The following is a 72,089-nucleotide window of genomic DNA, read 5'->3' as shown; positions in this document are numbered from 1 at the left end:
CTTATAACTCAATATCAAAAAAAAAATTTGGTTCCAAAATTGTGCTGATGTAAAGTAGACATGTGGGAAATGTTACTTATTAAGTATTTTGCGTGACATATGTCTGTGATTTAAGGGCATAAAAAGTCAAAGTTTGAAAATTGCGAAATTTTCAAAATTTTTGCCAAATATCCGTTTTTTTTAACAAATAAACGCAAGTTATATCGAAGAAATTTTACCACTATCATGAAGTACAATATGTCACGAGAAAACAATGTCAGAATCGCCAAGATCCGTTGAAGCGTTCCAGAGTTATAACCTCATAAAGGGACAGTGGTCAGAATTGTAAAAATTGGCCTGGTAATTAACGTGCAAACCACCCTTGGGGGTGAAGGGGTTAATCAAGCATAGGGAAAAAATTATGGAGTCACTCAATTATGAGGGGGAAAAAAAAATAAAAAATGGAATCACCTTGTAAATTTTCATTCCCAAAACTAATACCTGCATCAAAAATTAGATCTGATCGTTAGTCTGCATCTAAAAAGGAGTGATCACACCTTAGAGAGCTGTTGCACCAAGTGGACTGACATGAATCATGGCTCCAACACGAGAGATGTCAATTGAAACAAAGGAGAGGATTATCAAACTCTTAAAAGAGGGTAAATCATCAAGCAATGTTGTAAAAGATGTTGGTTGTTCAGTCAGCTGTGTCTAAAATCTGGACCAAATACAAACAACAAGGAAGACATCAAAGCGTTAAGACCAGAAACAAAGCAATATGTCTCCAAAACATGAAATGCACAACAAAACAAATGAGGAACGAATGGTGGAAACTGGAGTCAACGTCTGTGACCGAACTGTAAGAAACCGCCTAAAGGAAATGGGATTTACATACACAAAAGCTGAACAAAAGCCATCATGAACACCTAAACAGAAAAAAAAGAGGGATTTTTGGTTCTTACCGTAAAATCTCTTTCTTGGAGCCTTCATTGGGGGACACAGGTAACCATGGGTGTATGCTGCTGTCACTAGGATGCTGACACTATGCAAATAAAGAAGTAGTAACTCCTCCCCGGCAGTATACACCCTCCGACAGGCACCAGGCAACTCAGTTGGTGCAAAAGCAGTAGTAGGAACAGGTAATATAACACTCAACCTATGTACCAACCCACAACGGCACGTTAGCCAACACGGTACAACTTCAAGGGAGGGTGCTGTGTCCCCCAATGAAGGCTCCAAGAAAAAGATTTTACGGTAAGAACCAAAAATCCCTCTTTCTCGCTTCATTGGTGGGACACAGGTAACCATGGGACGTCCAAAAGCAGTCCCTAGGGCGGGCATTCTGAAGAAAAAGAGGAGCTAGGTCGGCCGGTGAGAAACCGCCACCTGCAGTATCCTCCTACCCAGGCTCGCGTCCGCGGAAGCCCGAGTATGCACCCCGTAGAATTTGACAAAGGTGTGCATGGTTGACCACGTAGCGGCCTTGCAAACCTGCGAGGCCGAAGCTTGGTGACGAACTGCCCAGGAAGCTCCCACTGCCCGGGTAGAGTGAGCCTTCACCCCCGAAGGAGGCTGTTTGTCTTTGACGCGGTATGCCTCCAGAACCGCCGAACGGACCCAACGAGCAATCGTGGACTTGGAGGCAGGAAGACCCTTTCGACGCCCATCCGAGACGACGAACAGAGTATCGGCCTGACGAAAAGAGGCAGTTCTGGCGATGTAAATCCGGATAGCCCTGACCATATCCAGCTTGTGAAGGGATTTCTCCAATGGATGAACCGGGGAAGGGCAGAAGGACGGGAGGACAATGTCCTCGTTGATATGAAAAGATGAGACAACCTTCGGTAAGAAGGAAGGAACCGGACGAAGAACCACCTTGTCCTGATGCAGGACTAGAAAGGGAGAACGACAGGATATTGCCGCCAGCTCTGAAACCCTTCTAATGGAGGTGATGGCGACCAAGAAGGCTACCTTCCAGGATAGAAGTGAGAATGAAACGTCCTGAAGAGGTTCAAAGGGCGCCCTCTGTAGGGCGTCTAAGACGAGGTTGAGATCTGACCCTTCAAGGTGCTAAGGGAAAGACCCGAATCTAGGCCCTTTTGAAGAAAGCTGAGAAGGGAAGGAAGGTCATAGGAAACATCCAACACCATCGGAAAAAGGCCTTCCAACATCTGTGGTAGACACGCGAGGAGGCTGGTTTTCTCGCTCTTATCTTAGTCTGGATGACGCTATGAGAAAAACCCGCGTTCTTCAGGACCGCGGCCTCAACGGCCATACCGTTAAATTCAGCGACCAAGAATTCGGGTGGGAGAGAGGCCACTGTGAAAGAATGGCCGGAAGTCTCCACGGAACGTCCGATAACATGTTCATCAGCTCCGTGTACCAGGCTCTGCGAGGCCAAACTGGAGCTACAAAGAGTACGGGGACCCCTTCCGACTTGATCTTCTTTACGACCCTTGGGATCAGAGGGAGAGGCGGGAACAGATAGGGCATCCGGAACTGGGCCCAAGAGATCACGAGAGCGTCACATCCGACGGCCATCAGGTCCCGAGACCTGGAGAAGTACTGGGGAACCTTGTGGTTTGCCCGGGAGGCCAGCAAGTCGACGTCTGGAACGCCCCACCTCTGGCAAATCTGGCTGAAGATTGCTGGAAGAGACCCGGCGACTTAGAAAGTCGGCCTCCCAATTGTCCACTCCTGGGATGTGGACGGCTGACAGAGAGGGAACGTGACCCTCCGCCCAGCGGAGAATTTTTGCTACTTCTGCCATGACTTGACTGCTGCGAGTCCCCCCTTGGTGGTTTATGTATGCCACGGCCATGGCGTTGTCCGACTGAATGCAGACCGGCTTTCCCGAGAGAAGGGACTCCCAGCGGATGAGGGCTCAGAGGATGGCTCTGATTTGCAAGAGGTTGATCGAGAGGCACGTCTCTTGAGCAGTCCAGCGGCCCTGGGCTGTGAGGTGGAGAAAGACCGCTCCCCAACCCTGGAGACTGGCGTCGGTGGTAATCACCTGCCAGTGGGGAGGGACAAATGACCTCCCGCGCAGAATGAAGGTGGACAGCGTCCACCAAGTGAGAGACTGCCTCACCCTGGGAGAGAGGCGAAACGGACGGTCCAGGGAAAGCGGATTCCTGTCCCAGGCTGACAGAAGAGCCAGCTGGAGGGGACGAGAGTGGAACTGAGCATAGGGGACCGCTGCCATAGAAGCGACCATTCTCCCCAGAACTCTCATGGCTAGACAAAGGGACAGAGGACTCGGGACCCTTTAGCGCTGACACCCCGACGAAGAGAAAGAAACTTCTCCTTGGGAAGGAAGACCTGAGCCCGAAAGGTATCGAATTCCATGCCTAGGAACTCCAGCCGCTGGGTTGGAATCAAGGAAGACTTCTGGTAGTTGATCAACCAGCCTAGGCGAACTAGGGTGTCCAGAGTAAGCTGGAGGCTCTGGCTGCAATCCCGCTGGGATGAGCCCTTGATCAAGAGGTCGTCAAGGTATGGGCTTACCAGAATCCCTTTTGAACGCAGAATGGCCATGACAGCTGCCATGACCTTCGTAAAGACCCTGGGAGCAGATGCCAGCCGGAAGGGGAGAGCAGTGAACTGGTAATGATGCTCCCTGATCGCGAATCGGAGGAACCTCTAATGCTGTACGCAAATCGGAATGTGAAGGTACGCATCCCGAATGTCCAACTGAGCACAGAAACTCTCCCGGCTCCATGGACACGATCACCGAGAGCAGAGATTCCATCTTGAAGTGTCGAATCCAAAGGTGGCGGTTCAATCGCTTGAGATCCAGAATCGGACGGAGAGAGCCGTCCTTTTTTGGAACCACGAACAGGTTTGAATAAAACCCGGAAAACCGCTGGCGAAATGGCACCGGCACTACGACTCCCGAGGCGAGGAGCGAATAGACGGCCTGGAGAAGCCCTGGGAGATGAGAGGGCTGTTTGGGAGGACGAGAGAGCATGAAACGTCTTCCTGGGGACGAAGAAAACTATTTTGTAGCCTGACGTGACGATCTCCCTGACCCAGGCGTCGTCGACTACTGAAAGCCAAACCTCTGAGAATAGAAGAAGGCGGCCTCCCACCCTGGAAGGAGTTCCAGGTGGGGGCGACCCGTCATTTATTAGAAAATGACGGGTCGCCCCCACCCCGAGATCCCGATGGTTTTGCGGGGTGGCTCTTGGCTCTCCAGCGTGGCGGAGGCCTGAAAGGTTTTCTTCGGTCCCCTTGTGAGGAGGAACGGTCCTGGACGGGGTTTCCTGAAGAGGCAAAAGACCGAAAGGGACAAAAGGACTGGGGCCCCCTCCTGTTGAAGGAACGTTTCGGCTTGGACTGGGGTAAGGAGGTACTCTTACCGCCAGTAGCGTCCGAGATCAATTGATCTAGCTGTGAGCCGAAGAGTCTGGAGCCCTGGAAGGGCAGACCAGTGAGTGATTTCTTAGATGCGGGGTCAGCGTTCCACGCCTTTAGCCAAAGAATCCGGCGAATGGCGACAATGTTGCCGTTAGCCCTGGTAGAGCAGGCCGCTGCATCAAGGGAGGCATTCATGAGGTATTTTCCTGCCAGCGAAATCTGATCCGCTAATTCAGACAGTTCTTCAGCAGGAGCAGAGGCCAAAATACCCCTGCGCAGAGTCTTGGCCCAGGCTGATACAGCCTTGGCTACCCATGAGGAGGCGAAACTAGGGCAAAGGGAGGCTCCGGAGGCCTCAAATGCCGATTTTGCTAGCGCCTCGATTTGTCTGTCCGAGGGGTCCTTAAGGGAAGCTGCATCCGGAATAGACAGAACTGTCTGTGAGGATAGCTTGGACACGGGCGGGTCGACCTTAGGAGACTCGGACCATTTGGAGACAAGGTCGGAGTGAAAAGGGTATAACACATCAAGCCGTTTCCTGCCAGGGAAACGCTTACCAGGGTTTTCCCAGGGAGTGGAGGTAGTGCTGTCAAACTCCTTGTGATTAGGAAAAACCCTAGAGGGACGTTTAATCCGTTTAAAAGCAACGGAGACGTCCTGAGAGCTTGCCTCATCTTCCTTGAGATCAAGCGTCTGAACGATAGCTGAAATAAGGCTATCGACCATGTCCTGTGCTCCAGAAGTCTGATCCGCATCCGAGTCAGATTCCGACTGAGACGTTACGTCAGACCCGAGGTCCGCCTGTGAGGAAGGGGAACGGGCAGATAGGGGAATCCCGATGTGGTCCGGTGAACAGGAGGGAGATCTAGATAAGGTCCTCTTTCTGACTCTTTTGTCCGGTCTGCCTCTATGAGAGTCTAGGACAGGTGCTAGCGAATCGCCATGTGGGGCGTTCGTGGCACTGGTGGCATTAGAGAGAAGTGGGATGCGTTCAAGTGCCTGGACCAGGGACTGAGATACCCTAGTCAGGTCGGACACTGATTGAGACATAGCAACAGCCCACTCCGGGGGAGGGGGGTGCACTCATCCCGGGACCTAGGAGCTTCCTGAGGGGCTGACATGATGGGAGGAACGCAGGACAGGCAGAAGGGAGATGGCTGACCTGAGACCCACTTTTTCTTACAGTGAGCGCAGGCGTAATGGATGACCGTAGGGGCAAATGCCGGGGTGGGGTCGGACATAGGTGGATATTACCTTGTCCCTGGAGAATACTGCCAGGTGGAGTAGGTAGCAGCGCTGAACCTGCTTACAGACAGCGATAGCGGTAGCCGCAGGTGCCTGTGTTCCCCCGAGAAATCCTGTGTCCCACGCGGTGATCAGACGCTGACAGGGAGCAGGAAGCAGGAAAAAAGAGTGCGGAGACAGTGCGACATTGTGGGCGTGCACAGGACCGAAGGGGGGAAAGAAAAGAATGCCCCCCCTGTGAAACTGAAAGCATTCCGGACGCTATACCGCCGGCCGCCACAAGAGGGCGCTAAAGCGCCAAGAAAGGGAAAAGCAGGGAGACGCTGCACATCCCGGCCGCAATAACACCAGCCGCCACAAGAGGGCGCTCAAGCGCTAAGAAATGGAAAAAAGCCGGGAGAGCAGAGAGAAATGGCGCGAGCCTGCCAGTTTGAATAAGGAGGGGGAAAAAATGCCAGCATTCCTGCTCCCATTCCTACGTTGGTAGCACATTTCAAGGCCCAAATATGTCGCCCACTCCCTGTCAGATGCTCCCCTATCGTAAGAGATCGCCGCCGGGCAGGGTCACTGGTGGGGGGAGAGGAAAGGGAAGGGGGGACCCGAGGTCCGCCTGTCGTTTGTTGATTGAAGGATCCCTACCTGCAGATGAGGAACCATCAGGATCCCAGGTAGAGAGAGAGGGTCCTGGAAGTAGTCCTCCTTCCCGCGCCACAACTCTCCGGCGCAGAAGACGGCTTCGACCCCTAACCAGGGGGAGAGGGTCACTGGATGTGACCGCCGTCTTCCTCTCAGCCCTCTCCGAGGAGAGGGATGAGGAGGGGAAACAGGCAGGACTGGCCACCGAAGAAAGGGTCACCCTGAACACCCGAAAGGGTGACAGGGGACGAAGTCCTGCCCAGCGGGTCCGATGTGGGTGATACCACACTGCTCTCTGTGTCGCTCAAAGTGGGGAAAACAGGGTGAGAAAACTGCACCCTGTTACCCCGAAGAAAGTCTGAAAAAGGGGAAATGATTAATAAACAATAAATCCCTGTAAAAGAAATGCGGATCTGGTGTTAGATCCAGGTCCGCCTCCTACATACACTAAGCAAAAACGGAGTTGCCTGGTGCCTGTCGGAGGGTGTATACTGCCGGGGAGGAGTTACTTCTTTATTTGCATAGTGTCAGCCTCCTAGTGACAGCAGCATACACCCATGGTTACCTGTGTCCCCCAATGAAGCGAGAAAGAAACAAGGTTACAATGGGCTAAGGAAAAGCAATCGTGGACTGTGGATGAAAGTCATATTCAGTGATGAATCACGAATCTGCATTGGTCAAGGTGATGATGCTGGAACTCTTATTTGGTGCCGTTACAATGAGATTTATAAAGATGACTGCCTGAAGAGAACATGCAAATTTACCCTGTCATTGATGATATGGGGCTGCATGTCAGGTAAAGGCACTGGGGAGTTGGCTCTCATTACATCTTCAATAAAATGCACAAGTTTATGTTGATATTTTGGACATTCTCTTATCCCATCAATTGAAAGGATGTTTGGGGATTATGAAAGAGGGATTTTTGGTATTTACCGTAAAATCTCTTTCTTGGAGCCGTCATTGGGGGACACAGGACAACCATGGGTGTATGCTGCTGCTGCTGCTAGGAGGCTGACACTATGCAAAAAAGGAAAAAGGCGTAGCTCCTCCGCGGCAGTATACACCCACCGACAGGCACCAAGCACCTCAGTTAGTGCAAAAAGCAGTAGGAGAAGCAACAGAACTCATAACAGTAAAAGTACCAACTGAACTAGGGTCTCCAGGCCCCAAACACGGTACAAGAACAAACCAATAGGGAGGGTGCTGTGTCCCCCAATGAAAGCTCCAAGAAAGAGATTTTACGGTAAGTACCAAAAATCCGTCTTTCTTTATCGCTTCATTGGGGGACACAGGACAACCATGGAACGTCCAAAAGCAGTCCCGGAAAAGGGTGGGTAGAAAGGAAAAGAGAAAAGGTCTCAGGTCGGCCGGTGTGCGACCGCCGCCTGCAGTAACCTTCCTACCAAGACCTGCATCGGACGAGGCTTGGCTATGAACCCGATAGAACCTCGTAAACGTGTGCAAAGATGACCAGGTTGCAGCCTTGCAAACTTGTAAGGCGGAGGCCTGGTGGTGAACAGCCCAAGAAGCTCCGACAGTTCTGGTGGAGTGAGCTCGCACCCCCGGGGGAGGAAAGCCTCATGAACACGGTACGATTCTGAAATTGCCGAGCGAATCCAGCGCGAAATGGTGGATTTAGACGCTTGAAAGCCCTTCCGACGACCTTCAGAAACGACAAGGAGAGAATCGGATTGACGGAAGGGAGCAGTTCTAGAAAGATAGACCCGAATGGCCCTGACCACGTCAAGCTTGTGAAGAGACTTCTCCAAAGGATAAGCCGGAGAAGGGCAAAATGATGGAAGGACAATGTCTTCATTGATGTGGAAAGCCGAGACCACTGTTATGACCCCAATGGCGAGGGTCTCAGAGATATCAGCAAGTCTGCGAAGTACAAAAATCCAGCTCATATGGCAGTGGTAACTGGGTTGACCACATATCTACTCCTAACGCCAACACTAGAAGTAGCCGGGGAACATGCCTACGTTGGTCGCTAGATGTCTCGCGCCAGCCGGAGAACTACCCCTAGAAGAGGAAAACAAAGACCTCTCTTGCCTCCAGAGAATAGACCCCAAAAGTTGGATACAAGCCCCCCACAAATAATAACGGTGAGGTAAGAGGAAATGACAAACACAGAGATAAACTAGGTTTAGCAAAGAGAGGCCCACTCACTAATAGCAGAATGTAGTAAGATAACTTATATGGTCAACAAAACCCCTACAAAAATCCACACTGGAGATTCAAGAACCCCCGAACCGTCTAACGGCCCGGGGGGAGAACTCCAGCCTCCCTAGAGCTTCCAGCAAGGATAGGATACAGATTATGTACAAGCTGGACAAAAATGCAAACAAAAAACAATAGCAAAAAGCAAGAAAGCAGACTTAGCTTAATCAAGCAGGAACCAGGATCAGTAGACAAGAGCACTAAAGATTAGCTCTGATATCAACGTTGCCAGGCATTGAACTGAAGGTCCAGGGAGCTAATATAGCAACACCCCTGACCTAACGACCCAGGTGAGCATACAAGGGATGATAGACATACCCAGAGTAAAAACACTAGTAGCCACTAGAGGGAGCCAAAAGGTAAATTCACAACAGACCACCTTGGGAAGGAATTCAGGAAAAGGTCGAAGAACGACCTTATCCTGATGAAGAATCAGGAAAAGGGAACGACATGACAGGGCTGCCAACTCGGAGACCCTCCTGATGGATGTAATGGCAATGAGGAAGGCGACCTTCCAAGAGAGAAGGGAAAAGGGCACGTCATGAAGAGGCTCAAAGGGAGCAGCCTGAAGAGCGCCAAGGACCAGGTTAAGGTCCCAAGGGAGGACGGAAAGGAGGGGCGATATGCGCAACTCCCTGTAGAAAAGTCCGAACCTGGTGAATGGAGGAAAGGTCACTCTGGAAGAGAAATCGACAGAGGACACTTGTCCCTTGAGCGTGCTGAGTGATAAGCCCGAATCGAGACCAGACTGGAGGAAACCGAGAAGATCCGGAAGAGAAAAGGACATTGGAAAAACTTCATTGGTTTCGCACCAGCGAAAGAACGCTTTCCGGTACCTATGGTAGATACGGGAAGAAGCTGGTTTTCTGGCTCTGATCATGGTTTGTATGACCTGGGAAGAGAGACCAGAGTTTTTCAAGACTGCGGCCTCAACGGCCATGCCATTAAACTCAGCGACTGAGAACTCTGGTGGTAGAGAGGTCCCTGCAAGAGGAGATCTGGCTGATCTGGGAGTCTCCAAGGAGTGTCCGTGAGCATGTTTACGAGCTCGGCGTACCACGGCCGCCTTGGCCAGTCCGGCGCTATCAGTATGACTGGAATCTCTTCCAACTTGATCTTCTTTACCACTCTTGGAATCAAGGGGAGGGGTGGGAACAGGTAGGGAAACTGAAACTGTAATCATGGAATTACCAGGGCGTCGTGGCCGACGGCAAGAGGATCCCGGGACCTGGCGACAAACTGAGGGACCTTGTGGTTCATCCGGGACGCCATAAGATCGACATCTGGCGTACCCCAGCGGAGGCAAATTTGATTGAAGACTGCGGGGTGGAGAGACCACTCGCCCGCTGCTAGGCCCTGGCGACTGAGAAAGTCGGCTGCCCAGTTTTCGACCCCGGGGATATGAACGGCTGATATGGCCAGAACGTGGCGTTCCGCCCACCGAAGAATCTTTGCCACTTCTGCCATTACTTGGCCGCTGCGAGTCCCGCCCTGGTGGTTTAAGTACGCCACGGCCGTGGCGTTGTCCGACTGGATGCGGATGGGAAGATTCGACAGTAGAGACTGCCAGCGGATTAACGCAAGGAAGATTGCCCTGATCTCCAGAAGGTTGATGGTAAGGATAGCTTCCTGGGTGGTCCAACGGCCCTGAGCCGTGTGTTGTCGGACTGCTCCAAACCCGAGAAGGCTGGCATCGGTGGTGATGAAATGCCACTGAAGGGGAAGAAATGATCTCCCTCTCAGGAGAGAGGACAGCGTCCACCAGGTTAGGGACTGACGGACCTGCAGAGGAAGGTGGACGGGACGGTCCAGGGAGTCCAAGGACCTGTTCCAGGTGGAATAGTTGGAGGGGGCGGGTGTGGAACTGGGCGAAAGGAACAGCCTCCATGGAGGCCACCATCTTTCCCAGGACTCCCATGCAGAAACGAAGTGACTGAGGGGCTGGGCGTTTGAGAAGGCGGACCGCCTTGAGGAGTACTGAACTTGTCCTCTGGGAGGAAGACCCGAGCTAAGTTCGTGTCGAACACCATGCCCAGGAAGGACAGTTGTTAGGATGGAATCAGAGAGGACTTGGTCCGGTTGATAATCCAGCCGAGACGGGTCAGGGTGTCCAGGGAGACCTGGAGTCTGTGGGCACAGTCTAGACGAGAGGACCCCTTGATCAACAGATCGTCCAGGTAGGGGATAACGAGGATCTCCCTGGAACGAAGGAGGGCCATGACCGCCGCCATGATTTTGGTGAAGACCCTGGGGGCAGACGCTAAACCGAAGGGGAGAGCCGTGAACTGGTAGTGATTGTCCCCGACAGCAAACCGAAGGAATCTCTGATGCCGTACGCAGATGGGGACATGAAGGTACGCATCTTGGATGTCGACCGAGCAGAGGAACTCCCCAGGTTCCATGGCGGCGATCACTGACCGCAGGGATTCCATTCTGAAGTGGCGAGGTCGGACGTGGCGGTTCAGAAGCTTCAAATCCAGGATAGGGCGAAGAGACCCGTCCTTCTTTGGGACTACAAAAAGGTTCGAGTAGAACCCGCAAAAACGGTCTTCGGAAGGAACAGGAATTACGACTCCGGCGGCGACCAGACGTTACGGCTTGAAGCAAGCCGGGTAAATTGGACGGTTGCTTTGGGGGGCGAGAGAGAAAGAAGCGATTTTCCGGGAGGGTTAGAAAATTCGATCTTGTACCCGGAGGTGATAATCTCTCTGACCCAGGCGTCGCTGATCACTGACAGCCAGGTGTCTTTGAAGAGAAGCCTGCCTCCCACCCTGGAAAGACTCTCATGTGGGGGCGACCCGTCACTTGGAACGGTATCTGTTGGAACGAGGTCCGGAAGACCTGGGAGGTGGAGCCCTGGATCTCCACATGGGAGCTGGCTTGTAAGAGGGATTTCTACGTTCACCCGTGGTAGCGGGTCGCTCTTGTTGCGAAGAGGAATCTGAGGCTGCAAACGGACGAAAGGGGCGAAATGTTTGAGGAGCCTTTGGGTTAAAGAAGCGTTTTGGCTTGGACTGGGGGAGAGAGGTACTCTTGCCCCCAGTCGCGTGAGATAATTTGATCCAGACGAGCGCCAAAAAGCCTGGAACCTTGAAAAGCCAAGTTGGTGAGACTTTTTGGAAGTAGCATCTGCATTCCATGCTTTGAGCCAAAGAATGCGGCGCATAGCGACAATGTTGCTGCTTGACCTGGCTGAACAGGCTGCTGCATCTAAGCAGGCAGTGAGAAGGTATTTCCCTGCGTGGTTAATCTGGTCGGCGAGGTCAGCTAGCTCGGTAGGGGAGGCCGAAGCCAAAATGCCTCGGCGGAGAATCTTGGCCCAGGCAGATATGGCCTTAGCCACCCATGTGGAAGCAAAGCTGGGGCAGAGGGAAGAGCCAGTTGCCTCAAAAGCTGATTTGTCCAGCGCCTCAATTTGTCTGTCCGATGCATCCTTAAGCGACGCGCCGTCCGGTAAGGAGAGAACAGTCTTGGAGGAAAGACGGGAGATCGGTGGGTCGACCTTGGGAGATTCAGCCCACTTGGAGAGATCGGCGCTAAAGGGATAGAGCACGTCCAGATGTTTTCTACCCGAAAAACGTTTTTCAGGATGTTCCCAGTGTTTAGACAGGGTAGGCTCAAACTCCTCATGGGTAGGAAAGGAGCGAGAGGGACACTTCACCCGCTTAAAGGAGACAGAGGAATCCTGGGGGGAAACCTCATCTTGTTTTAGTTTGAGGATTAGCGATATAGCCGAAATAAGACCATCTACGACAGCCTGCATGCTAGAAGCCTGGTCTGAATCGGAGTCAGAACCGGACTGGGAATCCACATCAGACCCAATGTCCTCCTCCGAAGAGGGGAATTGGGAGGAGAGCAGCTTGAGCGCTGCGGAGGGACCTGGAGAACCAGACGAAGAGCCAGACAGAGTCCTCTTTCTAGAGCGGCTGGCTGATTTGTCTCCCTGTGGTTCAGGGTCAGGTGCGGCTGACTCGCCATGGAAGACGGTCGGAGCGCTGGTGGCTGAAGGAGGCTGTGGAAGACGTTCAAGCGCCTGGACCAGGGACTGAGATACCTTAGTCAAATCAGAGACCGACTGCGAGATAGCAACGGCCCACTCAGGGGGAGGGGGAGCGCCCCCATCCCGAGAGTCAGAAGCTTCCTGCGGGGCAGACATGGCAGGAGGACTGCAGGACTGGCAGAGAGGCGACGATTGGCCTACAGACCACTATCTTACAACGAGCACAGGCGTAGCGAGTTATGGTAGGTTTGGTAAGGAAGGCTCCAGAAGAGTTGGACATAAGGATATTCTGCAGCACTATACTACAGAAAAGACTAAAGGGCCTACAGTGGTATGGATAATACCGAGGGAAAGGCCAATATAGCGCCGCAATCCTACCGCACCGCAGAGCAGAGTTGTCCGTGTCCCCCAACACGATGTCTCCTGTGCACGGAGCTGCTGAAGCAAGAAGTGCCAGCGGAGAAGGGGCGGTGCTGTAGGGAGGAATAAGCCAAGGCTCCTGATAGGGCCGCACCGAAAGGGAAGGGTGTGCCCGGGATGTAAAAACCCCTCTGAGTGGAGGAGGAAAAGAGCGCCGAAAAAGGTGGGGGCGTGGCCTATCGGAGGGGGCGTGGCCGGCCGCAGCGGTGAAAGTAAAAACGGCCGTGACTCTGTGTGAAAGCACTGTACATTTAGACAGGGAAAATAGAATTAGAACTTACCGGTAATTCTCTTTCTAGGAACCTTCCACGACAGCAGTATCGGAGGATGTCTCCCCGCCCTAATAGGGGACAGGAACAGAAAGAGGTTAAATACCCCTCCCCTTCCTGCAACCACCAGTGTTTTTTCTGGACACAGTAGCATGTTTAGTTACCACTTAAGTGCAGGAAACATTTAATATATATAAATCAGATAGGGAGGGAAATTAGTGCTGTCGTGGAAGGTTCCTAGAAAGAGAATTACCGGTAAGTTCTAATTCTATTTTCTCTAGTCACCTTCCACGACAGCAGTATCGGAGCAATACCAACCGCTAATTTCTTTAGGGAGGGACAACAGCCTGGAGAACTCGTCTGCCAAACGATAGGTCCCTATTGAAGTTGAGCCTGTAGTGCCTGGTGAATGTATGGACTGACGACCAGGTGGCGGCTCTGCAAATCTGCTCTGAAGATGCGCTACCCCTCTCTGCCCAGGAAGTTGAGACTGCACGGGTGGAGTGTGCTTTTAGAGAAGCTGGAGGAGTCAGATTCTGGGATGAGTAGGCAAGGCTAATGGCCTGTTTAATCCAATTTGTTATTGTACTTTTGGCTGCCTTCTTGCCTTGATTACGTCCTGCCCACTGGACGAATAGATTCTGATCCACCCTCCAACTTTCTGTCTGTTGATAGTAGAATAGGACCACTCTGTGGACGTCCAGGGTATGAAAGACCTCCTCTTTTGGGTTAGATGGATTCGGACAGAAAGAGGGTAAGATGATTTCTTGATTTCTGTGGAATTCAGAGACCACTTTAGGCATAAAGGAAGGATCTAATTTCAGGATTATGCTGTCCATAGTTACGGTCAGGAATGGCTCCTGGATTGATAAAGCCTGTATCTCCCCTATACGCCTGGCGGTAGTGATAGCCACCAGAAAGACTGTTTTTAGGGTCAAGATCTTTAAGTTGGAAGCTGAAAGGGGTTCAAAGGGGTCACCGGTCAGACTGTTCAGGACAAGATTCAAATCCCACGGAGGGGTGTGGATGAGACGTCTTGGACGGATTCTTGTTGCTGAAGCTATAAACCGTTTGATCCATCGGTGACTTGCCAGATCTTGGTCAAAGAAAGATCCGAGGGCCGACACTTGGACCTTCAGGGTACTTGGTGAGAGTCCCATGTCCAAGCCCTTCTGGAGGAATTGAAGGATTTGAGCAATTTCCGGGTTAAATGGATCTGGTTTGTTCGGAAGACACCATGAAGAAAATTTCTTCCATATTTTCCCATAAATGGCATTAGTTATCGGCTTCCTACTTTTTTGTAGGGTTTCAATCACGTCTTGAGAGAGCCCCCTGGCCTTCAGGATCTCGGCTTCAGAAGCCAGGCTGCTAACTTCAGCTTGTGCAGGTCTGGATGAAATAGAGGACCCTGTTGAAGCAGGTCGTGTCTCTGGGGAAGTAGGATTGGACCTTCTAAGCACATGTCTGTCAACGCGTTGAACCAGCCTCTTCCTGGCCACAGTGGGGCTATCAGAATCGTTGGGACTTGCTCTATCCGGACTTTCTGCAATGTTCTGGATAGCAATGGGATTGGCGGGAAGGCATACGCTAGGGTAAATTCCCAAGGATGTGAGAATGCGTCCAGTCCTTGAGTCTCGTTTGAGATGTTCAGGGAGAAAAAGTTGTCTGACTTTTTGTTCTGTCTGCTGGCGAACAGGTCCACCTCGGGGGTTCCCCACCTCTGGACCAAGGATAGGAATATCTCCTGGTTTAGGGACCATTCCCCAGGATGAAAGTCCCTCCTGCTGAGGTAATCCGCCTGGGAATTGTCCAGCCCTTTTATATGTACTGCAGAGATGGACAGGAGGTGTTTCTCTGCCCAGGAAAAAATCCTTCCAGCAGTTAGCTTTAGGCTTGAGTATTTCGTGCCCCCTTGGTGTCGGAGGTAGGCGACAGTGGTCATGTTGTCGGACATCACCCGTACATGGTGACCCTGGATGAGGGCCGATGAGGCTTTTAGCGCCTCCTCCACTGCTTTTAACTCTCTCAGATTTGAGGAGCTGCGTCTCATCTCTAGGGACCACAGACCCTGAAAGTGGGATTTCTCGATCACAGCACCCCAACCTCTCTGACTTGCGTCTGTTGTAAGTATTCGGAGAGGGGTCTGATCCCAGCTGACTCCCCGCTGTAAGTTTCAGGGATTCCGCCACCATGAGAGGGAGGATCTTACATGAGTGGGAAGAGGAATTTTCCTGGATAACGCCATCTGGTGTCCTCTTGAATACGACAGGATGTGAGATTGAAGAATCCTTGTATGGGCCTGGGCCCAGGAGACTGCCTGGATGCATGATGTTAGCGAACCCAGGATTGACAGAGAGTCTCTTTAGAGTTGGGTATTTCTGGTCCCTGAATCTGGAGATCTTGTGGACCAGATCTATCCGACGGTCCCTGGGTAAGAAGGACATTCTCTTTTCTGAGTCCAGCAGAATTCCTAGAAATTTCTTCTGGGGAGATGGCCGGAGATCTGATTTTGCCAGATTTGGAATCCACCCGAGAGACGTTAAGATGCTGAGAACCTTCGCCACGTCCTGATTGAGGCGAGAAGCTGATGGAGCAATGAGGTCGTCCAGGTATGGAATGACGCAGACCCCCTGTTGTCGGATAAAGATTATCACTTCCAACATGATCTTGGTGAAGACCCGTGGAGCTGATGACACTCTGAAAGGAAGGACATTGAACTGGTAATGGCTGATCCGTTTGTTTTGGGAGATGGCGAACCTGAGGAACCTCCTGTGGTCTGGGTGTATTGGCACATGGTAATATGCGTCCCTCAGGTCCAATGTGGCAATTACCCAGTTCTGTCCAATCAGCGGGATCGCTGATCTGATAGATTCCATCTTGAATCTTCGATATCTTATCACCTGATTCAGAGGTTTCAGGTCTACGATGATACGGTGTTTTCCTGAGGGTTTCTTCACCAGAAAGAGATGGGAATAATGGCCTTCTCCTTTTTCCCTTTGTGGTACATGGGAAATCACTTTCTCCCGGAGCAGGCTTAGAATATCCGATCTCAGAGCCTCCTGAAGTTTTGGAGATTGTGGAGAAGTGATTGTTAGATGGTGAGGAGGAGGACTCTCGAATTCCAATTTTAGGCCATCCTGTATGGTACGCAGGACCCACTGATCCCTGGTGATCTCCTGCCACCTGGAGAGAAAATTCGAGAGTCGACCTCCGACGTGGAAGCAGTCATTGTTTTTCAGAGGGCTGCTGGGGCTGGGGGACCATGATGTTTCTGGCTTTCCCACCTTTAGGGTAGCTCCATCGCCCCGTTTTGCCTTTTCCCCTATAGTTCTGTTGGGGTGGTTGTTCACGGGGGGGGGAACGAAAAAAACGCTTCCTCGGGTTCCGTTGTTCTGGAAGGACCTTCTTTTTGTCTGAAGCCTTGTCCAGGATGTCGTCCAAGGCTGGTCCAAAGACATGATGGCCCTGGAAAGGGATACCACAAAGTTTGGACTTTGAGGTAATGTCTCCCCCCCAAGACTTAAGCCACAGGGCCCTCCTTGCTGAGTTTGTAAGGACAGCAGATCTAGCGGCTACCCGAACTGATTCCGCGGAAGCGTCCGCGAGAAATCCGGTTGCTTTTTGGAGCAAGGGAAGAGAATTAAGGATGTCCTCTCTGGATGTACCTTGTACGAGGTGGTTCTCTAAGGTACGAAGCCAAATAAACAATGATCTGGCCACACATGTTGAGGCTACGTTGGATTTTAATAAGTTAGTTGAGGTGTCCCAAGATCTCCTCAGTAAGCTCTCAGTTTTACGATCCATCGGATCTTTAAGTTGGGAGGAGTCTTCGAAGGGTAGGGCCGTTTTCTTAGTGACCCTTGACACCTGAACATCCACCTTGGGCATATCAAACAAAGAACAATCTCCCTCCAGGGGAAAGCGATTTTTGAACTCAGATGGGACGTTCAGCCCCTTTTCTGGCAGGCTCCACTCCTGGAGGATAATGTTCTCGATGTTTTCATGTATGGGGAATCCTTTCACCGATTTAGGTTTCAGACCCCCGAACATATCATCCTGCACGGAATGGCCCTCTATCTCCTCCTCTACCCCCATGGTGCCTCTCACCATGGAAATTAACTCTTCCAAATCTTCAGAGGAGAAGAGGTACTTCCTACTTTCCGATTTGGGAGCAGAAGCAGAACCCTCTTTTTCCCAGCTGTATTCTGAACCCGAGGTATGTATCTCGCCCGAGTCAGAGTCTGAGGCTACCCGGCCCAATCTCCTTTTCTTAGGAGGGGGAGGCTGTGGGGTCGGGGCTCGAGAGAAGGTTGCCATAGAGGACTGAACCTCCTCCCTGATGAGGGTTCTAATGCTATCCATTAAAGAAGGCTGTTCGCTACGCAGCACTTCGTCTGTGCATGGTTGGCAGAGCTTCTTTGTGTATGCTGAGGGGAGCTTGGCTGCACAAGCACCACCCTTGCGGCTGGGCTTCCTAGTGCCAGTGACCTTGTCTCCCTGGAACGAGAAAGGTGGACTGAGCCGCTTAAACTTTTTAAAGAATGGACAGCAAGGGACATCATCCCACTACTTAGAGGGGTGCGCGCTGGGCTCTGCAGTGGCAGAGTGAGAGGTTTTGTCGCCGTCCATAACGCCAGAGGTACAGTCACCAACAGACGTCTCACTAGGAGGGCTCCCCAGTCAGGAATAAGTAGTCTTACCGAGATTCCAGCGAGTTTGGTGCTCCTCCCTCGAAAGTGTCCCTGGGGGGGGGTCCGCGACGCCCGCCCTGGCCGCCGCTGCTGTTCCCAGGTTCAGGACGCCGGCCGGCGCGCGCCAAAGCTCTAGTTCGAAAAACCGGAAGTCCCGGAGCGCGTCACTTCCGGTGCGCGCGCGCCAACCCCGCAGCAGCGTGGGGAGAGGAGGAAGCCGGGGAGCTGCAGGAGGACCCCGGAGCACTACACCGCTCTGCATTGCCACCCGAAGGTGGCGCAGGAAGAGCAGGCGGGGGTCCCAAGTCACGCGGGGACCGCGGAGATAGGAGCAGTCTGGAGGCGGAGGAAGAGAACGGAGCTCCCGACCGCGACTGCCCGGCTGACAGGTAACCAGTGCTCTCGTTCGCCGGCCACGGCAGCACTATCGGAGAACCTCTTCATGCCCCATAGGGGACAGGAAAAACACTGGTGGTTGCAGGAAGGGGAGGGGTATTTAACCTCTTTCTGTTCCTGTCCCCTATTAGGGCGGGGAGACATCCTCCGATACTGCTGTCGTGGAAGGTGACTAGAGAAATACTGCTGCGGAGCGGCTGCTGAAGCGCTGGTACCTGCATGTTCAGGTTCCACAGGTAGAGGGAGAGAGGATCGACCAGGGGCCCGATGAGAGAGGGGTCGCTGGAAACAGAATCCTTCGTCCAGAAGACGGCCTCGACCCCAAAACAAGGGGGAGGGTCACCGCTGGTGACCACAGTCTTCCTCTCAGCCCTCTCCGAGGAATGGGGTGAGGGGGACTGTTTGGCAAGGACCGCCACCAAAAAGACCCTGGAGCACCTGGGAGCGTGACAGGGGATAATGTCCTGCCGGCGGTCTGAGAGCTGCGATGCGGACGACACCACACCGCTCGCTCAGCCGCCCTCCTGGGGAGGCAGGGTGAAAGATTGCACCCTGAATCCTGTATCTGAAAAAGAAAAGCCAAAATGTTAATAAAAACAACAAAACCTGTAAAGGAATCAAGATTAGCAGCGGATCTGAAGATCCAGGTCCGCCTCCTACAGACACTAAGCACAAACTGAGGTGCTTGGTGCCTGTCGGTGGGTGTATACTGCCGCGGAGGAGCTACGCCTTTTTCCTTTTTTGCATAGTGTCAGCCTCCTAGCAGCAGCAGCATACACCCATGGTTGTCCTGTGTCCCCCAATGAAGCGATAAAGAAATAATTTTACCAGATGATAATGCATCCTGCCAGAGCACAAACTGCAAACATACCTTGAAAAAAAAAAAAAAAAAAAGACACAAGGTCAATGTCATGGCCTGCAAATAGTCCGGATCTCAATCCGATTGAAAATATTTGGTGGAAGTTGAAGAAAATGGTCCATGACAAGGCTCCAACCTGCAAAGCTGATCTGGCAACAGCAATCAGAGAAAGTTGGAGCCAGACTGATGAAGAGTCCTGTGTGACACGCAATAAGTCCTTGCCTCAGAGACTGCAAGCGGTTATAAAAGCCAGAGGTGGTGCAACAAAATACTAGTTATGTTTTGGAGTGTTTTTGTTTTTCTTGATTCCATAATTTATTCCCCTCATAATTGAGTGACTCAATTTACCCTCTATGCTTGGTTAAAAAAAAAAGTAACCATTACTGACTACCACATTTTTTGTTCTTGATTTCTTTTAGGCTGTGTGCACACGTCGCTTTTTTTCCGGTTTTTCGCTATAAAACTGCGAAAAAAAACCGCTCACATTAAGAACGAGCAATGAGTCCCAAGGCCATAGGCACTGAGGCACAGACTCAGGCCATGCTTAAATGTGCGAGACACGAGACCAGACTTGGACTTCAAGAGGCTAATCCATAGAAATTCAGGATAAAATTTCAATTGACAGCCTAGCTCCACTCAAAAGGAGCCAATCAACGGGGCACAGCTGGAAGGCAGCCTTCAGGGAACTAATTTTCTGTATTAACACCATGTGCCCAGCTACAGACCTTCAGTAGTTAGGCTGATACTGGTCTGGTAAACAACAGTGAAAACATCCAAGTGTTACTCAACCATAAAATGACACACATGCTCAGCAAAAGTTAAAGTTTGAATGCAAACGTCAGCATGAAGCCCTTGGCCCAGCTTCGGCATAAAGCTTGTATCAGCCCAGAGGTCTTGCCCTTCGAGACATTTACACTGTGCCCTCACGTGTGCTGCCTTCCGGGGAAGCTGGTATATAGAGGGAAGCGGTGTCACAACCAGGAAAATTGTATTATTGTAGAAGGTGCACTGGCTGGCTGTTGGCTGAGGGACCTCTACCCAGAGATGTGTCGGCCTAAGAGTGTATCATGGGTCTCATCCTTCCCTTCCCCCAGTCGAGCAGTGACTGATGAACCTCTACTCAGGGGTGTCAGCCCCAGACTGCTTGGTAGCCCAGGAGTCTGTACAATGAACCTCCACAGGATAAGATATTTTCACTCTAGGAGCAAACTCCCTCTCATGCCACTATCCCGTGGGGACAGGAAAAACACTGGAAGGTGAGGGTGGGAGGGTCCCGTTAACCTCTTGTCAATGAAATGACAGTACCTGTCGCACCACTTTAAATAAAAGCACTAACAGAATAAAATAAAATGGAAACACCTTTGCAAGTCAGCTTTTTAATTTCTTTTTTTTTTTTTTTAATACATTAAACAAATCAAAACTCCATTCAACGCTTGAAATTTTACATACACCACTATTAAAAACCAGTTGTGCATTCACTGTGAAGGCCACCGCATGGTACCAAAGGCATTACAGGACGCAAAAGGACCTCAGCTACATTCGTCTGAGCACAGGGCACACTCTGCTCTAACATTCCTCGGGGGCTGCCATGTTGCTGCAGCTGAAATATGTTAAGGGGAAAAAAGAAAACACAAAACAAACGCGTTTCGCACAACAATCACATTAGCCGCAAAGCTTTTTTTTTTACATTCTGTTACGAGTTGAAATGAGGGTTACAAGGGTAAAAAAAAAAAAAAAAAAAAAAAAAAAAACAAGCATAAAAAGACGACACCTGGAAGGAATACGAGTATTGCTGTCTATAGGCGATGTACTGCGGCTCGGCCGTTTACACGACTGGAGCTGCCATGCCAGACACTAATGTTGCGGCGCCGTACATTTTTTTTTGTTTTTCTAATACCAAGTAACCCTTTTAAAATTCTGTATGTGTGCCTTCAGCTGGTAGACTGCAGTAATGATTTTTATGTACTTTTGAAACCGAGACTAGACATGTCTAAGATATATATATTTTACATATATTAAAGCCCCCCATATTAAAAATACAAAGAAACAAACTTTTAAATACATATGGTTGTTAAAACCTCACTTAAGACATAGTGCGCATGGCATAATTACAGAAAGTCACAAGCTGGAATGATTCCATTACAATCTTTGCATCACATTAAAGCAAAGCAAATTACAGATGTAACAAGTTAACAAAAATAATCATTCCAATATGTTAAACCACAGCGGAAGCGAATACTGGCAAATTCAATTTATTCAATAGGTATACCAATCTAATATGAATATTGCAGTAAAAGAAAAAGAAAAAAAAAACACCATGTAAAAAAAATATATTTATATGAATTTCAGAAGTAGCCATGAAGTATGCATTCCCTTTCTTCCAGTCACAATCATTTGCATAAAATTGTAAAGCTTAAACGTGACAAACAGGAAAAAAAAAAGTTGAATATAAAAATGTACAATTCCTTTGAAAACAATTAAGAGGCAGCACTAAAGTATTTAAAACATCTAGAGTTCTGTGAAACCACTTAATTTTTTTTTTACGCAATTCTGCTTCAAAACTTTATAATTTAATTTACAAGTTAAAAAAAGAAAAAAAACTGGGACGGCGGATTTATTTCCTGCTCCTTGCGCTTGTTCTGGTTTTTACTGCTGCAGACAGCTTCTCGATATCGGGTTTAGATGTCTGTTGTCTGGAGCTCTTTTTCGGAGCTGCAGTGGTAGCTGCCTCTGGAAAAGAGAAAAAAAAGTGGCAAAGAAGAACGTTAGATTGAAATATTATACATACACACCATAACATATTGTGTATGCATACAAAAAAATATACACTGGGTACAAACACGCACCTCCATATAGGAGCAGTTAGAAGTTGCAGAATGATATTTATTCCCACTTCAGAGCTCAAAGCATTAACAGGTCATAATTAGAGATGAGCGAACCCGAACTTTAAAGTTCAGGGTTTGTACCGGACACCCAGTATGTGGTGCTGAACTGCAAACACAGACATGGGCTAGAGAGTGAGGGGTTTAAATGGGGGTCAGTTAACCAACCTTTAGACTAAAGTTCAGTCAAACCCGAACTTCCGGGGTCCACTCATCCCTAGTCATAATTTGAGGGTGAATTTTCTGAAATCCTCAACAAGCACTTGTAAGTAGCTATGGCGGTCACTTCACTACAGCTGGGGTTACAAATGCACAGAGGTTGTACATCTATACTTCCCGCTCCCTCTGATACAAGGACACTGAGTAGTTATCTCATCGTGCTTACCTGTTTTCCTCCTCTTTGCTGGCGATTCGGAGGTCACCGCCAGCTTTACAATTGGCGCCTCTTGTACTTCACTTTTCTGAGTTTTGGTATTTCTTAGATTTTTCCTACCACGACCAGCAGGAATATTCTCTGTTTCCACTAGGACGGATTTGCTTGCTCGGGAAAGAGTTTCCCTTTCCTCAGGAGAGGGAACGTTTGCTTCAGCGTTTGGCAATTTCCTTTTTACTCCCCGTGTAGATTTTGGGGACTTTTCATTAACGTTACTTTTACCCGAGACTCCCTTCGGACTCTTAGCCTTAACAGGGGACTGGGCACTCTCTTTTTCAGCAGCTGTCTTACTAGCCGCTGTTCCCCTCTGTCTTCTTGAAGTGGACGGTTGAACCTTATGTTCTTCATTATTTTCAGCATTTAGTTCATTCGATGCTGCTCGTTGGCCACGTTGCGGACTTTTCACTTTAGTAGAATCGGTAGTCTCGTTCGCAGATTTTGCCCTTGTGCCTTCCAGCTGCACATTTGCCCCTTTCCCTCTTTTACGAGGAGCAGCATCCATTACACTTGGCGTTTCAGGGCCAGATGCTTCTGGAGTCTCCTCAGCCTCCTTATGGTTTCCTCTGCGCGATCTCTTTGCAGGGACTTGTAGTTCAGGAGCATCAGGTTTGGCCTTTCCTTTGGACCTTCCACCTCGGGTAGGTGCCTCATTGGACTCCTGAGCTGATACTTTGTCTGTTGTGCTTTCGATGTCAGTGGCCAGCAGAGGGTGCCATTGTACAGATTTTGCCTTGGATTTAGAAGCGTCCAGTTCTACATTTTGCACAGTTTTACCTCTGGTGTTTTTTCTGCCCTCTACTTCAGGTGCTGGTTGGGCTGCATTGTGGTCGGAAGCTTTCTTACCCAGTGTGCTCCTGGTGGTAGATTCTGTAACATCTGAAGAGGCCGGATTGGTCGGCTCCTCATGTGTAGCACTGGAGCCGTCGGGTACACTCGGATTTCTTCTAGAACCTCTTTGTGGTTTGGTTGCTGGTAAACTAGATTCCTTTGTCTGGTCATCAGATGCATCACTAACATCTCTTGCAGCTCTAGATCTTCCTCTTGCGGGGGCACTCTTCTTCTGTGGGACCTTAGCTTCAGGCACTGCTGTTTCTGAACCAGCATTGGGAGAGTCGTCTTTTTTTCTTGGTCGTCCACGTAAACGCTTAGGCTGACTTTCAGTCGCCGAGTCCTTTGCTTGTTCAGCTGATCTTTTTGGAGACTTGGGCTCAGGGCTCTTAATGGGTTCATCTGTTGAATCCGAGCTTTCCTTCACTTCTGTGACAACCTTGGCCTTAGACTGCCCCCGACTTCTTGTCTCCTGCTTGGATGTCTTTGGTTTAGTAACATCTGACTCAGCAGCTGTAATAAGAAATAAAATACTTTCAGCCAAATCTATAACATTTTCTACCTACAATTTGCAATATGGCGGGCTCAGAACTCACCAGCAAGTTCTGTGTTTTTCCGTCTTCCACCTCTTCTGGTCACGGGGGAAGTGTGGACGGGTAACTTTTCTGCTTGTTCATGCTCTAAACTTGAATTATAATCTGAAACCAAGAAGCAAAAAAAAACAACACTATTGAGTTACCGCAATGAAGCCGACTACCAGCAGCGATCCATAATAGGTGTTGATAAAGAGCTGAAAAACGGGTTCACAAAATAAAAAAAAAGTTTATCGATAATTATACAGAGTAAGAATAATACTGAAGGAAGGTGGACAATGGTCTTTTTAAAATAGACAGCACAGCAAACTTCATCTCCTAAACAGCAGCATGGAGCAGCCATAGCCGGGCAGCATATATCCAAGCATTCTGCCATGTCTCCAGTAGGGGGAGCCAGCACTGCAGTCTTATTACACCTATCTCCAGTACTATACAACAGGAGACTGGTCTGTGCCTCATCCCATAAGATTACTCTCTCTGGCCCAGAAGGCCGCTCTATGTCATGTACTAGTAGAAGTCATCTTACCTTCAGAAGATGCTGGTTCACTGTGCACGGCTTTTCTTCTTCCTCTTGGAGAAGGTAGCTGGGCCTTTTCAGCCCCAGGAGACACAGACTCTGGTTCTTGTAGCCGCTCCTCTCCACTTCGCTTTGAGGACTTCACATTCTGACGGACAGTTCTCTTGGTTGATCTGCCAGTCTTTTCATTTATGCCTTCAGGTGGCAATTGAGAGAACTCAGACTCTCCTAGAAGGAGGAAGGGATAACGGTCAAATTACAAGCGCTGCAACAGCGACACAACAGGCAGATTTATTACAACTCCCGCCTATCTCAGACTAAGGTGCCAGAGCTGCCAAAGAAAAAGGGAGGAGTTAGACGTAAAACAAGCAAATGGGAAGGTGCATATAAAATGATTAGCCTCGCTGTGAAGCACAACTTAGTCTGAAAAGGTCATTCTGTGCCGACAAGTCCTTTTAGCCCCTTAACGACCTTTACGTATAGGAACGTCATGTCCCCGCACTCCATATGAGCTCTGGCACTGAGGCCACATGATTTCGGGCACATGCCAGCTGATTTCATTGTGATCCACCAGTAGCTGTTAGCAGGTTAAATGCTGCTGCCAATATCTGATCTCGGCATTTAACATTCTCGCACCGGAAGTGCGTCACAAATCCCGCTCATCGACGCCCGTGTCACATGACCACGGGTCACCGATTGGTTGGCATGACAACCAGAGGTCTGCCGGAGACCCCTGTGATTGTCACTGCCCTATAGCTATGATCTCATAGTCGTTCGGATGATCGATGCTTCTAGTGCAAGTGAAAAATAAAAAACAAAAAAAAAAGGCTCAAATACACATCTGAACACCTGGTCTATCAAAAGCATGAAATCGATCATAAACAGCACAAGGAAAAAAAAAAGAAAAAAAAAGAAACGAAACAAAGAAAAAAAAAACAAAAAAACAAGATGCCAGATTTACATTGCAATAAAATAACGGGCGATCAAAACATTGTGTCAACCTCAAAATAAGCTGTCAACAAGCCCCAGATTCCAAAAAAAGGGAGATGATACGTGTCTTGGAAAATGGTGCCTTTTTTTTTTTTTACTTTGGAAAAACTTTCACCACTTAAAATCTATTCATATTTGATATCTGTGAACTCAGTGACCTGGAGAACCATAATGGCTGGTCAGTTTTAGCATTTGGTGAACTTGGTTAAAAAAAACAAAACCAAACAATTGTGGAATTGCACTTTTTTGCAATTTCACTGCACTTTGAATTTTTTTCCGCTTTCCAGTAAACGATATGGTAAAACTAATGGTGTCGTTCTTATGTACAACTCGTCCTGCAAAAGAACAAGCCCTCCTATTGTCATATCGACCGAGAAATTTAAAAAAAAAAAAAAAAGTTATGGCTCTGGGAAGAAAAGCAAAAATCCGGAAACAAACGGAACTAGTCAAGATTGTGAAAGGGTTAAGTAACATTAAATGGAATCTGTCAAACCCCCACCCGGACGATTTTGATCTATTACTATGGGCAAACAGATGATAGTATGATTAAACCAGTCTTCCCTGAATGCCTCATAGCTGCGGTGTAGGTCTTGAGAAATTAATTTATAATGTTATATATGCTAATGATTTCTTCCAGGCTCCGGGGTGTGCTGTGCCTGGAAGAAATCACCGCCTCCTGACTTCATCATAAATGGTACCCTCCTCCCATCAGCGTCACATTGACATGTTCGGCAAGACTGGTTTAATCATTCTATTACTTGTATGCCCATAGCAATAGATCAAAACAGTCCATGGGGTGACAGATTCCCTTCAAAGCTCTAGTAAAACGTCACTCACCGTCAGCAATGTCAGGCTTCCTCCTTCGTTTAGGCGATGTAACATCAGAAACGGGCACCGTCTCCTCGGACACTTCGTTTTTCCTCGATCTTCCCTTGCGTGTTGATGTAACTTCAGAAACATCGTTTGCACTTTTAGTCACTTCAGGTTCTTTGGGCACGTCCGTCTTTCCAGCCCTTCCTCTGCGCGTGTGCAATGTTACCTCCTCTACAGCTGGACCAGACTCCTCTGAGGCATCGACGGTAGCCTTAGATCTAGCTCCACGTTTCGGTGCAGATGTCTTGCCATCAGTAACCGCATTGGACTCTTTAGTAACGTCTGGCACTTTTGCCCTCCCTCTGCGTTTCTGATAAGTCGTCTCATCAGTCATAGATTGAACAGCATCCTTTGGCGCCTCTGATTTGTCCTTAGATTTGCTTCTTCGGGTCGGCGAACTAACAAACATCTCAGAGACAGAGTCAGACACCTTAGAAGTTTGAGCAGAGGCTTTTAGTCTTCCTCTTCGTGACTGGGTGCTGGGCAACTGCTGTGATAATTCTGACACTTCAGCAGAGACTTCAGACCTACTTGCACGGGTGACCTGCAACTCAGGAGCTGAAGACTCTTGGGGCAATTCTTCTGCAGCCTTTTGTCTTCCCCTGCGTGTTTGTGATGTTGTTTTACCTTCAGAAACCAGAACAGGATGATCCTTGTCAGTAGTTGGCTGCTGGGAGATTTCAAGAAGTACTGTGCCTTTTTTGGCTCTTCCACGGCGATTCGGGGAAGTGACTGCAGTAACCTCGAGTACTTCTGTACTGGTGCTTGGTCTTTCTTTCAGTGCTGGGGAAGTTGGGAGAACTAATTCATTGGTGACTGCAAAGGTGCTTTGTTTTCCTCTACGTGCCCGGGATGTCAATTGGGTCTCAGCAGTGGTAACAGACTTGTCTGGTGCGCTGCTTTTTATGGGTCTTCCGCGGCGCACGGGTGAAGTAACTGCAGGAACTGGAATAGATTTCACTATCGCTTCTGTTATGGTGCTTTTTCTTTCTTTAGGTGCTGGGGAAGTTGGGAGACTAGATGCATTAGTAACTGCAGAGCTGCTAGGTCTTCCTCTACGTGTCGGAGATGCCAACTTGGTCTCGACCGAGGGAACAGATTCCTCCAGGGCTGAGGTTTTTATGGATCTCCCACGGCGAGATGGGGAAGTAACTTCAGGAACTTCCTCAAGCATTTCTGTTGTGGTGCTTTGTCTTCCTTTAGGTGTTGGGGAAGTTGGGAGACTAGATGCATTAGTAACTGCAGAGCTGCTAGGTCTTCCTCTATGTGTCGGAGATGCCAACTTGGTCTCAACAGAGGGAACAGATTCCTCCGGGGCTGGGGAGGTGGTTTTTATAGCTCTTCCACGGCGAGATGGGGAAATAACTTCAGGAATTCCGAGTGCTTCTGTTGCGGTGCTTTGTCTTCCTGTACGTGCTGGGGAAGTTGGGAGTTCAGATGCATTAGTAACGGCAGTGCTTGTTCTTCCTCTATGTGTCGGGGATGCCAACTTGGTCTCGACAGAGGGAACAGACTCGTCCGGGGCTGAGGTTTTTACGGATCTCCCACGGCGAGATGGGGAAGTAACTTCAGGAACTTCCTCGAGCATTTTTGTTGTGGTGCTTTGTCTTCCTTTAGGTGTTGGGGAAGTTGGGAGACTAGATGCATTAGTGACTGAAGAGCTGCTAGGTCTTCCCCTACGTGACGGAGATGCCAACTTGGTCTCAACAGAGGGAACAGATTCCTCCAGGGCTGGGGAGGTGGTTTTTATAGCTCTTCCACGGCGAGATGGGGAAGTAACTTCAGGAACTTCGAGTGCTTCTGTTGCGGTGCTTTGTCTTCCTGTACGTGCTGGGGAAGTTGGGAGTTCAGATGCATTAGTAACGGCAGTGCTTGTTCTTCCTCTATGTGTCGGGGATGCCAACTTGGTCTCGACAGAGGGAACAGATTCCTCCAGGGCTGAGGTTTTTATGGATCTCCCACGGCGAGATGGGGAAATAACTTCAGGAACTTCGAGTGCTTCTGTTGCCGTGCTTTGTCTTCCTGTTCGTGCTGGGGAAGTTGGGAAACTAGATGCATTAGTAACGGCAGTGCTTGTTCTTCCTCTAAGTGTCGGGGATGCCAACTTGGTCTCGACAGAGGGAACAGACTCGTCCGGGGCTGAGGTTTTTACGGATCTCCCACGGCGAGATGGGGAAGTAACTTCAGGAACTTCCTCGAGCATTTTTGTTGTGGTGCTTTGTCTTCCTTTAGGTGTTGGGGAAGTTGGGAGACTAGATGCATTAGTGACTGAAGAGCTGCTAGGTCTTCCCCTACGTGACGGAGATGCCAACTTGGTCTCAACAGAGGGAACAGATTCCTCCAGGGCTGGGGAGGTGGTTTTTATAGCTCTTCCACGGCGAGATGGGGAAGTAACTTCAGGAACTTCCTTGAGCACTTCTGTTGTGGTGCTTTGTCTTCCTTTAGGTGCTGGAGAAGTTGTGGGATCATTGGAAATGGTAGAGGAACTTCGCCTTCCTCTACGGCTTCCCAATCTTTCATGCTGTGTTGGGGAAGCCAGTTCTCTATTAGATACTGCTGGAGACTCCTCAGGAGCTTCAGACTTGGAGCTCGGTCTGCCGATCCGCCTTGGTGAAGTTACTTCACTGACCACAGACTCCTTGGAAGCTGCTGCTGTGATACCAAGTCTTCCTTTACGTGCTGGAGAGGTCACCTTGCCATCAGCAACAGATTCCTTGGATTCTTCTGCCACAATTTTAGGTCTTCCACTTTGAGATGGTGAAGTCACTTTAACATCAGAAGTAGAGCGAGATTCAAGAGCTTTACCAGTGAAGCTTGTTCTTCCCCTTCGACTTGGGGAAATTACTTCACTGACTGTTGGCATTATGGTTTCTCCATCAGATACTGCATGAGACCGATTAGCAGCTTCAGACTTGGCGCTAGCTCTTCCCATGCGTCTTGGGGAAATTACCTCCTCAATGGCCACATCAGACACAGGCTCCTTGGGACCTTCTGTTGTGGTGCTAGATCTTCCTCTACGAGATGGAGATGTTATCTTAACAATGGAAACCGCTTCCTTGGATACTTCTGCATAGGATATAGGTTTTCCGCGCTGAGATGGCGAAGTTATTTCCGTAGCTTTACCAGTGGAGCTTTGTCTTCCCCTACGACTTTGAGAAATCACTTCACTGACTGTTGGCATTACAGTTTCACCATCAGATATTGTGGGCGACGCCTTAGGAGCTTCAGACTTAGAGCTCGGTCTGCCAGTGCGCCTTGAAGAAACCGCCTCACTGACAATATCAGACTGCTTCGGAGATTCTACAGTTGTACTAGATCTTGCTTTACGGGCCTGAGATGTTACCTTGCCATCAGCAATGGGAACAGATTCTTTGGGTTCTTCTGCCACAGTTTTAGGTCTTCCACGTTGAGTAGGGGAAGTCACTTTAGCGTCAGAAGTAGAGAGTGATTTGTTAGGAGCTTTACCAGTGGAGCTTCGGCTTCCCCTATGACTTGGGGAAGTCACTTCAATGACTGTTGGTATTACGTTTTCTAAATCAAGTATTGCAAGAGACTCGCTAGGAGCTTCAGCTTTAGAGCTCGGTCTTCCCCTGCGACTTGGAGACGTCACCCCACTGACAGTGTCAGACACAGACTCTTTTGGAGTTTCTACCATGCTGCTCGGTCTTCCTTTACGTGCTGGAGATGTCAAATTGCCATCAGCAATGAGAACAAATTCCTTTGGTTCTTCTGCCATGGCTTTAGGTATTCCACGTCGAGTTGGGGAAATCTCTTCTGCTTTAGATCCTGTAGGAGATTTGGCAGCAGAGCTTAGTCTTCCTCTACGTTTTGGAGAAGTCATTTCACCAGATTCTACAAGATCCTTAAGAATGTCTGCAACAACCAAAAATTTGGTGTTAAAATATGTGATTTTAATTTGTCAGCTACTAAGTAAGCCCAAATAGTGCCGAGCAAGTAGTCTACTACAAACTACCCTACAGAATAGGTCCACCAGCTTCCAGTTTTTACTCTATAAAACGTTGAGATGAAAGCAACCTTCACACTGTCCTCGCTTATCCAAGTAAAGCAAGGCTGAATTCACACAACTCTTTATGTTCTACTTGATTAAAAAAAAGCTATTCCCTCAAATTAGGGTTTTGGGTTTTTTTTGGCACACTGAAACGATCGAACAGTCAATAATATGGAGGGGTTTTAGAAATCGCTTCTATAACATTACAAATGTGAAACTGCAGTGAAGGCAATGTTTTCGTTTTTCTTTTAATTTGTAAGTGAACGTGTCAGTACAGACTAACCTGAGGAGGAACCGACTCGACTCGTGGAGGGTCTGCCTCTCGATGGGTAAGATTTTACAACTTCTCGGCTGATAGGTATAAAACACTCTTGCATAATCTGTACATGGACGGTGTCATGGGCAGCCTGACCTGTGGTTACAAATTGAAAGCAATTTTTATTTCTGGTTATGGAAATTTCCAATTTACCAATCCTAGTCCTATCATAATACATAATTACACTGGTGAGGTCTTCTGTCAGACCACCAGATGAAAAAGGTTTAAGCTCAAATTCCAGGACAAACATGAGTAAATCCAAAAGACAATAAACAGTCTGGTCATGTAAGTAATCAGGTTGTGAGAAATCATTTTCTCACATGTGTTTATGACATTTCACCCTTAAAGAAACACTAAATCTAGAAAAGCAGTATGAAAGTAAGCAGCTCTGCTCCTCCTGCATCCAAGACTACTGCAGCAGCGGCAAGACTGAACTAGATCTCTGCTGCCTTCCCTGAGCCGTGCAGACACGATCTGCTCCTCACCAAGGAGAAGGCTTTGGCCTTACTGGAAGAAATAGAGACCTAACATTCAACACTGTGCGCCCCAAAAAATTGTGAAAATCTCTGGCATAAAGTAAGCAGGTGCAAACTTAAAAAGAGCATTCCTATCGCCTATCAAAATACGTAGTGGGTGTAATAATACTATTAGCAAATACCTCCAATTAGAAAAGTAGTATAGTTCTTCTGATTCGCTATGTTACTTTGCCCAAGTGCAGGCATTGCAGTAGCTTAGGTATCCCTGGTTATGACCACTAATAACCATCGCTACACGAATGATTGTAACCCTTGGATGCCTAAGATACAGCAATGCCCTGCACATGGGGTAAGCGAGATAGCGAATCAGGAGAACTATACTACAATTCTAATTGGGGGAATTTGCTATTACTACACCTACTACATATTGGTTTAGGAAGTGATAGGAATACCCTTTTAAGTCTAGACAATGAAAATGGCACAAGTCAGACAGAGGTAACCACTATAATCAGACATTTTAAGGCTAGTTTCACACTAGCGTTTTGAGGAGCTGCGGACTTCCTCTGTGAAGCTCCGCCCTCGGCCGCACCACCGCCATTAGCTCCGCCTACTTCTGCAAGCGGCCTGCGTACCTATCTTTAACATTAGGTAAGCAGGTCGTGCGGCTGTATGCGGATGCTTCCACATGCGTCGTTTTGACGATGCGGAGAAAAAATAAATTGCTACCAGCTGCGTCCTACGCTGGTCGCCAAATCGACGCATGCGGAAGCATCCGCATACAGCCGTATGACCTGCGTACCTAATGTTAAAGATAGGTACGCAGGCCGCATGCAGAAGTAGGCGGAGCTAGCGGTGGCGGTGCGGCCGAGGCTTCATGGAGGAAGTCCGCAGCTCCTCACAACGCTAATGTGAAACAGGCCTAAGACACAGACTTGTCTAGGTTTCCACTTAGGCTATGTGCACACGTTGCGGATTGGGGTGCAGAATTTTCTGCACAAAATATGCATCTCCTGGCAGAAAACGCAGGTGCAGATTTGATGCGTTTTTATGTGGATTTGCTGAGGATTTTATGCGGTTTTTTTTTTACCCCTGCGGATTTCTATAATGGAAGGGTGCATAAACGCTGCAGATCCACGCAAAAGTAGTGACATGCTCCTCCTTTCAATCCACTGCGGTTTCTATGCGGATTTTTTTGCACCATTAGCACAGCATTTTTTTTTCCTATTGATTTACATTGTACTGTAAATCACTTTGCGGATCTGCAGCGTTTCTGCGTGAAAAAAACCCACTGCGGATCCACAGTAAATCCGCAACGTGCACACAGCCTTAGAATTACACAGCAATGACAAACCTCCCCCCAATGAGTTCTTTCCAGACAAATGCACATTGGAAATACAAGGAATTAAAAGAATATACTATACCTGACGGAGTATCCACCAGAAGGCTTAAGCGTTTTGCAGGTCTGCCCCTCTTTGCAGCTAAAGTACATATATAAAAAAAATTAAATTTGAGAAAAAAAAAAAAAGAACTTCACATTTCACTAATTAAAAATACAGACCCTAAACCTGTCTGCATAAACGAGCCATGCACAAAGACTAGGTGCATCGCTTTCTGAAGACTGGGCAGAACTTGAAGCACAGGTTAAGGCAGTAGATAATGGCTTGTTCAACATTTTAAAAAAGGTGTATTCCCATCTCCAAGATCCTATCCCAATATGTAGTAGGTGTAATATTAGCAAATAACTAATTAGAAGTGTAGTACAGTTCTCCTGATACGCCAAGACGCTTACCCCATGTGCAGGGCACTGCAGTAGCTTAGGTATCCAAAGTTACAACCACTAGCAAGTAACTCACTATACGAGTGGTCATAACCATGGATACCTAAGCTACTGCAATGCCTTGCACATGGGGTAAGCGACTTAGCTAATCAGGAGAACTATACTAGACTTCTAATTGGAGGTATTTGCCAATATTATTTCTATTACACCTACAGAATTTTGGAGATGGGGGATATTTCTTTAAGCCGGCCATACGTATTCGATGGCTGCAGCCAGAATACTTCAGCCAACATTCCGCGCTCAGCCAAACGAGCACTCCTGTGTTCTCTGAATAAGTTGCCAAATGACACGGTGGCCAGTAGCTTATCTCCAGGAAAACCATGTGATCTGCAGTCTGAAATCGGACAAAGAAATCGACATCACATACACAGGTGCATCTCACAAAATTAGAATATCAAAAAGTTATTTCAGTTCCTCAATACAAAAAGTAAAACTCATTATATAGAGTTATTACAAACAGAGCGATCTATGTCAAGTGTTATTCTGTGAATGTTGATGATTATGGCTTACAGCCAATGAAAACCCAAAAGTCTGTTTGTAATGACTATATAATATAAGAGTTTCACTTTTTGTACTGAAGAACTGAAATGAACTTTTTGATATTCTAATTTTGTGAGAAGCACCTGCATATATATCGGCTGCGTTGGCCAACATGATAATGTGTACGGAGGCCTTCAGACTTTTTATTCGCTTATTCTCACTGATCTTAGGGGACATTGGCCTTTTATTTCCGCAGATAATTATAGATATCACAAAATACTCACACTTTGCAGATCGGCTGCCACGATCCTTTGATAAAGCCTATTAAAATAAAAGAGGTTTGAACTATTAGCATAAAACTGGAATATAAATAACACATGAACAAAGTGAATTTTGAACCAGAAGGCCCTGATCACATCCGCTGAAGATTTACATTTGGAATATATGCCAAGAAAAGTTCCCCAGCGCAAACATCTAATGTCTCCCTAAGGCCCTACTGACCCCACGTGTGCTTCTGACTTTAGCACTGGAGTATATGAGCAGCCAATAACACTGTCCAGTCCCATATATACTGTGTGTTTAAGTCCGACATGTGCAATATACCACTAGTCAAACTTGAAAACACATTGACGTTTGATCCTGTAAGGCTTTTTTTTAAAACATACAGTTTTAAAAAAAATTGTTTTAATACCCAAGTTTATATATTACCTCTTCACTGACAGAAGACTTTGGCGGTGTCTTTATCAAGTTCTTTATCCCAAATATTTCCTCTATTGGACGGGTACTTTCAGTTGACTGGATGCTCTCAATTGGAGTACCCAGTAAGTGATTGAGGGCAATATCCTCGACTGGTTGTCCCCGTTCTTTAGGGGTTTTCATGATGCGCTTTATACCGATCATGTCCTCCACGGGCTGACCCCGCACCTTGGGGGTTCTCATTATACGTTTTATCCCAACCATATCCTCCACCGGTAGCGATTTCCCCTTGGGTGTGCTCATTGTCTGCTTTAGTCCGACCAGATCTTCCACTGGTTGACCTTTATCTTTAGGTGTTCTTGTGATCCTCTTCAAACCAGCAAAGTCTTGCACAGCCTCTGCCTTCTGTTTAGGCGTCTTCATGATTCTTCGAACACCAGTGAAGTCTTCTATAGGCGCTGGCTTTTCCTTGGGCGTTTTCATGAGCCTGTCGATACCAAGAACTTCAAGTTTGGTGGATCTTCGAGAATAAGCCCTAGAGGATTCAGGTTCTGTTGGTGTTCTCAGCAGTTTCCTTAATGCGTGAGGGTCGGTGATCGGTGTCACTTTTTGCTTTGGTGTCCTCATGATACGTTTGATGCCGGACAGACCCACAGATTTCCTATTTTTCGACGTTACTGCTGGGATCTCAACTGTGGCACTACCATCCTCCTTACGCAATTCTGGGGAGGCAGGACTTTGAAGCAACCTGGACACAGCATCTCGACTGTACTGCTTGCGCCGTGTGGTTTTAGTACTGTCTAATGGAGAAACCACCATTTCACCTGCAGGCAAAGGTATATATTTAAAAACACACGGTCATGAAAAAAAATTCAGGCTGTGATCACACATCCAGTTTGAAGTGCTAGGATATATCCTATGAGGACTACCACTACTACTTCATGCTGGATTCACTTCTACACCCCCCAAAAAAACTGCTTTAAAACCAGACACGAAAATCATGTATGAATCCAGCCTTAAGATCATCTCCGCAGCACATTGTCAGCAGCCAGGACTGTAGAAACGACAAGTTAAACTTCCAACTGCTATTTTGCCAAACTCAAGAATCTGGAAGCTTTTCAGCGGGCTAGGCTTTTATATTACAGTATATAATTTTATATTGAAGCTGCAGATTGAGTCACTACGTTTTTACTAACTGCAGCAATGGCAATCTGAACACCGACCTGATTCCTCTGGAGTCTGCATCGCCGACACCTCCACAAGCACTGAGCTAGGAGACTCCACTTTCGAGCTTTCCAGGCGATTACTTTTCCTTTGCTTGTTTGGTGGGGTGCTAAATAATTCAGCCACACCTTCATTAAAGGATAAAAGCAAGACAAAAAAAAAAAAGTTACAGCAAACATGACCTAACCAAAAAAGACCAAAATAAAAATCCATAAAACCTTATTGAGCATTTCTTTTTTTTTTTATTAAGTTGGGCAAATTTGCAATACCAATCACAACCAATGAGCAGATCTCTGCACTATAACCATTTTATGTTGACAGAGGCGGCATGCTTACCCATCTAAAACTTTCTCCTTAGGCATGAAAAAAAAAATCTAGTGTGCGTGCCTGCAGTTATGGCCAAAAGTTTTGAGGCGGACACAAATTTTGTTGCTTCAGTGTTTTAGATCTTTTAATCAGATGTTTCTATGGTTACTGAAGCAGGATTATAAGCAAGTCAAAAGTTTTTACATAAACTTTATATATTTATCAAAAGTTTAAAAGCCTCAATATTTATTGTTTATGTCTCAAGACTTCTTCCCCTCTCCCTGGAAGATGTATATTCTCTCCTGGGCCAAATCCTTGCTGATGATGACCCATTCTGACCTAATCAGTGCTTTAAGTTTATCACAATTTCTGTATTTTTCTTTGTCCTCCCGCTTTTTCATGAGATGGAGATCTGGGAAGTATCCTGGCTATTGACCCAAAATGTAAATGTTAATTCACAGAGCCACTAGTTATCACTTTTGCCTTGTGACAAGGTCTCAATTAGTAAGAAAAAGGCGTGTGCACAAACTGCTAGGATGGTGCTAAGGTAGGCTCCCACACCTTAATATAATAGTGAAAAAAGACCTAGCACTCAACTTGATGCTTTAGTGACGTATTTATTGTAGTACCCAACAAACGTTTCGGTCCGTCATATGGACCTTCATCAGTAACGTACTATGGTGAGAATTGCGTCAGGAGACAATATAGTCCCGGGGTACGTGTGGCGCCTTAGGTGAACGATGGACCTGTATGGAGACTTAGGAGGATGTCAAGAGAAGCGCCAGCATCAGACGCGGTATCCACCGCTAGTCTCATACTAGCGGTGGATACCGCGTCTGATGCTGGCGCTTCTCTTGACATCCTCCTAAGTCTCCATACAGGTCCATCGTTCACCTAAGGCGCCACACGTACCCCGGGACTATATTGTCTCCTGACGCAATTCTCACCATAGTACGTTACTGATGAAGGTCCATATGACGGACCGAAACGTTTGTTGGGTACTACAATAAATACGTCACTAAAGCATCAAGTTGAGTGCTAGGTCTTTTTTCACTAAGGTCTCAATTAGGGCTTGTGCACACGCTGCGGATTCCATTGCAGAATTTTCCGCAGCGGATTTGATAAATCCGCAGTGCAAAAAAGCTGCGGTTTTTACTGCGCATTTATCGTGGTTTCCTCTGTGGGTTTTCACCTGCAGATTTCTATTGGAGCAGGTGTAAACCCGCAGTGGAATCCGCACAAAGAATTGACATGCTGCGGAATATAAACCGCTGCGTTTCCGCGCGGTTTTTTTTTCCGCAGCATGTGCACTGCGGATTTCATTTCCCATAGCTTTACATGGTACTGTAAATGCATGGGAAACCGCTGCGGATCCGCAGCAAAATCCGCAGCGTGTGCACATACCCTTATGCTCATCACCAAATTACTCCTGATCACTGCAACAATTTGCTCTATTAGGATGTTTAGATCTCACTCTTATTCGTGGCAGTATTAAGTAAAATTGTGAGAGCAATCACTTAACTGTTTGAAAAATGAAAATGGATCACAATTTGGACTAAGAACATATCCATGAATAAAGAACAGATCTAAACATCCTTCAAGAGCAAATGATCCAGGAGCAATTTGGTGATAACCAAGTGGCTCGGTAAACAAAACCGACATCTTGGGCTCGTGGTCCAGGAACTCCCTAAGGCTCAATCTCATTAAAGGCCGTCTCTTGAGCTTGTCAGAGAAATACAATCGCCTCAATTCTAGCAGGGTGCACTCTCCTCTTAATGACAACTCTGGAGAATAGAACTGTAATACTTGTAGAACTATAAAGCCCAGCATAAGTTCTGATGTAACATTTGCATATCTGTCCTTTGCTCTCTGTCTACACTTATCACTGTATTTACACAGATAACAAGCACATGGCTCTAAGGGTACCGTTACACAAAACGATTTACCAACGATCACAACCAGCGATACGACCTGGCCGTGATCGTTGGTAAGTCGCTGTGTGGTCGCTGGGGAGCTGTCACACAGACAGCTCTCCAGCGACCAACGATGCCGAAGTCCCCGGGTAACCAGGGTAAACGTCGGGTTACTAAGCGCAGGGCCGCGCTTAGTAACCCGATGTTTACCCTGGTTACCATCGTAAATGTAAAAAAAACCAAACAGTACATACTCACATTCCGGTATCCGTCAGGTCCCTAGCCGTCTGCTTCCCGCACTGACTGAGTGTCGGCCGTAAAGTGAAAGCAGAGCACAGCGGTGACGTCACCGCTGTGCTCTGCTTTTACTTTCCGGCCGGCAGTCTTGAGAATGCTCAAAAGAGGGGTTAACTCTTGACATCCCAGTCAGCTCTCTCGAGTCTATTGATTTCTATACAGCAGTTAGCTGCTCACCTCCCTCATCCTCTGAACAGATATGCTTTATTAGTGATGAGCGAATGTGCTCGCATAAAGTGTTATCCGGGCATACTCATGTGCTAACTGTCTTCAGCATGCTCGAAAAATATATCCGAGTACCCGCGGCTGCATGTCTCGCAGCTGTTAGACAGCTGGAAAACATGCAGGGATTGCCCGTTTGATAGGCTATCCCTGCATGTGTTGCGTCTGTCTAACAGCCACAAGACATGCATCCATGGGGGACTTGATCATACTTTTGGAGCACGCCAAAGACTTGGCACACAAGCATGCTCGGATAACACCTTATTCGAGCACGTTCGCTCATCACTAGCTATATCTGTGTAAATATGGGTATAACAATGTAGACTCCAGAACAAAGGTACTAAGGGCTGAATGTGTTAGGCTAGGTTCAGATTGTGTTAGGGCAATCCGTTTAGCGCTAAGCGCTAGCGGATTGCGCTAACGCAATGTCTTTTAAGGGGTCGCGTTAAACGTCCCCGCTTGCACAGATCCCTGATCTGCGAGAGCGGGGAAAGGACCTCGGGCGCGCCGCGGACGCTACAAAAGACCAGCACATCGCTAGCGCGTGCCAAAAATGACACGCGCTAGCAATGCGAGCGCTAACGGACGCGGTGCACGGCATTAATTTCGCCATGCAACGCTGTCCGTTAGCGCTCACCCATTAACGCAATCTGAACCTAGCCTTATAGCTGAACTTTATAGTTCTAATACTACAGGTCTATTCACAAGAACCGTCACTCAAGGAGAGCCTGTCCTGCTAAAAGCAAGGAAACTAGGGTGATTGTAGTGCTGAAAAGACAACTGGAGAACACCCCTTTGAAGAGTTATCAGATTTGTGGTGTACAAATCATTTACGGAGATACTATCAGTAATCCTTACCAGTGAAACTTTCATTGTGGGCAGTGTCGAGTTTCACAGCCTGGTTCCTCATGACTTTAGGGACAAATCCAGTTAGGTTCACTACTCGTGTGTGAGCTCTTCCCACAAGAATTGTGACAGGAGAGTCTGCATGACCTGTGCTCATCACATCCTTGACTTTTTTCATTGGAGTCTGAAAGCAGGCAAAGCATGTCACATTTGCAATACAAAAAAAAAAAAAAAAACGCATGAAAAAAAAAAAAAAAGTCACCACATACCTTATGCTTAAGTTTCTTTTTTACAGTCACTATTTTCTGCACAGGTTTATTAATTGTCCTTTGGGATTTTGCTACTCCAACTTTCACAACATCAGCCCATGTTTTAGAAACTAATTGGGGGAATAAATAAATAAAAAAAAATTTACAAACAAACCGAGGCAAGGTTACAAAACTAAAGTTCTTATGTCCATTAAGGAGAATCCATCACACCCTGGGACACGTTTCAGCTATTACTATGGGCATACAGGTAATAGCTGTGACGTGTGACCACTGACCTGTGACGTGCAGTTGTGGTGCTTTAATCCCACGCATGAGCCCTGCACTTCGACATTCTGTACCACTTCCTTCTTTCTATGGTCTGGTTTGCACAAGAACGCTGAATTCACTGACCATACAGAAGGAAGAGGTATAGCATGTCAATTATCTTGTGGAGACACGAAACTCTGCAACATAAATCTCACCCATACAATGCATTGGACATGGTGTCAATGAACATGTGGAATCACCGGCTTCCAAAAGCCGGCAGCGTTTTGGACCTAGTGGACGTGTGCCATGTCCAAAGCGCTGCCGATTAAGGGTACGTTCCCATGATCAGTAACAACTATCAGTTTTTAGCCTCTTAGTATATGGCAATAAACATCTCATACAGACAGCACTGTGCGTTTACAATTGCTCATTTTTCTTTTCTATTCAGTTAATTCTTTTCTCAGCTTTATGCAGGAAGTCAGCTGCCCATGCATTTATCATTCGCCTCTTCAATTTCCAACTTAGCTGCTCTATCCTCCCCCTGCCAGGGACTTTTGCAGTGTGATGATTCATACAGGGAAAATGGACCTCCTGTTTCTACAGAGCTTAGAAGGATACAGCTAGTCAGTTCTTAGGCTACGTTCACATTTGCGTTGTGCGCCGCAGCGTCGGCGCCGCAGCGCACAACGCAAACAAAAACGCGGCAAAACGCACGCTAAAACGCTGCGTTTTGCGCCGCATGCGTCGTTTTTGGCCGCAAGTTGGACGCAAAAAAAATGCAACTTGATGCGTTTCTTGCGTCCAACGCTTGCGGCCATGCGGCGCTAAACGCAGCACAACGCATGTCCATGCGCCCCCATGTTAAATATAGGGGCGCATGATGCATGCGGCGCCGCTGCGGCGCCCGACGCTGCGGCGCTGACCGCAAATGTGAACGTAGCCTTAATCACTTGATATCATAGACCTAATGGAAAAGAATTAACAGCGTAGAAACGCAAAATCATAGAATGTTACAGTAGAAAGGGACCTCCAGGGTCATAGTGTCCATTTCCCTCCTCAATGCAGGATTCACTAAACCATCTCAGATGCCTGTCCAGCCTCTATTTGAAGACGTCTGGGAAATTTTAAGTACACTGTGCTATATAAATATGATTTCAATATATTAAGAGGATAAAAACTTAGTGAGGAATTATTCTTTAAGCAAATAAAAACTTACCAAGCAGGTTGGCTTCTGTAGCACCACTTCTCCTTCTGGAACGAATGAGTTCAAAAGCTTCAAGTTTCCGGCTTCTTCTAGGAGTTTTTCTCATGGATAGAGATTTACGAGATATCTTTGGGGTCTGTGAAGCTGGAAGATCACTCTGAACTTGTTCCTGAGGTGGTGTATCTATACGTGAAACAGAGAATCGTCCCTTCATATATGGAGTGACCGGAGTGGGCGTCTTGGCCACAGGGGACCTCCTGGCCGGAGTGGGCGTCTTGGCCACAGGGGACCTCCTGGCCGGAGTGGGCGTCTTGGCCACAGGGGACCTCCTGGCCGGAGTGGGCGTCTTGGCCACAGGGGACAGCTTAGCCGGAGTGGGCGTCTTGGCCACAGGGGACGTTCTGACTGAAGTGGGTGTCTTGGCCACTGGGGACCTCCTGACTGAAGAGGGCGTCTTGGCCACTGGGGACCTCCTGACTGAAGAGGGCGTCTTGGCCACAGGAGACCGCTTAGCTGGGGTGGGCGTCTTGGCCACAGGAGACCTCCTGACTGAAGTGGGTGTCTTGGCCACAGGAGAAGCCCTGACTGAAGTGGGTGTCTTGGCCACTGGGGACCGCTTGGTCGAGGTGGGCGTCTTGGCCACAGGGGACCTCCTGACTGAAGTGGGTGTCTTAGCCACTGGGGACCGCTTGGTCAGGGTGGGCGTCTTGGCCACTGGGGACCGCTTGGTCGGGGTGGGCGTCTTGGCCACTGGGGACCTCCTGACTGAAGTGGGTGTCTTGGCCACAGGAGAAGTCCTGACTGAAGTGGGCGTCCTGGCCACAGGAGAAGTCCTGACTGAAGTGGGCGTCCTGGCCACAAGGGATCTCCTGACTGAAGTGGGCGTCCTGGCCACAGGGGATCTCCTGACTGAAGTGGGCGTCCTGGCCACAGGGGATCTCCTGACTGAAGTGGGCGTCCTGGCCACTGGGGACTGCTTGGTCGGGGTGGGCGTCTTGGCCACTGGGGACCTCCTGACTGAAGTGGGTGTTTTGGCCACAGGAGACCACTTAACTGGGGTGGGCATCTTGGCCACAGGAGAAGTCCTGACTGAAGTGGGTGTCTTGGCCACTGGGGACCGTTTGGTCAAAGTGGGCATCCTGGCCACAGGGGATCTCCTGACTGAAGTGGGCGTCCTGGCCACTGGGGACCGCTTTGTTGGGGTGGGAGTCTCTGCCACAGGGGACCTCCTGACTGAAGTGGGTGTCTTGGCCACTGGGGACCGCTTGGTTGGGGTGGGAGTCTCTGCCACAGGGGACCTCCTGACTGAAGTAGGCATCTTAGCCACTTGGGACCGCTTGTTCGGGGTGGGCATCTTGGCCACTGGGGACCGCTTGGTCGGGTTGGGCGTCATGGCCACTGGGGACCGCTTGGTCGGGTTGGGCGTCATGGCCACTGGTGACCTCTTGGACGGCGAGCTGGCCATAGGAGACTTCTTGGAAGGTGACCTGGCCACTGCGGACCTCACGGGTGAAGTAGGCGTTTTGGCCACTGGGGACCTCTCAGACGGCATCCTTGCTGGTGTAGTGGGAATAGGTTTAAGAGATAAACCTTTTGGACTTCTGGACAGAGATCTGACAGGTGACTTTGCAGATGGAGATTTTTTAACCGGTGTTAACTTAGCAGAGAAGGATGGCTTTTCCACTAGAGACTTCTTAGCTGGAGAAGTTTTCACAGGCGTTACTGCAGCAGAGGTGTGAGCACCAGCAGGTGACTTCACAGAAACGGAATTTTTAGCTGGTGATAAACTTTTAGCAAGTGTCTTGGCTAACGGAGATTGCTTGGCTGGTGAACGTTTCACAGGTGAACTTCTTGTTGGACTAGACCGAGATACATTGGGTGACTTTCCAGCAGACTGTTCAAAGACCTCCTAATCAGAAATGGAAAAAAAAAAAAAAAAAAAAAAGGAGGGGGGGGGGGGACAAAAGAAAACAGCTTACTTTTAAGTGCATTTTGGGGTGCAAAATTCAGTAAAATGTCTAAAATTAAAAGTGACGTGGGAAAGTTATGAAATGTCAAATGTCTGTTCTGTTCCTGATCTAGGGATCTGGGCTTTTAGTGGAGATGAATCTGTGCTACACTTTATGTACATGCTCAGTAGTGAGGAGTCGGAAGTCACAGAAATTGAGGAGTCCAGTTTGGCTTACAGACTACACAGCCCTGTTTCTAATATATCGTATAGAGGAAACTTACCAATTTCTCCTTTTTGACTATCTTTCACTCAATTTATGGGTACAATCTGTATTCTGTATTCAATGAAGACAGATTTCACCTTTGCATTGAGAAATTTGAGCAGTTCAGGAGAAACAGATTTCTCTTGAGATAAATATTTTCAAGTTCCCTTTTATTTAAAAAGGAAAAAAGACAATACTCTAGCATGGGCAGTCCGGTTGATTGGGACCTCCAATAGGCACCTAGCGTCTTACAAACTTGATCAGTGGGGGCTGGGTGCCAAGACCACTACAGTTCTCGAAAGCAAAAAGGGGCAGACGTGTTTATGGGCCTTTGGAAAGCAGTATACAGATTCATCCTTATTATGGATCCATAAACAGCACATTCAGCTCTCTTCAGCAAGTCGAGTAAAACAAAAAAAAACAATATTCAAATAAGAAGCTTTGTTCTATCAGTCAATGGCAATCTTAGCACCTGGACCCCATGAATCAGATCATGACATTAAACTGCTGCCCATGCCCACTCGTTACACTGATGCTGCTGTCTATATGGAAGTGTACAATCTCATAGATTGTAAGCTTGCGAGCAGGGCCCTCATTCCTCCTGGTATCTGTTTTGAACTGTGATTTCTGTTATGCTGTAATGTCTGTTGTCTGTATAAGTCCCCTCTATAAGTTGTAAAGCGCTGCGGAATATGTTGGCGCTATATAAATAAAATTATTATTATTATTATTATTATTATAGTTTATATAATATTTACCGTATACATACAAGCCTGTTTCTGAAGGAAACTACTGCCCTGGGACTGAACACCTATATTGCATGTATGTATATAAAGTATAAAACAAGTGAGACCAATGACTCCACAAAACGCCTTCATAACTTGCAGATCATTTTCGTGGGCACTACTTTGGGGGACATGGGAAACCACGGGTGTACGTTGCTGTCATCAAGAGGCTGACACCAGGAATTAGAACCTTAAGAAAACAAGTAGGGAACTCCCCAGCCATCTGATAACCAAGCTGCTCCATTTAGCTTGGTGTCACTTAGGAGGCAGACACTGGTCTGGAGCTCCGGACTGGTTTCTCCCAATGTTGTATTTGTCCTTTATTTTTGTAACATTCTCACCTCCTCAGGTTACCGTATTTCCCTCGGTTACCCTGTCTCGACAAATGGCAAACAGTCCTTCTAAGGTTCAGTTTGTATTCTCCTTCGTCTGGATGGCAGGACCTTTTCTGTACCTAATGCGCAGTGTTCAGTGTTTTTTTTTTTTTTTTTTAGGAGGGGGGGGGGGGGGGGGGGGGGGTCCTGCCTAGCTCACTCCAAGAGCCTTGTTGCATGGAGCAAGGACCAAGCTGTAGATCTTCCTCCGGATACAGACCAGAGATGGGTCAAATCTCTTTGGAGCAGGTGAGTTATACTTCACACATCTTGCTTCGTTAGCTTACGGACCATCTCCTCATTCCCTGTTTTATTTCATCTCTGCAATATACTTTCTTTTTGAGGGACACAGAAACTGCCCTTTTATGTTTGGATTGTTTTTCTACTTCTGTTACTGCTTTTCTCACTAGCTGAATAGCTAACTACCAGTAGGAGAGAAGGTGACTAAGGTTGTAATTCTTCATACCAGCCTCCTGGTGGCAGCAGTGTACACTTAATTTCCTTTCTCCCCCCCAATGAAGGCTAGCAGACAGGGATTTTTCAGTACACAGATTTTTTTTTTCCTTGATGTACTCTGTTTACTTATATGAAATCCTTCACTACAAAATATGGCTTAATAGAATGTAAATAAAATTTATCAACATCCTATCATGTAAAAACCTCTTACCCTGATCGCCGATTGCTTCAGGCCAAAGCTTTTGCGTATAACCGTGCGAGGAGAGTTTATAGACAGACTCCGCCGAGCAGGCGTTGCACCTTTCTTAAGGGGTGAATTGGGAGGTAATCTTTTATCAAACAGCTCCGGACTAAGATGTCCGCCGAACGAGACCCTCTTCCTTTTGGGTGGTGGTTCTGGAAGGGAAAGTTCATCGCTTCTTCGTTTCCTTGGAGTTTTCCTTGGTTCAACTGTTAAGAATAGAGAAACATGAAATAACCCCTTCACCCCCGGAGCTTTTTCCGTTTTTTCATTTTTCGCTCCCCTCCTTCCCAGAGCCATAACTTTTTTATTTTTCCGTCCATATGGCCATGTGAGGGCTTATTTTTTGCAGGACGAGATGTACTTTTGAACGATACCATTGGTTTTACCATGTCGTGTAACAGAAAATGGGAAAAAAATTCCAAGTGTGATGAAATTGCAAAAAAAGTGCAGTCTCACACTTGTTTTTTGTTTGGCTTTTTTGCTAGGTTCACTAAATGCTAAAACTGACCTGCCATTATGATTCTCCAGGTCATTACGGAGTTCTTAGACACCTAACATGTCTAGGTTATTTTTTATCTAAGTGGTGAAAAAAAATTCCAAAATTTGCTAAAAAAAAAAATAAATAAAAATTTGAACTTTTATATATTTTTTTATATTTTTAACGACTTTTTTTTTTTTAATTTTGGCATGCTTCAATAGCCTCCATAGGAGGCTAGAAGCATGCACAACTCGATCGGCTCTGCTACATAGAGGTGACATACAGATCACCTCTATGTAGCAGAAAGGCAGGTGTACTTTGAGCGCCGACCACTAGGTGGCGCTCAAAGCAATCGGCCATCAACAACCATAGAGGTCTCAAGGAGACCTCTGGTTGTTATGGCGATGCACTGCTGACCCTCGATCATGTGACGGGGGCCAGCGGTGCGAGCACTCCCGGCCGCGTGGCCGGGAGCGCTAGTTAAATGCCGCTGTCAGCGCTTGACGGCGGCATTTAGCTAGTTAATAGGCGCGGGCGGATCGCGATTCCGCTCGCGCTCATTGCGCGCACATGTCAGCTGTACAAAACAGCTGACATGTCGTGGCTTTAAGGTGGGCTCGCCGCCGGAGCCCACCTTAAAGCAGGGGATCTGCCAGCTGACGTACTATTCCGTCAGCTGGCAGAAAGGGGTTAAAATAACCTGGAAAAATTTTTTGGGAAAACTTTACCTATTAGTAACCTCAATAATTGGAAAGAGTCTCCTGACACAAACCAAACTGATCATAAACCTCAACCTGCTTGTTCCAACTTAGAGGAATGTACTTTCGGCTATGCCAAGGAAAATTATTCGAGATCATGTCTCCATTGGGCACTTACTGATAACCAGAACTGGAGCTCTGCTTTAGTTTCACAGACATACCTGGATAAAATATGACAGCGCGGCAAAACACCCGATGTTCGGGAGGGATGAACCCGAACAGCAACACGGACTTCCTGGTGAAGTCCAAGTTCGGTGTCCGTGCCCGAGCATTAGGTGTTCGGTACGGAAGTCGAACTTTATTGTTCAGGTTCGCCCATCTCTAATCCTCTCACAATGAGGAGATTGCTGGAAACTATTAAGGGGGTATGATATTTTTTCTGAATGTTGCTACCTGCTTACCTTTTTACTTGGGTTTTGTTTATTTTATAGGCTTCCAATGGTTAAAAAAACAGATTCCCTCACTGGCCACTGCTCCTGGTGATATCACAAGACCACTGCAGCCAATCACTGGCCTCAGCGGCTCCACAAGTGAAGATGGCAAAAGGCATTGAGCCGTCCATTGATTGGCTGAAGTGGCCATATACGCAGTAGTCATAACGCCACTGCTACAGCCTTTCAAAGACGAAGCAGCACATGTGAGTAAACCAGTTAATGTTAACTCCTGGAAAACTACATTTTTTTTATTTTTTTGTTTTACGAAAATACCTTTAACACTGAACAAGCGAGTCCTGACATCAATATTAAAGGCTCTTATTTAACATATGATGTAAAGCTACAAGGCAGGGCGTTAAAGGGGTATTTACGAGAACAAGACTAGCAAACGTTTTGAACCAGATTTCAGTAAGCGAGGGAACAAGCCTCTCCAAATTATAAAACGCACCTTCACTTGCATTGCCCTCGGACACAGAAGCTGCAGATGGCGTTCTTTTTGGAGACTTCTCTAAACTCTTGCTTCGCCTTCCTTGAGTAGGAGATTTACCTCGAGGAGAACTGTCTGGGTTGTTTAATACCAGTTTTGATTCAGACCGATTGCCCCGAAGTCGAGGTGATGGCGAGTCAGCTGCTTTTGCATTAGTAGGGGTAGACTGTATTTGAGATTCTAATTTGCTTTTTTCTTCAGCACTTGCAGATCTTCTGGGAGAGCGTTTCTCTTCATAACCATTTACAATGGGATGCACTTGCTCCTGTGACGCTGGCTGAGAATCGGGTTTGGAGCGTCTCCGTGTCGTTGCTTCAGGTTCCTTTCCCACCTCTTGTAGAGACTTGTTCAAGTCTTTAGTTGAAGTTTTGGGACTTCTTGATGGACTCTTTGAGGCCTCCTTGACTCTTCCAGCAGAAGCTGATCGAGGCTCCAGAGCAACCTCTTTCGGACGGGTCAGTGGGCTGTCGCTGGATTGACTTCTAGAATGACGCTTTGGGGCCACTGGAGACTGAGAGCCATCTTGCACGTGAAGACTTCTTTTTAGCGCCACGTTTTTGGGCGAAATGCTTTTATCTTTCACAGGCGTTTTCCCAATTTCTACTTTATTTTTAAGCATTTCGTACAATTCCCCAAAGGGTGACAAGTCGTTTCTTGCCGATGACGAAGAGGAAACCTGCAGCGATCGCCGCAAATGAGTAGTTTTGATGATATTGCCTTCGGATTTGCGCTGCGTTTTATTGGTTAGAGTCTCAATTCGCACAGTTTCATCTGATTAAGAAAAATATACAATAGATAAATATGACAATACCTGTAACTTCCCATCCTGCACATTTCTGTGCCACAGTAACAAGTCACAACACTTAGAAGAAATAAGACAAGTACAAAATACCTACTTGTGTCAGAAGGGTGGTTACTTGCAAACACCTGGAAGAAGGGGCAAAAAATTAGTGTTTACAAGTCAATCAAATGTAGTGTAAAATTCACTATCAATAGATATACCTTAAAGGTTTCAGAGTCCAGTCCGGTTGATCGTCGTTTTCCTTGTTGTGTAGGCTTCTCAAATCTGTTAATACATAACATCATATAAAAAAGGATTATTTTACCCTAAAGGAAAATCATTTACAGAACGGTACAGGGGCCTCATTTTCTTATCTGTATTACAGCTGCAAGATCTGACCGAACTAAGCATCTGGAAGTAACAGCATCATATATACTTAGATTACTGTTAGTTTGGGTGAGGAATTAAGGTCATAATCGAGTAGAGACAATAATGCCACTATATGGATCATTGAAATGTGCAGCCAACCCAACCCAAAATTCAAAGCATAGTTTAAAAAAATATATATATATTAAAAAAAAAAATATTTTTTTATATAATAAATTTGTTTATTCATATATTGTTTTACATTTTTGGATGCGGCATTATTTAATGTGTAGATTGTTTTACTTTTTATTTTTAACTAGGGAAAGGAGGGGGGGGGGGTTAATATGGTTTATTTTTTTTAAATTGCATTTAAAAAAACAAACTTTATTTTGTTCAGCTCTTACAGGGGACTTGAACCTGCAATTGCTTGTACTATATACAATACTGCAGTATATAGTAAACATCAAATTGTTGGGAAAAAAACCTGCCACCTGTGGCTGGATTTCACAAGAGAACATGACAGTGACCTCCAAATGAACGCCTGGGCTGGATCTCAGAACTTAATTGCCACTTTTAGCAGCTTATGTAACAGTTGGGATCTGTCCTGTGTGGCGTGGGCTTAGCTTCTGAGTCCAATCAACGACATATAAAAACACATGGCGTGATGAAGGGGCTGCCTAGTGAAAACAAGTTGTGACCCGTCCATATAACAACTGATAAACTGCTGATCGTGGGTGCCTCATCGCAGGGACCTGCACCACATTATGCCTGACCACCACATTATTCATTCTTCATGGGGCTGCAGTAAAGCTGAGCGCAGTCCCATAGGAAGTACATGGAGCACAGGTAGCACAAGTGCATTCCTGTTTTATATAAAAGTGGCTTGTGATTTGTGCAAGTCCCAGGGGTGCGACACCGACCGATCAGCAAGTTATCACATTACGTGCAGATGTGCGATGCCCAGTGATAAGTTGAAGGGTATTTGTCAGAACCATTTCACGACAAACTAATGTTACAATAAAAATTATGCCGGTCTTGTAGTAATCCGATGTGCCTGAGCTAAGAAATCAAGCTATGAGGCCACATGCAATTCAGCCTGGAAGTGCATTGGGGGAAAGTCAATGTACGTCATATATGCATTTGCAATGCTTATTACATGTGGCCTCGAAGCTTGTGTAAATCAGTGCTGCCAAGTGGGATTACAAAAAGATAAGTGCCTTTATTATGGAGTACCACCATTATTTTCAGTAATAAAAATCATACAGTCAGGTTCCCTTAAGAAGAAAAAAAAAAAAACCCATTCCATTTAAACAAAACCTGCACACTTACCTGAATGAGCGATCGATGATTGTGAGGACATCTCCGTGTTTGAGACATACGGGTTTTTTAACAGTAGTTCCATTCAGCTGAGTTGGGTTCACAGAGCTTAAGTTGATAACAAACACCTAAAGAAAAACACAAAAAATTGTGAAACTGCAAAAACGCCCACCAAAAAAGTTCATACGAGCCGCACTCTTATCCGGCTAACTGTAGTAGAGTATTGGTGCATTGATATTGTGAGGCTTGACGAAGAACCGCTGTTAGAAACGCAAGGTTCTCACTTTCTAATAATAATTGATTCTATTTCATCACATTTTCAAATATTTGTTGAGCTCTGGAGGCTGAAATCTATACAGACCTAGTCAAAGTGACCACAAGTGAATCCAATCTCTAACTGTCTGGACTTGATTGACTTTCACTAATAAATTTGTTAAAAAGTTATAAGCCTCTGAATGCAAACAATTAACGTTACTATTCATGACAGCAAGCCGATATTGGAAAACATGTGGAATTTCATCCCCCCATTCAGCAGATATATGCTTTTAATAAATGCATCATACAACTTTCTAATAGATGGGCCTTCTGGGGGAAGGGGGTCCGTAACCCAAAACTGCTCCAACCAGACCGCCTCACTAGTACAAACAATGACTTACCTCTCCATTATCCCTGACCTCAACTTTACAGTGTTCTTTGGAGACGTGTGGCAGCTGAATGCGGATGTCACACTCGGCTTTCCTGTAATGTGAGGAAAGGCGTTAGTGTCACCCGGGCATCTTTAAGGCATCAGGACAAACAATAAGATATGTACATACCTTCCAAACAAGCACGATGTTGCAGTCAACGGAAAGTGAGTCCCATCTGTGCCATTTCTTTTTATTACAATTATTTCACCGTGTAGAGGCATCTTTACATTAAACTTACCTATAAAAAAAAAAAGATTGGGTATCAATATGGTGATAACAGCCAAGGAAACTGAACTTAAAGGGTTTTTATTTCACCATCATTAATATCTGTTTAGTCTGTGAGCTCATACTTATCAATCTTCTGCTCCTGTCCCTCTCCACCAACATGTGGCTGCAGCTCTATAATGCCAGATCTCACCGCAGACTGATACTTCCTAGCCTAATGTAAGTGTGACTTAGGCCGGTATCACACATGCAAGAAATAAGTCCGAGTCTCGCATGGTAATACCCGGCATTGCCGCCGTCTCTCTGGAGCGGAGCATGAGGCTGCATGTATTGCTATGCAGCCTCACGCTCTACTCCTGAGTGACGGCGGCAATGCCGGGTATTACTATGCGAGACTCAGACGTATTTCTCGCATGTGTGATCCCGGCCTTAAACTGAGAAAAACTTTTGGTCACACATCAAACGCTGGCGTGATCTGGGTAGTCACAGCTGTGGCCACATGGCCCAGGAAAGGATGGGAAACCCAATGGAAGAACAGTCATCAGTTTCTCCGACGCACCCTTGTCAGTGGCTTGGACTATGCAACCAATGCTCGACTGTCATGAACTATTAGATGGGAGCAAATTGTGCCATCACAAGACTCAAAAAATAACAATTAGCCACCACAAGAAAAAATTCATCTCGCAAAAACAAGTCCTAATTTTGCTTTCTCGTGGATGTAGCCATATGTCATGGCTCTACTAAAAAGAAAAGTATAATAAATAATAGAATACCCGCGCTAAATGAGAAACCTCCACTCAACCTTTACACATGTCAGAACGTTGTCTTGAGAAGGGAAACTGAATAGCTGAAATAAACAGGACCAGTATATATAGATTGAGGATAATAGGGACTTTACCTCAATATTACGCAGCGGTGATGTAGAGTCTTCCGAACAGCTTTGTTGAAAATGCAGCTTTAGCCAGATGTATGGTGGGGGATCTTCAGGTGGGCAGGCTGTGGGCGCTGCCCCGGCCGGTAGCAGAACGCTCCAGGCTCGCCTACCACGGGGAATGAATGAGCGCTTGTAAAGCCGTTAGGTTCTCTGCCTGAGCAGGACCTTCCGTGACGTCACGGTCACGTGAGTATTCACGTGACTGGGCTAGGGAGAGCGGAGTAGACCAATTCCAACACGTTTCGGAACTGACGTGTTCCTTCCTTCAACAAAAGCTGTTCGGAAGACTCTACATCACCGCTGCGTAATATTGAGGTAAAGTCCCTATTATCCTCAATCTATATATACTGGTCCTGTTTATTTCAGCTATTCAGTTTCCCTTCTTAAGACAACGTTCTGACATATGTAAAGGTTGAGTGGAGGTTTCTCATTTAGCGCGGGTATTCTATTATTTATTATTCTCTATAGACCACGATACAAAATAAAGGGTGGTTTTGTATCATTACCTGCTGCGATTGTTAGTTAGTAGCGCTACTGGTCCCTTAAGATTTTAAAAAGAAAAGTAGTAATGTCATTGGCACTGGTCCCGGACCCCTCAAACCCCATGATATTGCTGTGGCCATTTGTGCAAGATGAAAAATGTAACAGAACTGTGCAACAGCAGCACCATTGTAACAAAGCATGTCACCAGGTATTTCAACATTCACTTTCACATACAAAGTCAAGCTTTTATCTTCGAGCTGATAGTTCTTTTAAATTCCCACTGTTGGGGTGTTTGACTTTACATAAATGTTAGGCGCCAATATGACGACTAAAGAGAGCAAAATATCCAGGTACTATCCATCCACAGATGACACCCAGGTGCTCGTGGTATGGGAGACTGAATATTTACAGCAGCAGAGATCTGTAAGAACTATGGCTGTGGCCCTCAAAACCATCTACTAATATTGGAAAATTTAAGTGCAGGATAGAATAATTCACATCTAAATCACAAAACTGATGAAGACATTTATCAGAAGTACTTCCTATCCTCTGCTGATCACTACAGGGCAGCAACATAACCTGCACTGATAGGCTTAGTCCACCTGAGCGGCCGCCTCTATCCACCAGCCTAAGTGCTGACAGGCTATGTATGGAGCGTTATCTACAGCGACCGGCCTGTCACAACACTGCAGCACATGTCAGCAGACTTCAAGTCCTCTTCCAGGACTGAACACGTTTGGCAGAATCCTGCAGGAGGCTAAGGATGTCCCCAGCCTGACCCTGCAGCCAGTTACTGTGGCTATAAGCTCTGCTCTCCCAGTAAATTAGCAGTGCACAGCCTGCAGGAAAACCACACGTGTGACCTGTCGGCTCTCACAGCATCTTCTGTGCTGTCCAGAGGTTACTTTCTCAATGCATGTCTAATAAAGTCTGATAAAGCTCTCCTGGCTCCATTCTGAGTCTCAGAGACTTGCAATGAGAAAGTGCCCTCCAGTGCATAGGAGTCTACATGAGAGCCGACAGGTCACAAATGTGTTCTTGTTGTGATGCAAGAGTACAAATGGTAGAAAAGGATAACAAACAAAAATACAGCAACCAGTAAGTATTTCAGTATAATCAATGCATAATATCTACAGATAAAACCCTGGAATAGTCCTTTAACCCTATAATTACTACCAATACAACTTGAAACAGATCTGCAATATAAGAATAGCATCCTCTGAGGGGTGACAATCCAGCAGCTATCAGCTGTACACAATAGATGACAACTTGCTGCACCAGCCATCATCAGTGTTGGCACCGACCATGGCCATTAAAATCCAATACTGCTGTAAATAGCGACTACAGCCTCTAAAAGGTTAATAATAGAATGGGGGCTCCCTCTTTTACCCCATCAGCACCATGAGATCTTGAGTGTGTAGTCCTGATGTTTGCTATGGCAATTCATGGCCAAATAACAGCCTTAGTGCGGATCCGCAGCATTTTTTGTGCGTTTTTTTTTTTGCGGATTTACTGCGTTTTTTACCCCTGCGGATTTCTAAAATGGAATGGGTACAAAAACGCTGCTGATCCGCAAAAAAGTAGTGACATGCTACTTCTTTTAATCCGCAGCGTTTCCGCACCGGATTTTCTGCAACATGTGCACAGCTTTTTTTTCTCATTCATTTACATTGTACTGTAAATCAATTGCAGATCTGCAGCGTTTCTGCACCGCAAAAAACGCTGCGGATCCACAGAGAATCCGCAACGTGTGCACATACCCTTAAAGTCCTCTAGCCATAGCGGCCTTCAGAAGTTAGAAACATTTAGGTGGTAAAAATTCATTTATTTATTTTTTTTATTCCTGTCTTGTCGCTTTGCATCAATTCCTGAAAAGCACCTGAAGGGTTAATAAACTACCTGGTTGTAATGTTGAATACGGTATGTTGAGGTGTGCGGTTTTTAAAAGGGAAAAACTTTTGGGGAATTCCAATATATAGGACCCGCAAAGTCATTTCAAAACTGAATTAGTGTCTCAAAAAAAAAAAAAAAAAAAAATTTGTAAGTTTCCTTGGAAAAAAAAAAATGAAAAAATGACTGGTACATTTTTAAAATGTTAATCAAATAAAACATTTTACAAAAGGTTCAGCCTGTTGGGTCTCTAAGAACACACAGACATCACCACTTTATTCATAGTCATTGGGGCTGAAGACATAACCAAGAGCTGAACTGTCCCATAGACCATGAATAACACAGCTCAACACACGTGTGCTTATCGCTTCATTCAAAAGCCGTTTACAGCCCACGTCTTATTGTTGACAGCACCCAACGCTAAGTTATCATGTATCCTGTGGAAAGGTAATAACGTGTTAAAAGCGTTCACTCCAGGCATACAATATTGATGACATTACCTTAGGTCACATTAATTATTTTACATCAGTATTTAAGCCAAATTTAGCAGTGCAACAATCAGATGAAAAAAGTATAAAAGAAACTCGTGCACCAGTTCTGTATTTTTCACCCACTCCTGGATTTAGATTACTATTGTCCATGTTACCATGAAATAATCACTAATGCTATACTGATGTTTGTTGTTTTTATCTCTGGATTTATGACTATATACCGTAATCCAAGTTCTCCCCATACCTATCCCAGCATTGCCCTTCCTTAATAAATATTTATCTGTCCCAATGTAAATATTTTAAAATTCAATAAAAAAATTATTACGTTCAGTATTTTACATCCGTATTTGTAAGGCTACTTTCACACTAGCATTTTTTTGCATAAGTCGCAATGCGTCGTTTTGGCGAAAAAACGCATCCTGCAAAGTTGTCTGCAGGATGCGTTTTTTCCCCATAGAACAACATTAGCGACGCATTGACACGTCGCAACCGTCGTGCGACGGTTGTGTTGTGGCGGACCGCCGGCCGCAAAAAAACGTTACATGTAACGCATGCGCGGCCGGAACTCCGCCCCCACCTCCCAATGGGGCAGCGGATGCGTGGAAAAACAGCATCCGCTGCCCCCGTACCGACTCTAGTGTGAAAGTAGCCTTAGCCAAAATCAGGAGTGGAACAATCAAAGGAAAAGTATAATAGAAAAACAGCACCAGGTTCTGTACTTTTCACCCACTCCTGGTTTTGGCTTAGGCTACGTTCACATTTGCGTTGTTGTGCGCAGCGTCGGCGACGCAACCAACAATGCATGTACACAACGCAGCGTTTTGCGACGCATGCGTTGTCTTAAGATAGTAAGGATCAGGACTTTCGGCGCAGGGAAAACACTAGAAGTGGCGTTTTCTGCGCCCTGTCTTGTGCGTCAATATGACGCATGCGTCGTAAAAGGCATTACAACGCATACCGGCGCATGCCCATGCGCCCCCCATGTTTAAAGATAGGGGCGCATGACGCATGCGTCGGTGACGCTGCGCCCAACAATGCAAATGTGAACGTTACCTTACACTGATGTAAAATACTGAACATGCCCTTAGATTGGTGGAGGTCCAGCACTACCAACCAACATGAAATCCACTGACAGCCAGATGTAAACACTGAAGCCAAATTGTAGTCGCTGCCGGGTACAGAAAACCAGCTGCATCGTCACTGACTGATCCAATACTGATGACAGATCAATATTATATATCAAGAGACTGTAGCAACTAGACTCATAGAACACCCAAACCCACAGACGGCACAGCGGCCGCCACACGCCCAAACCCACAGACGGCACAGCGGCCGCCACGCAATCAGCACCCACTCCAGACTTCATGCCACGCACTCGGACAAACAGACGGCACAGCGGCCGCCACGCAATCAGCCCCACTCCACAGACGGCACAGCGGCCGCCACGCAATCAGCCTCCACTCCACAGACGGCACGCCACGCGCCCGACCCACAGACGGCACAGCGGTCGCCACGTGCTCGGACAAACAGACGGCACAGCGGCCGCCACGCGCCCGGACCCACAGACGGCACGCCACACACCCGACCCACAGACGGCACAGCGGCCACCACGCGCTGGGACAAACAGACGGCACAGTGGCCGCCACGCAATCAGCCCCCACTCCACAGACGGCACAGCGGCCGCCACGCGCCCGGACCCACAGCAGCCGCCATGCAATCAGTCCCCACTCCACAGATGGCACGCCATGCACCTCGACCCACAGCTGCCGCCACGCGCCCGACCCACAGACGGCACAGCGGCCACCACGCAATCAGCCCCACTCCACGCGCCCGACCCACAGACGGCACAGCGGCCACCACGCAATCAGCCCCACTCCACGCGCCCGACCCACAGACGGCACAGCGGCCACCACGCAATCAGCCCCACTCCACGCGCCCGACCCACAGACGGCACAGCGGCCACCACACAATCAGCCCCACTCCACAGCAGAAACTCAATCATGTAAAAGGGGCCATAAGTCCGGCAGCCGCAGACAGCCTGCAACTATATGGACGACGGTCTCAGGATCAGTCCTAATAAACTAATAATGACTGGATTGGCTCAGGAGTCAGATCCACAGTGCCAAGAGCCACAACCAAACCAATCCCATCCTTACCTGCAGCCATCCTGCCCCTGCTGTCCATGGTGATGAAATAATAACACTGCTGGACATAGACCGGGGCTTGTAAACATGCATCTGCTGCACGTGCCCCGACAGCTGCCTGCTGGGAGTTGTAGTACTACCTGCACAGAGATCTACACCTGCACCCAATCAATAGACTGTCCTGGGGTGATCTCAGACCACCTCTCCACCAGCAGAGGCGATGAAATTCGCCCCCAGCCACATCCCCCAGGAGAGGAGGCTCCTGCTGAGCCCACGGCCCACAAACGAACTTTGAGGTGTATTGGTACCACCCGCCTGCCGTACAAAACCAAAACAGTACGCAACCGGTTAAAAACCAACGCCAAAAGCCCGCGTGACAGCACCGGACTTCAGAAACACAAATTGGCGGGCTTCTCCACCACCTCATAAGCCGCGAAACTTCACCCCCGCTACTAAGCCGCCATTACCAACCTGAGCAGCCGAAAGGTTTCCGATGCGGATCGCTCAGTCCATTAATGAGGAGAGAGCGTGAAGCCGCCGTCGGATCGCACCGACCACAACAGCTCTGCCGTCCGTTACGAGCGCTCGGCTCCTCCGCGCGGAATCATCAAAGCGCATGCGCGAAGTCAGCGCCAAATGTTTGACCGTGATCTATCGTTCCCTGTATCCTTCCGCCGCCTCACTTACGGGCCAACTTGACAAACAAGTCCTGGAAACGAGTATTCGTATAGCTGCTACTGACGTTCATCTTGACCACGCGCCAGTCTTCATATGGTTGATAGTGATCGAAGGAGACGTGAGGGGATTCTTCCCGGTGTACTATTTGGTCAGGCGTAAGGATACCATGAATATGTATGAAGTTTTAAAAAGTGTTCGAAAAGCAGCGCGAAGCACGATTATTGGCGGTGTGAGGACACGTGATTGGAGGAGTAGGCGTGTCTGAAGGAGGGGTGAAAAAGGCGCGCAGTTTCCTCAAACAAAGACGACGAGGCTTCATTATGGCGGCAAAACCGTCATGAGAGAAATAACAAAATAAAAACGTGTCAGAGCCGCAAATTGTGTGGCCAGAATGTGTTCTACATAGACATAAACGCAAATGAACCTGAAATAAAGGCGCTGCAGTAACCTTTCCTGTCAGAATGCTGGTTATAGCGCTCTGCTTTATATATATTGGTTATAGCACCGTCTATGATTACTAACGTACATGTAGGAGTGTGTGAGAGGAACTGCTGGTACTTGCAGTGAAAAGCTGCAGGAAAACATCATCTATACACTCTAGGCTACTTTCACACTAGCGTCGTGTGACGAAGGTCGCAATGCGTCATTTTGGAGAAAAAACGCATCCTGCAAAGTAGCCCGCAGGATGTGTTTTTTCTCCATAGACTTGCATTTGCGACGTATTGCCACACGTTGCATCCGTCGTGTTTTTTGCGGCCGCGACGCACAAAAAACGTTCCATGTAACTTTTTGTGCGTCGGGTCCGCCATTTTCGACCGCGCATGCGCAGCCGAAACTCTGCCCCCCTCCTCCCCGGAACTCACAATGGGCAGCGGATGCCTTGTAAAACTGCATCCGCTGCCCACGTTGTGCTAATCAATCACACTGTCCGTCGGGCCGACGGTTCCCAACGGCCCGTACCGACCGACTAGTGTGAAAGTAGCCTAATATAACATGGAGCTGTCTGCCTGCATAATAAACGGCACATCGAATAGTGAGGCTAGGGTGTAATCACCCCGCCAATGATTTCCATCCAATTTTGTTTGTTTTCTTAAGGCTAAGTCTGTTGATCAGAGCATATTACACTAAACGGCCCTATCCAGACTTAACAATTTTGGAAATGGACGCATAGAAGGTTGTAATCTGATAAAAAAAATTAAAAAAAATAGGATCGTGCGACCGTCACATTCTGTTTTGCAGCAGAAAATTGTCAAAATAATCAATGGTGACTGAAAAATCAAAAAAAGATGTTTTTGAACCATTTAACAGATTGAGTTCACAAAGATTTTTGCGTTGGGACAGTAGGAAAACATACTTGGAAAATTTATGTAATAAAGATGCAAAAGTGACCGTAAAATGGACATGTGTGTGCAGGAAAAGCTTTCAAAGCCGACGTAAAGAGAAAAATAAAAGGAAGTGGGCACAGCAAAATATAAAAATAGAATAAAGCGTGTACTGAACCTCGCAAAAGGGCTCGTTCACACATACGAGGAAAACGCACTGATTATTCTCATCAGAGTGTGGTACGAGTGCCTTCCTATTTTCTTGTACGTGCAGAAATTAAAAACAAAACTCCATTCTGAAAATCAGAATGCAATTGAATGGCATCCGAGTAGGGTCTGATTTTTTTTGTTTGCCAATTTTTATCCGACCCTTGGATCAAAATTAGCCATGTCTCAGAGATTTACCGCAGACTGATCGGTCTACAAAAAATAGTGAATGGTCCCACAGACTATCACAGGTACAAATAGTATATCGTATAATTTTAGGTGTCTTATATATGTACGCATTATGTCACATGTAATATAGAGTTCGCACATTTGTTTGTTGTTTTTTTTATATATTCATGACTGTTGCTCCTTTTTTGGCAATAACATCTTAGACAAATTAGTTTAGAATATATTGTTATGTAGGATTTATGCGCATGGTAGGGATATATTATGGTATAGCTTAATTATTTATATTGCATATTGCCATCAGGCATAATTTAATGTAAATTAGCTTATTTGGGTTTATTGTTCAAATAGCTTCTATTAATCATACTTCATAGATTTTTGGTCTGTAGTGGCATGCAGGTTAAGTTATTGGTCGCTTAGTGTTTTTTTTGGTTCTGTCTATTGTAGGTTGGTAGCCTTTACCACGCCCTCTATTAGCTGCGTTACACTCTATCAGCGATACTTCGCTTACTAATGGTAGATACGGTTGAGTGTATTCTCTTTATTGGTCCTGCCTACCTTATGTTATTCGGCTCCACCACGCCCCCCACTAGCTGCGCTCCACCTCATCAGTGATATTTTCTTTTCTAACTGCAGGCTGGGATTAGTGCGCATGCCCCGGATTTGGCCGCTCTGTGACTTACAGCCCCGCCCATCAGGTGACGCGAGCGTTCCACGCTTGCGTACCAGGCAGCGGAGGTCTGGAAGCCACTGATCTTGTATGAGCGTCCAAAAGCCAGCGCATGCGCCGTATTATACCTTGCACGCAGCCATGCAATATCAGCTGTTCACAATCTCTAAGCTAAATTGTTTGCCATTTATAATGAGCACCTCCGCACACAAAGCACACTTGCCCCCTTATGGAGGAAGCCTGAGTGGCGAAACAGTGCTGTCGGGGTGCAGCACAGGCAGACCGTATTTCATACAACTATCATGTAAGTTCATTTAGTCCATTTGTGTATTCATGGTGTGGCTATACATTGAATGCAGATATATAATTATAGGTGTAGTACCTTTTGCCTATTAGTTTTCAAATTAGTTATAGGCTATTAGCACTTTTGCACTTGGTTACTTACCTTGTATATAGATCCACATTCAGTCTTTTTTATTATATTTGTCGAGGTCATCCTGCATGCTTTAAATATAATTGCTGCATATATTCTTGCAAGTATGCCCTTGTGGTGATGTTGTTCATCTTTTAGTTAGTTCATTAGATGTTCTTTATTCAGTTATTTCCATTATAGCTGTCAAGGTCATTTTGCATGCTTTAAACACCATTGCTGCATATAATTTTGCAAGCATGCCTTTGTGGTGATTTAGTTCATTCTTTAGCTAGTCTATTAGCCCAGACCATATATCTGCTGCTGCACATTTAGTAGTTTATACAAACACCACTTATACTCGCAAATGGTTATATTATACACTGGTTCTGTCCTGTGTCTGCTTGGTTTTATTGAGATTTTCCTTGTTTATCTTTATTATTTTTGCATAATTATTAATAAAGTATCTTTATTGTAATGTTGTCCATGCCTTTATTTTTCCCACACCTAGAGGGAATGTTCACTCAATACAAAACTCACAAAAATTAATACATATGCGTGGCCGAGAGACAAGGATTGTTATATCTCTCCCAATATTTCTGTCCGAAACAATAGGACAGTCTAGGAAACTCCCCAATAAATACAAAACAACAGAACGGAGTATACAAGTCCCAATACGCATTTTATTTAAAAATTGTATAATTTTATTTATATTATCAAAATATATAATTCAAACTGAGTAATCAAATATAAATACAATACATATAAATAACAGGATTAGTGGAGGAGGAAACACTATAATAGTGGCGGAGCGGATGACAACACCTATCACATCATATCACAAGGACTGCTATTGTGGGAGCCATAGTATGAAAAAAAAAAAAAAAAAAAAGTTGCAACAGTGCAGGTTATATCACTAGCTAAAGTGCCATAGTGCCTACAGGACTCATCACCTCATATCATATAAAGCAGCTTACCCATTAGGTCTGAGATGTCTCACCACGCTCCACACACCACCCCCTTGACGCACGTTTCGCGGTCGCTTTCTCAAAAAGGGGTTTGTACAAACCCCTTTTTTGAGAAAGCGACCGCGAAACGTGCGTCAAGGGGGTGGTGTGTGGAGCGTGGTGAGACATCTCAGACCTAATGGGTAAGCTGCTTTATATGATATGAGGTGATGAGTCCTGTAGGCACTATGGCACTTTAGCTAGTGATATAACCTGCACTGTTGCAACTTTTTTTTTTTTTTTTTTTTTTTTTTTTCATACTATGGCTCCCACAATAGCAGTCCTTGTGATATGATGTGATAGGTGTTGTCATCCGCTCCGCCACTATTATAGTGTTTCCTCCTCCACTAATCCTGTTATTTATATGTATTGTATTTATATTTGATTACTCAGTTTGAATTATATATTTTGATAATATAAATAAAATTATACAATTTTTAAATAAAATGCGTATTGGGACTTGTATACTCCGTTCTGTTGTTTTGTACCTAGAGGGAATGTTGTTGTATAAATATCACAGGTACAAGTAGTATCCGAGAAAACCCCAGATAGCACTGGTGTGTGAAAATCGGACATCGGAATGAAGCCTTAAAAAGAAAGGGAAACTTGCATAGGATAGGTAGTGCCCCTCCATTCTTGAAAAAAAATGTAAAATTATTATGATTACTTAACAATTCAATTAACCCTGCTGTACTGTTCGGGTCAATATGACCCAAAATGTTTTTTGAGACCCTGTAGATTTTTTTTATATGTATTTGCAACTAGTGGTATCTTGACTTTTCCTCATTTGTGGAGCTCTATATTTTTTTTTTGTTTTTGTTTACTTTTTGCTACATGCTGATTGTTACACCTGTACTGTTCGGGTCAATATGACCCGATAGCATTTTATACTGTTCTACAGGTCTCTGATTATTTCGGACTGCAAAAGTTATGTTTTTTCATGTGTAGTTACATAGTTACATAGTTATTAAGGTTGAAGGAAGACTGTAAGTCCATCTAGTTCAACCCATAGCCTAACCTAACATGCCCTAACATGTTGATCCAGAGGAAGGCAAAAAAAAACCATGTGGCAAAGAGTAACTCCAAATCTCAAAATGGTGGTGGTTTCACTGTTCTTATCAGTAAGCATACCTCCCAACCGTCCTGGATACAGCGGGGCTGTCCTGATTTTGACAGTCAGCCCCGCGATCCCGGGCGGGACATTAGATGTCCCGCAGTGGTTGGGAGGTGTGCTGCTATATCAGGCGGTCACTGCGGTCAGCCTCTTCCCTGCACCCGCAGAGCTGCCTGAGCACAGCACAGCACATATTTGCTGCTACGTGGCCACAGGACCTGTGATGAGGTCACAGGGGAGAGGAGTCAGGGGTCACATGATCGGGACCTCGTGGATTGCAGGACTCGGCTTGCTGGTTGCCAACTTGCCATGCTGCCTGCTGGATGAGGTAAGCTGCCGTGTGTGGGGTCAGGAGGTGTACAGTGTGGATGTAGCGGAGCCGTGTGTGTACGAGGTGTATGGACCGGAGTGCGTGTGTGTACGAGGTGTACGGAGCGGAGCCGTGTGTGTACGAGGTGTGCGGAGCCGTGTGTGTACGAGGTGAGCGGAGCCGTGTGTGTACGAGGTGTACGGAGCGGAGCCGTGTGTGTACGAGGTGTATGGAGCGGAGCCGTGTGTGTACGAGGTGTATAGAGCGGAGCTGTGTGTGTATGAGGTGTATGTAGCGGAGCCGTGTGTGTATGAGGTGTATGGAGCAGAGCCGTGTGTGTACGGAGCGGAGTGCGTGTGTGTACGAGGTGTACAGAGCGGAGCCGTGTGTGTACGAGGTCTATGTAGCGGAGCCGTGTGTGTATGAGGTGTATAGAGCGGAGCTGTGTGTGTATGAGGTGTATGTAGCGGAGCCGTGTGTGTATGAGGTGTATGTAGTGGAGCCGTGTGTGTATGAGGTGTATGGAGCAGAGCCGTGTGTGTACGGAGCGGAGTGCGTGTGTGTACGAGGTGTACAGAGCGGAGCCGTGTGTGTACGAGGTCTATGTAGCGGAGCCGTGTGTGTATGAGGTCTATGTAGCGGAGCCGTGTGTGTATGAGGTGTATGTAGCGGAGCCGTGTGTGTATGAGGTGTATGTAGCGGAGCCGTGTGTGTATGAGGTGTATGTAGCGGAGCCGTGTGTGTATGAGGTGTATGTAGCGGAGCCGTGTGTGTATGAGGTGTATAGAGCGGAGCCGTGTGTGTATGAGGTGTATGTAGCGGAGCCGTGTGTGTATGAGGTGTACACTGTGTTCAAAATTATTATGCAAATTGGATTTAAGTGTCATAAAGATTTAATTGTTTTGTTTTTCAAATAAACTCATGGATGGTATTGTCTCAGGGCTCAATGGATCACTGAAATCAATCTTAAACACATGTGATAATTGGTTTTCCAGGTGATTCTATTTAAAGGAAAACTACTTAAAAATGATGTTCCACATTATTAAGCAGGTCACAGTTTTCAAGTAACATGGGAAAGAAAAAGGATCTCTCTGCTGCCGAAAAGCATCAAATAGTGCAATGCCTTGGTGAAGGGATGAAAACATTAGAAATTTTCCAAAAACATAAGCGTGATCATCGTACCGTTAAGAGATTTGTGGCTGTATCTGAGCACAAATGTGTTTGTGCTGATAAAGGCATAATGAGGAAGATTTCTGCCAGTAGCTAAAAGCACAAAAACAGGATTCAGAGATCCTCCAAAAATGAGAAAAAACAGCAAAACAAGGCAGAGATGCTTACCTGCCTAGGCCTCCAAACAAATGCACTATCAGGATGCAGTGGACCCATGTGGTCAAGATGAAAAAAACACAGGTGCAGCATAACCGATGAGGCAGCCACTCACGGCCTACCAAACTAATGGAGGGGGTGGCTGCTTGGCACATTGCTGCACATAAAAAACTTGTATGTGGCGCTGTTCACACAATGGAGATGCACAGCATCCAGGCAGGCCTAGTAGTGACACCCTTCTATTAGATCAGGCGGGCCTGCCCAGCGCTATCCAAATGCACCCCATGTGAACAGACACCACAGTTTACAAGAGAAAAATGGGCCCAACTGCACCCCGAAAAAAAGTGCAAAAAAACACATAAAAAAATGTATATTTTTATGTGAGGTATTAGTTGATATTTTGGCCAAAATAAAGAAGCTCATGACCCACGTCAAGGGTCCCCACGCTCATGAGTCCTAACTCTAAAATAGCTAAAAGCACAAAAACAGGATTCAGAGATCCTCCAAAAATGAGAAAAAACAGCAAATCAACTAATACCTCACATTAAAATATATATTTTTTTATGTGTTTTTTGCACTTTTTTTCGGGGTGCAGTTGGGCCCATTTTTCTCTTGTAAACTGTGGTGTCTGTTCACATGGGGTGCATTTGGATAGCGCTGGGCAGGCCCGCCTGATCTAATAGAAGGGTGTCACTACTAGGCCTGCCTGGATGCTGTGCATCTCCATTGTGTGAACAGCGCCCCATACAAGTTTTTTATGTGCAGCAATGTGCCAAGCAGCCACCCCCTCCATTAGTTTGGTAGGCCGTGAGTGGCTGCCTCATCGGTTATGCTGCACCTGTGTTTTTTTCATCTTGACCACATGGGTCCACTGCATCCTGATAGTGCATTTGTTTGGAGGCCTAGGCAGGTAAGATTTCTGCCAGGCAAGTTCATCGGATTAAGAGAGCAGATGCTAAAAAGCCATTACAAACCAGCAAACAGATATTTGAAGCTGCTGGTGCCTCTGGAGTCCCTCGAACCTCAAGGTGTATGCTCCTTCAAAGGCTTGCTGTGGTGCATAAACCTACTATTCGGCCACCCTTAAACAGTGTTCACAAGCAGAAATGGTTGTATTGGGCCCACACATACATGAAGACTAATTTTCAAACAGTCTTGTTTACTGATAAGTGTTGAGCAACCCTGGATGGTCCAGATGGATGGAGTAGTTGATGGTTGGTGGATGGCCACCATGTCCCAACAAGGCTGCAACGTCAGCAAGGAGGTGGAGGAGTCATGTTTTGGGCCAGAATCATGGGGAAACAGCTGGTAGGGCCCTTTAAGGTTCCTGAAGGTGTGAAAATGACCTGCAAAGTATATAGAGTTTCTGACTGACAACTTTCTTCTATGGTCTAAAAAGCAGAAACGTGCCTTCAGGAGCAAAATCATCTTCATGCTGACAATGCCCCATGTCATGCTGCAAAGAATACCTCTGAGTCATTGGCTGCTATGGACATAAAAGGAGATAAACTCATGGTGTGGCCACCATCTTCCCCTGACCTCAACCCTATAGAGAATCTTTAGAGGATCATCAAGCAAAAGATCTATGAGGGTGGGAGGCAGATCACATCCAAACAGCAGCTCTGGGAGGCTATTCCAACTTCATGCAAAGAAATACAAGCAGAAACTCTCCAAAAACTCACAAGTTCAATGGATGCAAGAATTGTGAAGGTGATATCAAAGAAGGGTTCCTATGGTAACATGTATAATCTAACCGGTGATGACATTTATTAGACTGACTGTCATTTGCACCATCCATTTAGGAAAATCTGATAAAAATGTAATTTGCATAATAATTTGGAACATAGTGTACGGAGCGGAGCGCGTGTGTGTACGAGGTGTATGGAGCGGAGCGCGTGTGTGTACGAGGTGTATGGAGCGGAGCGCGTGTGTGTACGAGGTGTACGGAGCGGAGCTCGTGTGTGTACGAGGTGTACGGAGCGCAGCGCGTGTGTGTACGAGGTGTACGGAGCGGAGCCGTGTGTGTACAAGGTGTATGGACTGGAGCTAAATGTGTACGAGGTGTACGGAGCGGAGCGTGTGTGTACGGAGCGCAGCCGCATGTGTGTACGAGGTGTATGGAGCGGAGCGCATGTGTACGGAGCGCAGCCACGTGTGTGTATGAGGTGTGCGGAGCCGAGCCGTATGTGTACGAGGTGTGCGGAGCCGTGTGTGTACGAGGTGTACGGAGCGGAGCCGTGTGTGTACGAGGTGTACGGAGCGGAGCCGTGTGTGTACGAGGTGTACGGAGCGGAGCTGTGTGTGTATGATGTGTATGGAGCGGAGCTAAATGTGTACGAGGTGTATGGAGCGGAGCGCGTGTGTACGAAGTGCAGCCGCGTGTGTAGGAGTAGCTATGTGTGGCCATTATACGGTACGAAGTATGTGTTGTCATTATACAGTATGAAGCATCATGTGTGGCCATTATACAGTATTGAGCATCATGTGTGGCCATTATACAGTATGGAGCACTGTCATGTCCCACGACTTGGGAAATCATTCAATGTTTGCATTGCTTGTGTTCTATCCTTCTTTCTAGGCAGAAGTTTGCTTTTCCCTGTATTTTGTCCCAACTCTCTCACTGTAGTCCTGTGATGTATGTTTGTTCACGCCCTTATTCTCCATTTTGTCATCATCACCATATCTGTATGCATCTTCTACATGTACTCTGTTGAATATTCCTTTTTACCTGCTACTTTCATCATAATACAAGAATTTCGGTTAAAGCAATCCTCTTTTCCTGGAGTCTTCTTACATGAGATCGTGGCTGAGTTAAGCTATCTGATAAATCGGTATGAACGTGAGTACAGGTCAATACGGAAGCGCCCAAAAGAAAGGCCTATCCAGGCACCACTGCGTTCTACATATCCATGAGTCAGAATAGTAAAAAGGAATAACCTGCCTTCAGAGACAGTAACTCAAGGTCTGTGCTGAACCTCAGTGGAAAAGGACATTTCCCAGATACACAGTAACCCAGTTCCCAGCCAGACCCCAGCGTGCATAGAAGCACACACTGCAGATAAACAGTGAGAACTATAACCCTCATCATCCACTCTTCCTGCCTGCAAGCAAATCATGTCTGAAGCGAGGTATACAATGTCCCTACCAGACTTACAAACACAGGAAAGAGACCTAGATCCCCATCCACCAGCTAGTGAAAGAGGAAAACGTACAGTTAAACCTACATGGAAAGTCATGGAGAATTTAGAGACTGAAAAATGTGTTGTATATAGTGATGTGTCTTCACTATGGGAGAAAGTGCTGAGTCACATAGACACTGTATCAAGGCCTGCTTCTCATGAGTTACCACTTGAGGGAGCCCTAGAACAATTATGCACAGCATACCAAAGGTATATGGAGAAGACTGACCAATACATTATTCTCCTGAAGAAACTGAATTTGCCAGAGACTTTAAAAGAATTGCAAAGTTTCCAGCAGCTTAATTCTGAAAGGGACTGCACCGTACGTGACATTAAAACCAAGATAGAGGCTAAAATTGCACGGACACCAGATGCATCATCTCGCTCATCCAAATCGTCTAAGCACTCAAAACGCTCATCTAGGTCAAGTTCATCAAAATATTCCACTCTCAGCCAGCAGCTTATAAGGGCACGTGCTAAGGCAGAAACGTCTAAGATACAAGCAGCCTTTGCGCAAAGGAGAGCAGATATGGACGCAGCCACAGCACAAAAGAGAGCAGAAATGGATGCAGCCACAGCACAAAAGAGAGCAGAAATGGATGCAGCCACAGCACAAAAGAGAGCAGAAATGGATGCGGATGCAGCACGCAAGGAAGCTCTGGAGAAGGAATGTGAGCACGCAACAGCCATGGCGGAGTTAAGGATCCTGGAGCGAGCTATCAGTGGGAGTCAAAGAGACAGCATCAGTTTGTGTGAAGTGGAGGCGGAGGACCCTATTGAACGCACAAGAGACTACGTGCTAAGCCAAAATGGCGAACCGCAGATCATCACTAACACTTCTGATGGCGTTCATGCTTCTCCAGGACACCAGGATGCCGATCAACTTACAGAACCCTACACTCAAGGTCAGTACAATGCTCCCAAACTTGAACTTCCTTCGTATTCCAGTATGCGCCAAGACCCTGCATCTCATCAAACTCCACAGGCTATTATCTACACGCAACCCAATATACCGGCAGGTCATTATACTCTCGACAACCGCACAGTGCCAGCTCCGCATGTAGCAGAGACTATACCCACCAAACCGGTTGCTGGACTAAATGCATATGCCACTCCATACTTACCCACGTTTCAAGTCCAAGACGTCTCCACTCCTATGTACAACACCGCTCAGCCCACATTCGTGCATCCTAAGTCAGAAAGAACAGACATGTCCGACTTCGCAAGGTACATGATTCGCCGCGAACTTACTAAAACCAGTCTCACAAGGTTTGACGACCAACCTGAAAATTACAGAGGTTGGAAAAATGCCTTTAGAACCGTAACTAGTGACCTCGGCATCACTGCTGCCGAAGAGCTGGACCTGCTAATCAGATGGCTAGGACCACAATCCACCGAGCGTGTCAAGAGACTCAGGTCTGTACATATCAGTAATCCAACGGCTGGTCTCATGGCTGCATGGGAAAGACTAGAGAAAAACTTTGGCAGTCCAGAAGCCATAGAGGACGCACTGTTCAAGCGATTACAGAGTTTTCCAAAGATATCAAGCAAGGACAGTTCAAAGTTCCTAGAGCTCAGTGACTTGCTGTTAGAGCTCCAGCTGGCCAAGGCAGACACCCACCTACCTGGCCTCAGCTACCTGGACACTGCTCGTGGAGTAAATCCCATTATCTCCAAGCTACCGTACAACGTGCAAGAAAGGTGGACTACACTAGGGTCAAAATACAAGAAAGACCATCAAGTGTCATTTCCTCCATTCTCCTACTTCTGTGAGTTTATAAAAGACGTGGCAGAGCGCAAGAACGACCCAAGCTTTTCTTACCAAGAATCCAGTGGCCCAGCTTCACCTCCTTCTAAATACGTCAGCGCACGCTCGAACGACAGAAACCGCAGAGGTCCAGTGTCAGTGAAGAAGACGGATATTCTTCCCTTACCAACACCAGCCCCAGACAAGAGTAACAAAGGTGAAAAGATAGAGAACCCAAATCGTGAATGTCCCATCCACAAGAAGCCACATCCCTTAAAAAAGTGCATCGGCTTCAGGAAGAAACCGCTCCAGGAACGCAAGGAGCTTCTAAAGAGGTTCGGGGTATGCTACAGATGTTGTGCTTCTACTGAACACCTTGCTAAAGACTGTAAAACTACAATTAAGTGCATGGAGTGTGACAGTGAGGACCACGTACAAGCACTCCACCCATTCCGTCCTGACTCTACACTTACTCCTTCCCCCACCACGAGCCATGGCGGGGAGGACGCAGCTCAAACTGCAAGCCATACCACAATATCTTCTTCATGCACAGAAGTCTGCGGAGAAGACCTCTGGGACAAGTCCTGTGCGAAGATTTGCCTGGTGAACGTATATCCCAACGGTCACCCAGAGAAAGCCGTGAAGGTGTACGTCCTTCTGGATGATCAGAGCAACCGATCACTTGCAAGGTCAGAACTCTTTGATATGTTTAACTTAAAGGGAAATGCCTACCCTTACACCTTAGGTACCTGCAGTGGTGTTACAGAGGTTTATGGGAGAAGGGCCAGTGGTCTTACAGCGACATCTCTCGAGAACACCGTCGAGATACCGTTACCTACACTGGTCGAGTGCAACCAGATTCCATCCAATCGAGAAGAGATCCCAACGCCAGAGGCTGCTCTTCATCACCAACATCTCAAGGGGATAGCAAACAAGATACCAGCCCTCAACAACAGTGCAGATATCCTGATTCTGCTAGGCAGAGACATCCTCCGGCTGCACAAGGTGCGTCAGCAAATTAATGGACCACACGATGCACCATTTGCCCAACGCTTAGATCTAGGCTGGGTAATCATAGGCAATGTTTGCATACACAAAATGAAGAGACCTAACAACATCTCCTCTTACAAGACACACATTTTGTCAAATGGTCGCAGCACCCATTTCCAACCATGCCCACATCACTACTGGGTAAAAGAGAAAGTGAGCAACACCAAGTGGCAACAGGAATCCTTCAACAACATGAACACACTCCAGTCCTGGGAAGAAAACCTCAGGTCATCAGTGTTCGATTCCACAAGTAATGACAACAAGTTGGCACCCACAAGGGAAGATAAAGAATTTATAAAGGTTATGGATAAAGAATTTGTTCAAGACGACTCCAACAGTTGGGTAGCTCCTTTACCCTTTCGTTTCCCAAGAGTGAGGTTGCCGAACAACCTGCAGCAAGCAACTGCAAGGTTCTCATCCTTAAAGCGTACCCTAAAGAGGAAACCAGAGATGGAGAAGCATTTCATTGACTTTATGCAGAACATCTTTGACAGAAATCATGCTGAACCTGCGCCACCACTGAGGGAGGGAGAAGAATGTTGGTATCTTCCATCCTTTGGTGTCTATCACCCTCGCAAGCCTAATCAGATCAGAGTGGTGTTTGACTCCAGTGCTCAGTTTGAAGGCCTCTCTCTCAATAACCTGCTCCTAACTGGGCCCAACCTGAACAACAGCCTCCTTGGAGTATTGATCCGCTTCAGACAAGAACCTGTTGCCATAATGGCCGACATTCAGCAGATGTTTCATTGCTTCATTGTGAAAGAAGACAACAGAAACTATCTTAGGTTCCTATGGCACAAGGACAACAATGTCAACAATCAGGTCATAGACTACCGGATGAAGGTCCATGTCTTCGGCAACAGTCCCTCACCTGCTGTGGCGATCTATGGACTGAGACGGACAGCCCAGGAAGGTGAGAGAGAGTACGGTTCCGATGCTCGGCAATTTGTAGAGAAGAACTTCTACGTGGACGATGGGCTCAAGTCCTTGCCCACAAGCGAAGATGCAATTGACCTACTCTCCAGAACACAGGAAATGCTATCCACATCAAACCTCAGACTCCACAAGATTATCTCTAACAGTCAAGAGGTAATGAACGCGTTTCCATCTGAGGACCATGCCACAAACCTAAAGGACCTCAACTTGGGTTCCGATGTTCCTCCAACACAGCGCAGCCTTGGTCTACTGTGGGATATCAAACGGGACACCTTCACTTTCCAAGTGTCACCCTATGACAAACCCTTTACCAAACGAGGAGTCCTATCTGTCATAAATAGCATCTATGATCCTCTCGGGTTTGTAGCACCCATCACTATTCAAGGCAAGATACTGTTAAGACAGCTTACGGCCGAGAACACGGATTGGGACACCCCGCTCCCAACTCAGAAACAGCAAAGGTGGGAGGCGTGGAAGAAGTCTCTGAAGTTCTTAGAGCAACTCCAAGTCCCACGTTGTTATTCTCCAAGATCACCTTTGACTGCAATCAGAAGAGAAGTCCATATTTTCTCTGACGCATCTACAGAAGCCATAGCCGCAGTAGCTTATCTGATGACCTTAGGAACTAACAAGGTACACTGTGGTTTCATCCTGGGTAAAGCCAAATTAACTCCAAAGCCTGCACACTCTGTACCCAGACTCGAGCTTTGCGCTGCGGTATTGGCAGTAGAAATTGCTGAAGTTGTACAAGACGTAATGAACGCGTTTCCATCTGAGGACCACGCCACAAACCTAAAGGACCTCAACTTGGGTTCTGATGTTTCTCCAGCCACACTTCTCACACAGAAGATTGGAGCTGCTACAGTTCCGCCTGGGAACTTCGATAATAAGGACATTTACAGACGTCAGTGGAGGCAAGTACAACACCTGGCTAACGTGTTTTGGCATCGATGGAAGACCGAATATTTACACTTGCTTCAAAACCGTCACAAATGGCAGACGCCCAGTCCCAATCTCCAAGAAGGAGACCTTGTTCTCTTAAAGGACAAAGAGGCTCATCGTAATGACTGGCCAATGGGACTTATCACCAAAGTCCTACCCAGTGAGGACGGAAAGACTCGTAAGGTAGAAGTTAAGGTGACAAAAGGGGGCTCTACCCGAACCTTCTTCCGCCCGGTCACTGAACTCGTGCTGCTTCTACGAAAGGAGGACATCACATGAACTGAACATGCTCCTGGACGTTGTTCACGGCGGGGAGCATTCCTCCTCATTCCCCAGTTTATTGAATGTTGACATTTTCCATTGGATTGAACCTTTAACATTCCCATTGGATTCTGGGTTGGTGGAAGAGTTTGCATGTTTGCGGCTTCCCCAATCTGAAGATGGGTTTTATATACTTGAACTTATCTTTCGGTGTGATCTACGGGTCAACAACAACAAGTTGGACTTAAAAATCTTTTATGTTTTATTATTGCATGCATGTTTTCTTCCTCTTGTTTTTTCAGGTTCGAACGACTTCGAAGAATTACGGACATCGTGAAATCCAAGGATTTCAGACGGGGAGTGTCATGTCCCACGACTTGGGAAATCATTCAATGTTTGCATTGCTTGTGTTCTATCCTTCTTTCTAGGCAGAAGTTTGCTTTTCCCTGTATTTTGTCCCAACTCTCTCACTGTAGTCCTGTGATGTATGTTTGTTCACGCCCTTATTCTCCATTTTGTCATCATCACCATATCTGTATGCATCTTCTACATGTACTCTGTTGAATATTCCTTTTTACCTGCTACTTTCATCATAATACAAGAATTTCGGTTAAAGCAATCCTCTTTTCCTGGAGTCTTCTTACATGAGATCGTGGCTGAGTTAAGCT

At 46.8% G+C, this 72,089-nt stretch overlaps 1 protein-coding gene across 2 annotated transcripts; it reads right to left on the bottom strand.

Annotated features, from left to right (window-relative positions):
* Positions 1 to 20,434: 20,434 nt before the first annotated feature.
* Positions 20,435 to 57,172, bottom strand: MKI67 (marker of proliferation Ki-67). 2 transcript variants are annotated; one of them, XM_077258391.1, is made up of 21 exons: positions 56,765 to 57,172; positions 50,040 to 50,148; positions 49,881 to 49,962; positions 49,237 to 49,352; positions 47,763 to 47,826; positions 47,657 to 47,687; positions 46,722 to 47,531; positions 44,571 to 44,809; positions 40,544 to 42,440; positions 39,082 to 39,191; positions 38,825 to 38,996; positions 35,228 to 35,356; positions 34,017 to 34,828; positions 33,593 to 33,629; positions 32,413 to 32,469; positions 30,483 to 30,611; positions 26,155 to 30,063; positions 24,337 to 24,555; positions 23,814 to 23,915; positions 22,342 to 23,730; positions 20,435 to 21,804 (listed from the first exon to the last, which is right to left on the bottom strand). In XM_077258391.1, the coding sequence occupies exons 1-21, from the start codon at positions 56,823 to 56,825 to the stop codon at positions 21,689 to 21,691; spliced, it is 10,590 nt and encodes a 3,529-aa protein (XP_077114506.1). In that variant the 5' UTR covers positions 56,826 to 57,172; the 3' UTR covers positions 20,435 to 21,688. The 2 variants fall into 2 exon arrangements, with proteins under 2 accessions (XP_077114506.1, XP_077114507.1); XM_077258392.1 differs by lacking the exon at positions 56,765 to 57,172 and adding an exon at positions 56,549 to 56,737.
* Between the last annotated feature and the right edge of the window lie 14,917 nt (positions 57,173 to 72,089).

The sequence above is a fragment of the Ranitomeya variabilis genome, chromosome 4 (assembly GCF_051348905.1).
Source record: "Ranitomeya variabilis isolate aRanVar5 chromosome 4, aRanVar5.hap1, whole genome shotgun sequence".
Taxonomy (NCBI): domain Eukaryota; kingdom Metazoa; phylum Chordata; class Amphibia; order Anura; family Dendrobatidae; genus Ranitomeya; species Ranitomeya variabilis.
This window is presented reverse-complemented; position numbering and strand designations above follow the sequence as displayed.

Coding starts and splice junctions, on each gene's coding strand:
- MKI67 (XM_077258391.1), bottom strand. CDS start 56,825: ATGAACGTCAGTAGCAGCTATACGAATACTCGTTTCCAGGACTTGTTT. Junction 50,149..56,764: donor CTTGTTTGTCAAGTTGGCCC/GTAAGTGAGGCG, acceptor TTTTTTTTATAG/GTAAGTTTAATGTAAAGATG. Junction 49,353..49,880: donor AGGTCAGGGATAATGGAGAG/GTAAGTCATTGT, acceptor GTTTTTCTTTAG/GTGTTTGTTATCAACTTAAG.